Raw genomic sequence first — 72,089 nt, 5'->3', positions numbered from 1 at the left:
CTCCTGTAGCAGCTGTGTACCCCTTACCACTCTCAACATTTGTGCAATAAAAGTCAAACAATGTCAAGGGGTCGGGTGTGTTGGAGTGGCTGGCTGCAGGAGGAAGTGGTGATTCACCAGGTTGTGACAAACATGGAGCTGTGCTGTAGTGTGCCATTGTGTTTCTGTGTTCTGCATGTTGGGTGTGTGAAATGGGGTACGACGTGATAAAGGTGCAAGTTGCATCAGTTGAAACCTGGACTACAATCACATGCATACTCTGTAACAACTTTAGAAAAAAAATGTTTTAACTACTTGATATAAGACAAAAAGAAAACAGACACAAGTGCTTCTTCATCCATGCTGTTCCCCTCATCCTGAATGCCCTGCACAGCCACACCCAGGTTCAACACTGTCAGATCACCATCAGGCCTCATACCACAAGGGACTCTGCACCACTCCCCAGTCACATGGGGAGTGTTCAGCAGTGCTTATTCCAACTCAACACACCTAGGACACTATCAACAAAGGCCCTTACTGACAACAATTACTGCTTCTTTGCAAAGCCAGACAATGCGCATCCTCTGGAACTGAGATCACCACTATGTCCTTCCAATGACAGTCCCCATGAATCTGCTGACACCAAACACCTTAACAGAAGCTCACCATGGAAACAAAGATGAGAAATCAAAACGGAGTTCACCATGACAGCACAGCATGAAAGTCTACAAAAAAATTGGGGTTCTGGGTGGTTGTTTTTTTTTGTTGTTTTTCTTTTTCTATTTTTGTATAAATAAAATGACGCTGCTACAAAATATTTTATTTTAGATTTGGGACTTTATGCTTCCTTTTATGATATATCCCATCAAGGTCGGAGAGAGAAGACACCTTGAGCAACATTCCTAAACACAATCATAAAGTGGATGATGCTCAACATTGAGGTGTGGTCCAGGTCTTCCCATGTGAACCTATAGCTTACTAGAGTCTGGTCAGGAGCCAGCAACTGGCCCCAAAAATCTCACAATAATTGCTTCTGATGGAGCTGAGCTTGTGTCCTCCCTGTCATAGTGCATGACACAAACCCCTTTGTTACAGCAGCTGGTCAATTTTTTGTTGTTTTTTTAAAGAAGGAAATGATTATCAGATCAATTTAATACAACCATAAAGTTTAATATAAAGGTACTATGAAAGACAAAATACAAAAAATAATGATAAAAACAGAAGAAACGGAGAAAACAGCAAGACTAAAATGATAGTGTAAGTGCTGAGAACTGCTGGGAGACATGGATTCCAACTCCATCAGAGGATTACATCACAGGAGTCTGGGGCCCACAACTGCCTCCTCCCCACGGTTCACTGTGCTATGAATTCAAATGGGAAGACTGGAACCAGTCTTGCAGCATCCACATTGTGTATCCTTAGGGGTGTTGCTCCAATTTCCTGACCAACACTGCAGGTGTGTATATCTCACAGGCCTGACAGACACCAAGATATTTTCTTCTGCATTTCCCAGGTCATGCTGTCACATGGTCAATCCGGTCTGCAGCGCGAAGTACACTGTTCTCCGCAGTGCAGCAGGTGGTCCCCAGAGCTTCTCTTGGAGTCCACCACACAGGGCCAGCATCCCTCCTCAGTGCACCATAAGTCGGGCAGAACTGTCGCAAATGCTCTGGTGTCTGGAAAACAGTGCCACATGGGCATTCATCCATAGGGGGCAGTCTCAGTCTGTAGAAGTGGGAAAGGAGCCTACAATGTCCAGTTCTGTTGGAAGAGGACTACTTGCTGTGCTCTGTTTAAATTCCAGACAGCATCCTCCTCCAATCCAGATTGGTGTTTGTTTCTCCACTGCTCTCTGAACTGGCTCTTCAGGATTGCTCGTGCTCTCAATAGGAGACCATCTGATAGACAGTCTGTTCCTTTCTGCTGCCCACCTTTGAGAGCCTGTCAGCCTCCTCATTTCCACTGACTCCACAGTGCAATGGGGTCCACTGGAGGGTCAGCACTGTCCTCTGGTTCCGTGTTCCCAGTGCCTGCCTGATGTCTTGTAGGATCTGGCTTTCTTCTCCTGCAAGGAGACTTTGCAGCACTGATTTGCTGTCTGTCAGGATGACTGTGTGCGTAGGCAGCTTTTCTCTGGAATTCAAGAGTATGTGCGGTAGGAAGCCGTGCACAGCTTCTGCTCTGTAGTTTGTGGACAACTGACCTGTGTGGATGGACTTTGTGAAATGGCTGCTATCTGGTAATCCAAGGAGAAAGCCACTGCCACCATTTTTTTACAGCATTCTCAGCAGAGCCATCTGTGCAGACATGGGTCCATCTGTCACGTGGATAGTCTCTGTCCAGCAACTCAAGGGACAAGTTCCTCAGTTCTGCATCAATGTGGCAATCCTTCCTGCCTACTCCAGGAACATTTAGGACTATGTTCAGCTCCTCTGACTGCCACTCCTCATAGTCCTGTAGGGATTCCACCTGTTGTTGTGGGGGGAGCAGGACTCTCGTAAAGTGTCACTGGGTCGCCTTTACAAGATGGTTCAGACTTTGTCTCTTTAGTCTGTTTCTTGTTAATTCCTGGAGATTAGCAAGCAATAGATGGGATGGCAGTCTCTTCATCTTTTTTCTGATTGATGCAGGATCTTTTATTTCGCCATTCTTCAAGAGAGGTCCAAGGTCCAAATGCAGGCCGCCAGCTAATCACAGGAGTAATGAAAACAGTGCCCATCTCTGCAATGGAAAAGATAATATGGCTGCACACCAAGGTATGATATTAAAGAAAGCACCGAGTTGTATGATATAAAAGAAAGCACAGAGAACAACCTTGTCACATCATCCCAAACCTTAGTGAGGCTCCTCACAAGCACCAGCAGCATTCTTATTTATCATGGAAAGTAAAAAATACAAAAAAAACATCCCCAATTCTGTAGCCTGTTATGTCTTGCTCTCAAGATGACTTTCCCTCCACTTTCATGCTTGTGGTGAGTTTGGTACTGGCACAGTCAATGGGACTGTCATTAGAGGAATGCAATCTCCACCCCTGGGGGAGGCACTTGTTCACTGTGACTGTGATGGAATGATTTTGTTGTCAGCAGACTAAGTGATGTCCTGGGTGTGTTGAAGCGGAAAAGACACTATTAAAGAGGACCAAAGTGGTTTAGCAGGTGTTGGGTCTCATGGAGAGCTTGTCTCTCCTTGTGGCCTTCAGGCACTGTGGACTGCAGCACACAGGTCTGTGTATGTCTGTGTCTGTGGAGGTAATCCCTCAGAGACATGGCAGACAATGCAGCAACATAAAAAATCATAATGAAAACGTGTTTTTATTTTCAAATAATATGTTTTCATTTACAATTAATAAATATTCAACCACATAACAAACAATATAAACAGCAATATACACACTCATGTAAAAATTTCATTACATGCAAACGTATGTCCACACACGCATGCAAGTGCCACATGTTTGTGCACACAAAATAAGGTACACACTGCTGCACAAATGAAAAGTTCATCCAAAATACATACTACTGATACTAGTACATATACATGGCCTGCTTCAATGATGTCATGAAAAGAGAAGTTTGCAATTTTTTAACAGGAAAATCTGAAATACTTCTCAGTGAAAAAGGATCAATACAAAGAAAAAAGATTTACACTCTTCACCATCACTACTGCTACCTCATAGAAGTTGTTTTTATTTGTTTATGCATCATGTGTGGTAATCTATTGAAAGCATAACAAAATAAACCCACAATAACAGCGCAGATATCGGGAGACTAGTTACTAAAGTTAGTAGCCCAAGAAGTGTAAATGGGGGGCTTTTAACACATACAAGAGTTTGAACAGACAAAGAAGCCAGATTTGTACAGACAAGTAATAACAAAATGAGTAAAGATGACAAATAAATTCCATGAAAGAATGTTCCAGAAATTGGGGATACTGTTTTGAAATGAGACACTTCCATTATTCTGACGGAAAGGAATTTGAAAAACACAAAATTAAAAGAGTAGCTGTTTGCAGACAATCAACTGAAAAGCAAAATCCCTACTGAGTGTAAGTAATATCAGTTAATGTGAACACTATACACAAACCATTCAAGCATTTCTTATGCTGATTTTATACCTTCACCCCCCCCCCCCCCCACACACACACACACACACACCCTCAAACAAGACAAAGAAAACAAAAGCCACTGAATTCAAAGATCCCATTCACAAAAATATGTATACGATGACACTGGTTCTGTTTTTCTTTCAAATAGTGGACATCTCCCAAACTGTGCTCTCTATAAAATGCTTAAAGTTCCAGGAACAGCTTTCTCACAAACACTCACACAACGGAAGAACATCTCAAATAAACATGTAATATTCATCCAATCGCAAATGAGACAAGTCTGTAATTCAACTATGTCCTTCACACGTATATGTACAGCAGAGTGATCCAACTTGCACTCCCAAACAAAAAACATCTCATACCAAATGACAGTTTCTGATGTCACATCAAACAGGAATGCAGATTAGAAAATAATGTTTAACTTAGATGTACGTCAAGGGAATTGCTGCTGATATGTTATTTCAGATAGACTGAACATTTTGGTTTCTCACATGTACTGAGCCAACAGTAAAATGGAAGCTCAAAATAGAGCAAAGAAAGGAGAACATGTGAAACCAATGATTGACAGGAAAACATGAGCCCTGTCAGCTGACTTGTATACCACTGCCCAATTAAATTTTTTTTTTTTTTTTAAACATAGAGAATTTAATAATGGACAGGTTCTTACAGCAAATACCTTAAGTCTGTATGGAAACCATCCACAGGGAGCAAGACGGGCGTGATTGGGTGAAACAGTCAAGCACAGTGACTCCACAATGTATGAGGTAAGACCCATGAACATGCTAGCTGGACCACAAAGTCTGGCTTTATCCAAACACTGAACATGTGGAAACAGAGATACTCTCAGTGCTCTGTACACATGGCTTCAGCACAACCCTTTGCTCCACACAAGGGTTGCAGTGTGAGCAAGAAAAACCAAGCCACTTGTGATTCCAGAAAAAGACACCTCCCAATATGTTTCACATCCAAATATTACAATGTTGCTTACAGTCTAACTGACCACAGGGATTCATCAGGACTGAACAGCTGATTCTACATGACAATGACAAACAGTGCCCATACAAGACTATGGCTTCAATAAAGAGTCATTTAGAATATAGAGGGCATTGCTGCAACAGTGTTTTATTCACTCTCAAAGCTGTTGACTCCACCTTAGATTCTTCTCAGCTCAAAGAAAGAAGTGAATGTAAAACGCTCTAGTGAAAATAACACGTCCTATAAAATCTGTTTCTTACCATGCTTTTCTGACACCTGTCAAAAGAAAGAAAAATATGTAAATGTGTGAAAATAAGCTTCCTTTTGTTGCAGTTCATTTTCAAATACCATCCTTGGTTTGAGCTGGCTCCAGTTTGTACAGTGTAAATTTTGAATATTTCTGTGCTGGAGGGAACTCCAGGACTTAGTAAGCAGCCATAAAAAATAACCACAACAGACCATGCAGGATTTTTTTTTCTCTTGTATTTGGCAGAGACAGGAAACACTTTCCTCATTCTGAATTCAGTGGAGAACTGGGGAATATCCTTTTTAATACAGAATGCAGAAGGCAATGGGTCTAAACTTTTCCCCCCATTTCTTCATCATGTTCTGCTTCTTGTTCCTTATCCAGCCGACCACACAGGGCCATATCACGACTGTCAAACCATACAAATGCTCAACCGCATCAACACAAAACTGTCATATTTAGAAAAAAAACATTTAGACAAACCCACAAAACACAGTTCATGACAGTATCCCAACCATTCAGCTCCTAATGGCATATAAAACTAGGCCATGCTGAGGATGTCAGCCATTCCGCTTAATTTATCATCCCCAGATTACATAAAATCGTAAAAAAGGATAAAACAATACTTCAAAGCCAAACAAAAAAATACATAAAAAGGCCATATAGGCAAATAACACTGCAGAATAGACAGGAAGTGCCCATCCCACTGTTTACATCTCACTACCTAATTGCCAGTGCAAAACAGCACAGACAGTACATTATAGACTGCATAAAAGAGAAAAAAATGTCAAGGCTTGCTTGAAAAAAGAAAGGGGAATGGACTGGGAAGGCAGCAAAAGGAGACAACAGTGAGGAAAGAAAAAAGGCAGAAACAAAGAGAGTGATAGAAAAGAGGAAATTTCCAGCACATAATTTCCAGAAGGCAGGGATGCTATCTTTCCTGAAAAACCCCCATCATCCCCACCGGAAGTATTTCTCCATCAATCTACTTATCAGAATTATTTGCTCAGGCAGAAGAAAGGTATCACCAGTGGATAAAAGGTGGGGTTTTTTCTTATGTAAAAATTCCCCCCCCCAAATCTGATGTCTCTTTAAATCTGGTAAGACTGGTACCCTGAAAATGAGCCACACACTAATATTTACATCAGGACAGGCAACAGTCCACATCAGAAACCAGAAACTGAATAACACTGGGACACACACACACACACACACACACACACACACACACACACACACACAGGAAAAATCAGTTTTATCACGATATTCAGCATCTCTCAACTGTATCTAAAAACAAGACAATAAACAGTACTGTAAATTCCAGCCAACAGTGCATAAGGTGAAGGTGACAACATTTCTTTTAATAAATTCTTTTCTAACATGTAAAAGTTGTGCATGTCTATGACAGATCAGAACACAGTCTGCTAGCTCTGCACACCCATCTGCCATCTTGTTTTGCATGTTCAAAAGAATTTCTGGTTTTTCTTGCATTCTTCTGATATCTCTGCTTCTCCATGATATGATTTATACCCAACTCAGATGCTGCTCGTTTTTCCTTGCCCTAAGGGCAAATTCAATCGTTTCATATGCCATTTAGTTTTAATTTGGTACAATGGTAGTAATCGACATTGTCAAATCAAACAGTGGAGTGAAGAATGTATATGTTGCTATTCAGCGTGATCATGTACGTTTATTATAATCTAGCATTTTGTCAAATATGAGTTCATTTGAGAGGTGGCACATAATCAACTGCGGTCAGAATTTAGTTTTCTGATGCAGACACAGCCAATAAGACACTGGGGTCAGATTTGATTAAAATATGTTGCGCCTTATAGGATGGAAATTACAGAATTAAACTTATCACACAAAAAGTCAGTCACATAATTGTACATAACAATAATTACCAAATGATCCTCTACAAGAGATATTCAATCAGTGACCTAACTGTATACAATAACAATTACCAAAAGATTCTCTATTAGAGATCAATTCAGTCAGTGACAAAACTGTACAAAAATTACCAAATGATCCTCTGTAAGAGATCAATCCCAACATATATCACAACTAAATGTACAGCTGGATACTTCTAAAGAAAATCATTAGAAATGCATACATATGAATCAGTACTTTGAATTAATTCTTTAAAAGTTAATTCCTCTCCTTTTTATGTTCCATTCATAGTACAATCAAAATAGTGCTATTTTCTGTGCTGTAATCAATCTGTACTTTCTGTGCAGGTATCTGTCTGCAAAATCATGGCTTTGATTTCTTTCTTTTTTTTAAATATATCATTTTTATTATATTATTTATCTCATACACTCAAAGTCAAATGGAGAACAATTCAAAACAGATATACTTATAATCACACCTCAAAATATCAACGGCGCTTTTCTTCAACAAACTGTAGAAATTATCACATTCTAAAATCAAGAATACCGACACATGCTATCCATTCATTCGGGCACTGCTGCTTAAGTAATGCAATAAATCAGTCTTGCAATTACTTTATGCATCTACCCCTATTCCCCACTTTCCTGGGTCAGTACTGTTCATCATCATGAAAGTAAGAACCTTTCATCATTATCATATACCTGTCTATAGTCAGAACTGTTCGTCATCATCATATACCTGTCTATAGTCAGAACTGTTCGTCATCATCATATACCTGTCTATAGTCAGAACTGTTCGTCATCATATACCTGTCTATAGTCAGAACTGTTCGTCACCATCATATAACTGTCTATAGTCAGTTATGTTTGTCGTCATAATCTACCTGTCTATAGTCAGAAATGTTCGTCACCATCATATACCTGTCTATAGTCAGAACTGTTCATCACCATCATATACCTGTCTACAGTCAGTTATGTTTGTCGTCATAATATACCTGTCTATAGTCAGATCTGTTCGTCATCATATACCTGTCTATAGTCAGAACTGTTCATCACCATCATATACCTGTCTACAGTCAGTTATGTTTGTCGTCATAATATACCTGTCTATAGTCAGATCTGTTCGTCATCATATACCTGTCTATAGTCAGAACTGTTCATCACCATCATATACCTGTCTACAGTCAGTTATGTTTGTCGTCATAATATACCTGTCTATAGTCAGATCTGTTCGTCATCATATACCTGTCTATAGTCAGAACTGTTCATCACCATCATATACCTGTCTACAGTCAGTTATGTTTGTCGTCATAATATACCTGTCTATAGTCAGATCTGTTCGTCATCATATACCTGTCTATAGTCAGAACTGTTCATCACCATCATATACCTGTCTACAGTCAGTTATGTTTGTCGTCATAATATACCTGTCTATAGTCAGATCTGTTCGTCATCATATACCTGTCTATAGTCAGAACTGTTCATCACCATCATATACCTGTCTACAGTCAGTAAGGTTTGTCGTCATAATATACCTGTCTATAGTCAGAACTGTTCATCACCATCATATACCTGTCTATAGTCAGTAAGGTTTGTCGTCATAATATACCTGTCTATAGTCAGAACTGTTCGTCATCATCATATACCTGTCTATAGTCAGAACTGTTCATCACCATCATATACCTGTCTATAGTCAGAACTGTTTGTCGTCATCATATACCTGTCTATAGTCAGAACTGTTCATCACCATCATATACCTGTCTATAGTCAGTAAGGTTTGTCGTCATAATATACCTGTCTATAGTCAGAACTGTTCATCACCATCATATACCTGTCTATAGTCAGTAAGGTTTGTCGTCATAATATACCTGTCTATAGTCAGAACTGTTCATCACCATCATATACCTGTCTATAGTCAGAACTGTTTGTCGTCATCATGTATTTGTCTATAGTCAGTAATGTTTGTCGTCATAATATACCTGTCTATAATGTCTATCAGGGCTTCAGCAGTCAGTCAGTTTTATCACTGGTCCATTTCGCTCCTTGTTGGCCCTCACAACTTCCAGAATCCTCATGAGATGATACACACGACAGTGAAGATCACAGACCAAAGGCGGCATCAGTGTCGGGTCAGTGCTGCTTGTCACCAGACTTGGGGCGTTTGTAGCCCAGCAGGCGAATGAGGGAAGCAAAGCCAAAGATGAAGGTCATGAAGGACCACTTGGCCGTAGCTGCTGGGGAGAGACGCTTGTCCCTGAAAAGATTTCAGCCGTTTGCCTCTTAGACACGGTGAACAGAAAATGGCTGTTTCCATTTCTGTGTGGATAAAGCTCACACACACACACAAACACATGCACACATATTTGCGAGCACAGAAGCACACAGACACATTATTCTGTGTCTAAGTGAGTTTCAATAAAAACAGCTTATGCTGGGAAGAAAGACGCCAAGGACTGGGAGAGATGAAATGCACACACATAAGATATGTAGACACGGATACTTGGATAGGGGGCAGTCGTCACTTCCACCAACTGCCACTTCAACCCCCAACAGAAGTATCTAAACAGAACAAAACTCCTTGCATTTTTTTTCTTTTCTTTTTCATACTACAATTCCCAATTTTCATTTCAAATCATCCACTTGCTGTTATAAATGAGGACAGCTGCACATGCACAGCCATGGACATTATATATAACAACATACATGTACACTCACCAACATTCTCACACACACACACACACACACACACACACACACACATGCATGCACACACAATCCTCTTGTGCAAGTATTTCCCTGTTTCAGTTACTGTTAATGTTTCATGAGCTTATATAAACCAGTGCAATAATAACGTTTTTCTTACAAGCCAGTATGTTAGTTATCAGTATGCTGGTGCATGTGGGTGTGGAGTCTCCAGTTTTTTGCCTTAAGGATCTCTGTTGGATCTGCAGGCAGAGAGAGGGGGGGGGGGAGAGAAAGAGAGAGAGTGAGAGAGAGAGAGAGCAGACTTGTGTGCCTGCCTAAATTTGAGTGTACACTTCAAATGTTGAAAAATGTGAGAACCCCAGATGCAGTGACTTACTGGCAAACCTTCCCTGTATAAGCAGCCTCCAAACAGTGGACCATCACAGCAAACAAGCACCTGCCACACAAACATCTGTAGTTATCATTGTTGTTTTTTCATTCTTAATCAATCCAGATATCATAATATCTATCATTATAATTATCATCATCATCAATACACAACAATAAGTATCGTTACTGGGTATTATTTATCATCATTGGGTACCCATTTTATTAATACTGTTATTTTTTGTATTATACTATTGTTTTTTTGAAGATTGTTATTCTTCTTCTTGACCACAGAAATTATTTGTCCTATCAGTTCTGGCAGCAAAACTATCAACCTGATGATTCAGCTTGCTCTACATCAGAAGAAAGAGAAGTAAATACACATACCAATACTCTTCTTCAAGCAACTTAAAATGCTGCTACATATGGGCACTGTGTTTTTCGTGGGTTTCCCTGTTTGACATGCTCAATACAATTATGAGCTATGCTTCAACACCATGGAGTATAAATAATGTCAAAGTGTCTTTCTGTCCACATTTTTTATGTTTTTTCAGTTGGGAGGGGGGTGGATGTGGGTGTGCATTTGTAGGGGTGAGTGTGCAGATGTGGGTGCACTGGCATACTTGTGTGTGTGTGTACATGTCTATCGGTGTGTACAGGTTTACTGAGCATGACTTGTTTTTACTCTTATTTGTTTTCATTATTTGCCTTATGTGTATCCTTCATTTTTATAATACAGTTGTCTCTGTTTAAGCCAACGTCACGTAATCTGTATATAAGCCATGCATTGTACCCACAGCGGCACACACACTAAGTTGACTAACCCAAACAGGATGATCACACAGACACATTCGTGACATCCACTGGCCAATAATGACTACAAAACATGATTACTATTAGCACATCATTCATTTCAGTATCCACAAACAGTTCCATTTGATCAAAATTCACTCACGTAGAGATGCAGAATGTCTGGTGTCTACGCCCCATGTAGTGTATGAAGTCACTCAGAGGCCAGGGAAGATAGTGCAGAGCGCTGTCCGGACTGAATGTTGCTATCTGAAACACATTTCATTGCTGGTGTCATTTTCACATGTGTCCTTCTGACACAAATCAGAGTCAAATTATGTCGTAAGTAAATAGCCATGCGCGTTGATATGGATAAAGTGCATAGAAAAATATGTTGATTTTTTTTAATTTATTTGTTTACTGTTGTTTTTTTATGATGATGAGGAGGAGGAGGTGGAGGAGGAGGATGCTATGAATGTACATTTTACTAGGTCTGGGACTACATGACAAGGCTGCACTCTACGCTTCCACAGCTCTGCTGCCCCAGACTGAATGTTACTATCAAAAACACATTTCAATACTGGTGTCTTTTTCACATGTGTCATTCTAACATAAATAGAGTCAAATTAAACCACAACTAAATAGCTATGTGATGTCAATAAGGATGAGAGTTCATAGAAGAAAATGCAATGTGTAGGTGGCACTAATGTTAAAAAGATTTTTTAATCAACCTTGTTCTGGTTTTATTGATCTCTATGAATCACAGACTTCTCTGATCTTAATTTTCCTGTTATAATAAAATGCTTCTGATTCTGAAACTAGTGAAAGGGAAATGTACAGGTAGGAACTTAAAAAAGGGTGTAGAGGTAGGGACTGTTGACTGACTAAAAAAAATCCATCAATCCCAATATAGATACAGATATAGATAGATAGAAAGATAGACAGATAGATAGACATATATGTATAAAACATGGTCATCATCTTGCCTATATTGCCATGGTGATAACTGTTAAAAAATAGTCATATTTGTTTTGCATGATTTCTATTCCTGAATTAACAAGAGAGGCAGCACACAGTTGTCCAACCTGTCTCTGGAATCAAGTCTTCAGTTTAATTCATTTGTTCATTCATGTTTAGCATTTTTACCCAATCACATGGGCAGCCATTTTTCTTTCTGAAGGGTGTGTATGCTAGACATGTATATATATATATATATATATATATATATATATATATATATATATATATTTAGAGAGACAGAGAGACAGAGAGAGAGAGACAGAGAGAAATATATATATATATGTGTGTGTGTGTGTGTGTGTGTGTGTTTCTTTAGTTTGACGTCTTTTCACTTTCATGAGATATTTGATGGGGGAAAATGTAATATGTGTATGCATGCACGTTGGGGTTGGGGGGGGATAAAAAAAAAGGTGGTGGAATGACTGAGACAGGGGAGGAGACATAAAAACTAAAAAAGCATCAGAGGTTAAAAGAGAGCTCTGCAAAAGATTGGGCTGACTGAGTGTTAAGTATAACTATCTCAAACATTCCTGTAACAGGATAAAGCATGCTTATCATAACAAACATAATCAATCAAAGGTAGATGCCAACTATACTTTGATTCAAACATTCAGAAAACTGTCAGATTAATACATAATTATTCAAAAAATCTTCTAAGGACAAATACATGTTCTGTGGAAACCGGTCAGTGAGCTTTTTAAAGACAACTTGGCTTGTTTTTGGACACTTGACAAGAATGTGATAGACATTTACTTCTTTTCCACATAAATACTGTATGCTATGGCAATATTTTATATGTAGGGCATTTAAAAGAAACTGATAAATTAAACTTATAATCGAAACTGATAAATTAAACTTATAATCAGTCTTGACTGGGAGACAGATAGATTATTCAAGAAAGCCCTGGGGTTGCTCGCTGTAACTGCTTTTATACAGCGATGGTAATATTGGCAGTCTGAATCTTTAAGCCCATCAAGGGAAACTTTCTCAATACATCTTTAACATTCTTGTAGATCTAATGGTATACTGAGAAGGATTGAGCCTTCACAACTGCGCACTGCCTTTCTAGTGGCTTGATCTGCCCACTAATTTGAAGAAATCCTGCAGTGTGAAGGCAGCCAAATGAAAGTTACAAAATTGCCTTTGATCAACAAAAGATGTATAATGTGTTCTATTTCAATTGTTATCTCAAGAGGCATTTTGTGTGTGTGTGTGTGTGTGTGTGTGTGTGTGTGTATGTGTGTGTGTCTGTGTGTGTGTGTGTGCATGTTTCAATAACTGAATGTTCAAACACTCACATGGGTTATGGTATCTTTCCATCTACATTTGGTCTTTTGTGTGTGCATACACACAAGGTGGATGAAGGCAACAGCAGGGCTGTACATAAAAATAATATGCTGATCTGGGAGATTGGAAAAATTACCACCCTTAATTCACTGGGTGACAATACTGGAATTGAACCATGGACCATCAGTCAGTATATATCCATTCACCTATTTCACCTGTCTCTTTAGTTTGATATTTTAAAAGATACTAATACAGAGTTCTAAGCACTGGATAAGACAGTAGCTGACTAAGGCTACCAAGCATGTAAACAATGAAAATAACCATCATTCTACTTACTATTATTAGAATGATGCCTTTACAGAATTTCAGACAGCAGCATGCCAGCACTGTTAACATGCAGCTTGTAATGGTGTGTGCCTCTGTTTATATGCAGGCAAACACTTTTTTTTTTAGGGACAAGGGACATGTCATATATACATGTGTGTCCTGTGGCAAATAGCTGAGCATTTTTGTGGCGTATTTAACATGTCACAGGGCACGAAAGAGTTTATTAAACATAACTGCATGCGTACAAGAATATTCTTACCAATCAACACAGACTGGCAATATATGTGGAGGGATTTTGTGAGAGGAGACCCAAATAGACTGTGTGGGGTGTCATGGTCACGTTGGTGGCAGCAAGACTGGCAATACAAATACTTTTTTTTTCTTTTTCTTTTTTTTTAGCGCTGACTGGTAGGCCCCACTTTCATAACAGCGACATAAGAATCAGAGGGTTGATTGTGGTCGCTCAACGGAAGAAGAAGAGAAGAAGACTGCACCATACACTGGGCACACGTCATGGACACTGCAGGAAGTAATTTTTAAGCAAATCAATGAATAAAAGAATACAAACATCACTTCGGCAGCATGAAATAATGATGGGGATATCGAGTGAGATCATTACAGTTTACAATTTTGTAAACTTGTGTTTTTAAAAAAATGCAATGTACTGCGCTGTATGTGTTCTCTGAGCGTTCTGTAGTGCAAACGGCCTCTTAATTACCAAACTGTTTCTTATAACTTTCGGTGGGGTTGGTGTCTAAGTGCAAGATTTAAGTAAAGTTTTCATTGAACTTCGTGAAGGCGTTACTGTGAACTACCCCCACGCCCTCTTCCTACAACCTACAACCTTCAGTCCAGAGTTCATCTTGAGAGTGCTCGACCGATGTCTCCGTCGAGACCGATGTCTCGCAGATCATGACTGGTTTACTCACAAAGAGCATACAAAATCCGAAAGGAATCGTGACCATCCAAAAGGGGTGCGGGAAGACAAAGTAATTGTCTGCGAAGGATGCAAGGGGCATTGCTGGCTTGCCACCCTGTCGTCTGCGACCCCCGCCGGCCATGTCTCCAGACACATCTGACATCTTCTTAACATGCACTTGGAGTTGCTTCCCTTGGACATGCATCCGGGGGCGGGAGGGGGGTGTATTTAAAACAAAGCGGCAAGGTCACTACTGTCCACAGTTGCAGAAAATACTAAACCATTTTACGCCCACCAATGGCCGAAGGAAAAAGAGAGAGTCCACAGATCAGTCACTAAGTCGCTTTTTACGTGATTTTAAAACTTTTTAGATTCATGCAGTTTTTGCTATGAGCACAAATAAATCAAGCATTATTTTGTCAATAATCTGCTAGGCTTTTTAACCGAAGACCCTGTACATGATGACAGCTATTAAAACAAACACCTTTCTGTAGGCCAGCGATGTGTAAGAAAATCAGGCAAGAAAAATTGGTGGGTAAAGGGCGGAGATTCAGTTTTCTGATCTCCCAGGTCCACATAATAAAAAAAATTATGTGCAGACCTGGCTAGTGCCTGAAACCCCTTCGCACGCAGAAATGAGATCAACTGAATACTGACGGACATTAAAGATCCTGTAATTCTAGTGTCAGCGTTCGGTGGGTTATGGAAACAAGAACAGCTCCCAGCATGCACACCCCCGGAAACGGAGAATGGCTGCCTAAATGGCGGAGTAAATAAACAAAAACGGTCACACACGTAAAATGTTACATGTCTGTACTAGTAGTAGTCTTCAGTTTAACGTCTTCCACTTCAGTTAAGTGATATTAGACGGAAAAGAAAGAAAGAAAAAAAGGGGGTGTGGAGGGGAAGGGGGGGGGGCGTGGTGGTGCCAGTGGGAACACAATTGGGCAGAGGGTGAAGAATGGTGTGTGTGTGTGTATGTGATTGATTTATAGATTCCGGTTGTTGAATATTATTTATACTTTTATTTAAAACTTTGCCATTTTCTGGTATACTTCCCTGACTTTGCTCCACGATGCTTTTTTCTAGTAAGCGGTAGCCCTCTTGTACAGACAAAGGCACATAACGTTCTGCGGTTCCCTGTACTTGGTGTTTTGCACGTTACATGTCTGTCTCTGTGTGTATGTGTGTCAGCGTGTGCCTGAAATCTGATTGAATGACACCTGCAGAAAACGAATGATGAGCGCCCAATGGCAGCCGTCAATCGGCTCTACCCAGGTAGGCAGTCTGTTCACGTTGTGCAAATGACCCAATGTTTGTAAAGCGCTTAAAGCTTGCGTGGTCTCCGACCGAGGATAGGTGCTATATAAGTATCCATATCAATCAATAAATGGCTTGAAGGATGTGACGTGGGAATGCTTACTGTCTGAACTTCCTTTTTTTTTCTTCTTCTTCTTCTTCTTCTTTTCTTCTACTTCTCCCTTTAATGTTGTTATATGATTCAAACCAGTCCTTCCTCAGTTAACACCTCCGAAGAGTCTTGTCCACTGCAAGATTCAGCTGTTCAGATACAACCTCATCTCCAAAAAACACATTTGACTGATGGAAGCCGGCCAGAACACCGGATGGAGAAAAGAATATAAACCAGCTGTGATGATCGTGGCGGTGAACTGTCACTGAGAGAGAAACCTTGATATACGACCTCGTTGACGCCACACAAGCAGACATCATTACTGGAACCGAATCATGAATGAAACCTGACATAAGTTCAAACGAAGTATTTCCAGAGGGCAACTCTGCTTAAAGAAAAGACGGGGCTAGTGACCGAGGAGGTGTCTTCAAGTTCATGCTGGTATCATCCAAGTACGATAGTTGTGAGCCCGAGGAGCTGCAGCCTAACGTCTCATGTAAACTCCTTTGAGCCAAGGTCAGAATTAAGGGACAAAACGTGACGATCTTTATATTGGTTCCCTTTAACTCAGACTATTCATCCAAGTTACTTCGACTGCCTACAGAATCAGTGAAGAATCTACTAGACAATGCCCACATTTGGTTGGGTGGAGACATCAACCTGTCTGATGTATACTAGACAACCGAGACACTAGAGCCATCCCAACCCGGTATGCTGCACTGAGTAAAGAGATTCCTTCCATCGTAGTTGATGCTCACTTTGAACTAGTCGTTGCTAAACCCGCGAGGATAACAGAGGATACCATTAACATGACATGTTGAACTGTTCTTTAAAAAAAAAAAAAAAAAAAAAAAAACGACGTTGATAAACAGCACCAACATGATTCCTGGCATTGGGAACTACGAGATTCTCTTGATGAACAGAATCTACGAGCCCCCCATCCCCCACCCGCCCCAAACACCACCTTTACACACACACACACACACACACACACACACACACACACACACACACAGAGAGAGAGAGAGGACAACAGAGTCAATGAGAGTTCTTCAATATGATTATGAAAGCTTACTTTGAAACCACATCACTCTTGTTGTTTGAATGGTATATGTGAAGTATGTATGTATGTAACGTTTCAATGCCCCCAGGGGGCACAAGAAATTAAGTTTTTGTCTTTGCCTTTGCCTGACCTCAAACAACGAGATTAACGGAATTAGTGACAGTCAACGAGGCATGGGAGAGCTTTAAGAACCTTTTTACTAGTCTTATCAAAGACTACATACCAGCAAGAGTTTCGCAGTGGGCAGAACATCAAGCAATGGATTATATCTAAGATACTCAATCTCCAGAAAAAAAACAACACAGGAGATGTACAAGAAACCCAAACAAACAACAACAAAAGTCAGCATGGGGATAATTCACCAAAGCAAGAGCGACAGTGCAGAAGATCCAGCAGCAGGCGTGCAGGAATTATTTCAACCAAATTATAGACCCACAAGCTGATGGAGATACTCCACCTTCATGCATTTATCAGAAATGATTCTGCAATTATACCAGAACCTTGAGAAAAGATGTTACTGAAGCATCCCCCTCGAAATACCAGGGCAAACTTTATTCATTGGCCAAGGACAAGGCCAACATCTTGAATGCCCAGAACAAATCAGTCTTCATGGAAGAAGATACTACAAGCATCCCCTTACCACGTGGCGAACCTTACCCGCAAATGGACGATATCACTGTCAGCGAAGAAGGAGTTTGCAATCTTCTTGGAAACATCAACTGTCAAAAAGCCTCGATCGGGTCTAGATGGGCTATTGGCCAAAGTCCTAAAGAAGTGCGCTCAAGATCAAACACCCTTCTTGACTCACTTATTCAACAAAGCATTAAGTGATGAGAACTGGAAGAATGCCATTGTGACAGCTGTGTTCAAGGAAGGAAGCAGAAATGTAGCTGGAAACTATCGTCCAGTCTGCCTGACCAGCTTATGCTACAAGCTTCAAGAACACATGCTGACCAGCAACATCGTGCGCCACCTCAACACGCACAGCATTTTGACTGAGGTTCAACGTGGCTTTAGAGCAAAAAGAAGCTGCAAGACTCAACTTCTGTCACACACACATGTACTAGCCAGCAGTCTAGATAAGGGAAAACAGACTGATCTAGTAATCTTAGATTTCCCCAAGGCCTTCGATCGTGTACCACATAAACACACTGGATGTTTTCCTTTGTCAGACAGCGGTTGATGTGTTTTTTAATGCATGTTTATAGTCTACTGGATGATGTAAGGCGCTTTGAGCAGCATTGGTGCTGGATATCGCGCCATAGAAAAACTATGTATTATTATTATTATCATTATTATTATAAACGCCTTATCCAGAAACCGGATCATTACGGCATCCGTGGAAATGCGTTCAGGTGGATCGTAGCATTCTTGACTGGCAGAACACAAGTATCCCTGGAGGGAGAATCATCGGACCAGATATCTGTGTGAGTCGTTCCACAAGGGATAGTCCTGGGACTACCTCTGTTCCTTTTTCATAAAAAATCTCACAGATAGTCTCCACTTCAAAGTACGACTGTTTGCTTATGATGGATGAATGTGTTGGATGCCAAGCCATCTGCAACATGTAGACAATGACGGGTGAGACAAGCTTTCTTTATATCGCCATCTCAAGACCCTTTCCTCGTGGAGAAAAGCAAAGCTGTCCCTGAAGAGAGTGCTCTGTCACCAAGGATGCTGTCACACAAAATCTGGTCTTGCCTTGGTGGGTAGAGAGCGAACTGAATAGCCTGAGTACAAGTTGTGAATATGGACACCCTACGCTGCTCCAACTCTAAGCCTTGTCAGCATGGTCCAGTGACACAGAATGTTAAAACTTTGCACCAGTGGGGCTGCATCAAAGTTCACACAGTTGGTCGGCAAATTGTCTTTCGGGGTGCCACTCTAAATTTTCTGTTGGGAATCACTTCCACAGCCTTTACCATTTTCCCAGGCTCTTTCAAGTTGCATTGGGGAAAAGGGGGTATTTAATAGCTTGGGGTCCAGTGTACGCACGACTCACCTCCTCGAACAATGCAACTTTCATCGAACCAGGCACAAGCCATGAGCTTACCCGGAAGCTCTACGGCTGTGGAGGACCTGCAGTGTACAGCTGCCTTCATCGCGAAGACTGGGGAGTCCATCTGACGAACGAGAAGGGTTCTTTGCTGACATCGTTCATCGCTGGAAATGGACTGATGGTGTAAGTGCTAAGATGATGGACTTTTTGCTAATAGGTCGTTAAACTCTACGTCCGATTCATGGGCACTGGGCTATACCCTCACACTGGCCGGCCTGATCAGCACACTTGGTTTATACGAAAATTAGGTATCTGATCCTTCCTTCCTCTTCAAAAGCAGATGTAGTGTAGCATATATGGATCAGTCCACACGCTTTGACACCTTGAAACTGAACTGCTAATGTATGCCACATGTCTATGGGGTTGGCTCACAACATCCTCAACATTCCTGCAGTCATGTATGTGTATGGGAAGTTACCTCATCATAGATACAGAAAACTAAGATTGTCTTCTTGTTTGTCTCCCATGAACTCTGGGTTTGTTGCTGTCCCTGTTGCTTACCTGTATGTAAATTGATGGAAACTGCTAAGCATAACTGGCTTTAGGTTGTGTGTCGTCTCATTAACAGAACACTGTCAATAGTCATTTAAACAGAAGCAAGCTTTAAGGAGGAAGGTTGTCAGAGGCTCATCTGTCAATACAGAGTCTGAGGGTCTGGGTTCAAATCCCGCTTGCCCTTTCTTGCAAGTTTGACTGGAAAATCGATGGGCGCAATAGCCGAGTGGTGAAAACATTGGACGTTCAATCTGAGGGTCCTGGGTTCCAATCTCGGTGATGGCGCCTGGTGGGTAAAGGGTGGAGATTTTTCTTTTTCTTTTCTTTTTTTTTTTGCTGCCCCATCATCTACACTGTTTCAGTGGTATTACTCTCATGCCGCTCATTTAGATTCCTCCATGCACGGCCACACCCGGGTTCGTCCGTCACAGTTCCAGCATCGGCAGTCCGCAGGGAGGCCACACACCAGATGAGACCCTGCACTGCTGATGAGTCACTTCGGTGGTGTTCAGTGGTGCCTGTTCTGATTTAACGTACTTAGGACACCACCTACTAAGCCCCCTACTAACGACAATAATGGCTTCGTCGCGGAGCCAGACCGAGTGAGCGTCCCTCCCAGTGTGGAGACCGCGGGTGGAGATTTTCTGATCTCCCTGGTAAACATGTGTGCAAACCTGCTTGTGCCTGAACCACACACAAGCGAAGATCATATACGCACATTAAAGATCCTGTAATCCATGTTAGTGTTCAGTGTGTTATGGAAACAAGAACATACCCAGCATGCACACCCCTTAAAACAAAGTATGGCTGCCTACATGGCAGGGTATGAACGGTTAAACACATAAATGCCCACTCGTGAACATAATATGAGTGAACGTGGGAGTTGCTGCCCATGAACGAAGAAGACTGGAAAATCTAACTGAGCATCTAGTCGTGAGGGTGAGACTACAAACTGAGGTCCCCTGTACTGCATGCACTTGGCAGACTGAAAAATAACCCATGGCAATGAGAGTGTTGTCCTCTGGCAAAATTCTGTAGAAGAAACCCACTCGGATTGGTACAAAAATATATGTGCATGCACTCAAGGCCTGACTTAGTGCGTTGGGTAATACTGCTGGTCAGGCATCTGCCTGACAGATGTGGTGTAGCGTGTATGGATTTGTCTGGACACAGTAACGCCTCTTTGAGAAACTGAAACTGTCATTTAACTTTCCCTACTGTGTACATGACACATGTAACTATCAGCGTGATGTCCAAAAGCACACCCATACACACATTCACACATAAAAACACAAACTAGTGTAACGAAACTTACACTTTATTGCATTTTAATGAAGACATAAAGAAGATAAACATTTTTTGTTTATTCATACAGCTATATACATTCACCTAGTAACAAAATCAGCGCAACATAAACAATAGACAGACAACCCACCACATTGGAAAGAAAGATATAGAGGGAGGGAAGGAGAGAGAGACGAGTGAGGGAGAGAGGGAAAAGTGGTAGTGATGATGATGTAAGGATTATAGGATTACATCTAAGAACATATAAACCACATCTTTATATAATTTTGAGAGAAGGAAACGGGGGTAGGCAAAACCAGCAAGTTCATAATTTGTACACATATTCATTTATTTCCCTTTTTTTTTTTTCAAAGGCAGAGTGAGAGGCAAATGAGTTCTGTGGTATTGAAGGCTGCAGCAAAAACTTCACATACACCAACTTTAAGCTACCACAAACTCTGCAGAAATAAAAACAAGAACATAACTACATTACTTTTATCCTCTTCACCAGCTGACCACTAAGAAACACAAAAGAATGGACAAACTGTTTACATTATGTATTCTCTGTTAACAATGGGATTTTTGTTCTTTTCTTTTCTTTTTTCCGGGGGAGGGGGGGGGATTGCTAGTGAAATAAACAACATTTTGAGGACCCAACTTTCCTTTTAAAACAAAGAAGTATTACTTATTATCATTATCAACAAAACCACAGTCACACTAACAGCAGCAGTAGTAATAATAGTACCAACATTAACAATAAAATGATGCATTTTGAACAGATTCTAAGATCTACAACTATGTGTTATTTTAATCAAACACAAAACAACTGTAAAAATTAACACCAAATGTTCTGATGAAGGCAACTAAAAAAAGACCAGAAAAAAACAAGTCCCTCTTGGCACAATAATTTAAATTAAAAAAAATAATAATAAAATAAAATAATTTTTAAAAAAAGAAAAAGAAAAGAAGAAAAGGAAAAAAAATTACATTGAACATACCCTGCCCGTTCCAAATTCCAATGCAGGCAAATCACTTACTGTCAGCAAAATCTCCCAGTCAGTGTGTGTGTGTGTGTGTGTGTGTGTGTGTGTGTGTGCATGTTTTGCTGCCTTGTTCTAGCATTGTGTCATCATAGCAGCCAGCAACAACAACAACAAAAAAGCAACAACAAACAAACAAACAAAAAACAACCACGTCTGCAAAAGGCCATTGTTTTAAGGCATAAATGATACTAAAAATGTCATCTTTTTTTTTCTTTTTTTTTTTAAGCAACAAGATATAGGTAAATGATAAGTGCATAGTTATATCCACACACAAAAAAAGTACCCCCCCCAAAAAAAACAAAACAACAACAACAAACAAAAAAAACAAAAAAACAAAAACACCAAGATACCAGTGCTGTGAATTTTATGATCAAAAGAAATGTGTTTTGTGAGTCATTTTTCGGTACATTTTCCCCTACATTGTATGCCAATTATTTGTTCCAAATGTATTTTCTATTTTAATCAGACCTCTTTAACAATTCAAAAAATAAATATGATGACCCAATAAGAAAAAACAACAACTTGTACTGTCAACATACGGCATGCTTGTCCCTTTTGGTGTCATAACAAAATAGACCTCTTTAATCAACAATGTTAAAAATTATTGATAGTGGCTGTTTTTGTTCACATGACAGCTTTATCCTAAACATGAGTACTCTTTCCTCAATTCCTGTAAAGTACTGGACTATAAGTGTAAGGACACCCAAGCTTTCAACAACAAAAAATGTATGCATAAATCACACACATATCACAACACTCTCAAATTTTGACAGCTCAGCAACAGAAAGCATGCACTTTAGTCCTGACAAACTGGAAGCCGGGGATAATGGGGTAGCAAAAGTGTAGAATGCTAGGACGGTGTCGACAGGTGACAGGGGAAAATGCCGTGGCAAGAATGGACTGAGAAATGCTGCATTGCAAGGCCTTTGTCGTGATGATGCACATTCTAATCTGAACAATCAGATGATAAAAAATAAAATAATAAACAAAATAAAAGAAAAAAGAAAAGATAACTAACCCTCCCATGGAGACCATCAGCCCAGTCACATAACCATCAGCCTAGTCATGTAACCATCAGCCTACAGCCAGTCAAGCAATCTCCTCCTGTCATATTCAGATGACAGAGTAGGGTCAAAGGTCAAAGGTACCCCAGCCTACACACTTCAATATACCCCCAGCTCTCCACCCACTGTGCCTGCAACTTGCACAAACCTCTCCAAACTTTTAAGAAGGGTGGGCAAGGTAGAGTGAGGTAGGTGGAACCCTTTTTTGGGGGGGTGTTGGGGGGTTGGGGGCGGGGGGGGGGGGGGGGGGGGGGGTCATCTGTGATAGAATGGATTAATAGATATGCTCAGCATCTTGTTATATAGCTCAACCGAACTGATTTATATACAATGAACTTGCACAAAAAACTGCCCCTAGAAATTTTTAAGTGAGAAAGGAAAGATAGGATATATCCATACATAATAAGCACAAAATACTGTTGAATCTAAGTATGTTCATGTACTTCAAATGGATCATGCTTAATCAAATGAAATGCAATTAATCAATGACAATTTGTTTTCAATTTTGGTGAAAAGAATCAGGTTTTTGTCTGGTCTCACAGACAGCATATCATAACCACAACACTGACAAAATAAAAACTAAGAGACTTCCTTCAGTAGGTTAAAACATTCCATCTGCTGTTCACATATTTCATTTATCAAACTATGAGCATCATTTACATAAATGCTTCAGTTCAATCATCCCTTGTTCATCCACTTTATCTGAATGTGTGTTTATTCTAAATCATTTATACAGGATGGGATCAAAGTCTTAGCCCTCTCTTCAGAGACATATGGGGAAACTAGCATTAAATATACACTTCCAATAGATAGATGACAATAAAATGCGGTCATGAAAAGGATGGAGAACAGAAATACGGGTATATAGAAAGGACACATATACTGATTTTTTTTAATAACCTTTCCCACCACAAGTTGTTTTTTTTAAGAAGGGTAAAAGACATTGAGGACAAACACACAGTAAACACAACCAAGTGAGAAATCCAAAGGAGGAAACAACAGACAGATAAGGCAGAGAACAGAAACTGTATCAAATAGAAAACAATTAGAAAACAAACAAACAAACAAAAAAACCAACAAAAAAAACAACAATAAAAGCCAACCAACCAACAAACAAAATCCCATGACAACATGAAGAATAAAATCAATTAAAATGGCAAAACAACAACAACAAAAAGCACCCCCACCCCCTCAATAAACAACAAAAAACAAACAAATAAACAAACTGAACAAAAATGGTTATTAATATAGTTCATGTTACTTTTCACCTGTTCTCAATGACACAACTCTAAAAATAGAGTGCCTTCTCATGAAAAGACCAGATAAACATGAAACAAGGGGGGTGGGGAGGAAAGAAAAACGATGTGGACAAGGAAAGGGTGGGAAGTGAGTGGGGAGGGAGAGAGAGAGAAAAAAATCTACACATTATATGTACAAAAATTCTTGGATCACATCTTTACAATATAGCTGATGTACACATAAAAACAGGAAAACACACAAACCCATGTGAATCATAAGTACATCGTCCCTGATTATTCAATGATATTCACACATAAAACTAACATGAGCCATACCAACAACAATAATCATTTCAACTAGTTATAATGCCACAAATATAATGCTAACATTAACATGAGGCAATGCACGCAGACTGTATTCTTAAAGGTACAATTGTTTTATATGAAGAAGAAAAAAAACTATTAAAAATGAATTTTAGAATTAAAATTAATAAAACCCTCAAATGAAAAAAACTCAATAACTGACTTTCAATGTACTCTAAAAGACTTCACAGCAGACTCTAGCTCTATCAATTTGGTCTTACAGGTCTTTGTTCTGAAAGAGAAAGTCACAACAAGATACAGAAGCTGTAACAATAGGACAAAAGTAATGAACCACTAATGCAACATGACAAGCAATTCAGCATGGCGCTTTCATTTGCAATTACACATGTAGTCTACCCAAACATCCAAACATGAAGCAAGTTATTTCTGGATAAGTCAACCCTGTCAAGACAAAAAAAAAAGGAAAAAAAAGAAAAAAAAAGAAAAAAAGAAAAAGAAAAAAGGTCAACGTGTCCATGGAATAGCCAAGTCAGTCTTTTCTGGCACAAATTTGACACACAAGGTACGGAAAGTTAACTTTTTTTTTTTTTTTTAAACAGTAAGACCTACAACTAATACTTTTTTGTTTTTAAATCAGGATGTACTTGGTAAAATACCTGGTAGTGTTATTTTCCAAGGCAGGAAACATTCCTGTCTTCAGATAGAAATAAATCCCCAAGTGAAAACACCAGCGAAAACACTTTCACCAGCTGAAAAACATTAGAACTGTGACATGAGCATTGGGCATGTGGGGTAAATGTGGAGAGATGTTGTTTGTGTGGAGTCTTACAGCCAACTGAATATATCAATATATACCTTTTAATAAGTTATTTGGTGCTTTGTTTGATTTTAGTTTCATAAATGAACGTACTGTTCCCTTTGCTGAACAGCTGTTTAATCAGCAAATATGATGTTAAATATGCACAACTCTTGTTGTTTCTTTTACATTCTGCTTACAACTGCATGCATGTTTAATGTTGTTTACAGATTATTTCAGAGAGGATAAAAAACACCCAACAGCTGCACATGTGCATGCATGCATGAATGTGTGTGTTTGTGTATGTATACTGGTAAAGACTGGTGCTTGGAATGGCAAAATTTGTCAGTTTCATGCACTGCAGTTCAAAAACAAAGTAACAAGTTGTATTTTTTTTTTCTCGAACCGCAGGACTGACACAGCAATTTTTCATAACATTTGCAGTTTCAGCCCAAGGCATGATGTTATTATCAACTGATCAGGGCAAAACTTTACAGGGCCACAAAAATTTGGCCAATGTATGCAAGTAGACCACTTGCACAAGGTCTAGTGAAGCAAGTAAAATTTATTGAGGAAAAGAAAGCTGCAGGCTGAAGCCCAATATACCCAATGAAACAACTTAAACAATGTTGATTTTCATGTTGACAACTATACATAAACATTCTCTGACAAAAGTGTGTGTGTGTGAGTGTGAACGCGTATCTGAGTGACTGAGCATGTTCAGTTCATACAAGTACAAACATTCTTAGTCTCTGCAAAAAAAAAAAAAAAAAAAAAAAAAAAAAAAAGAGAGAGAGAGAGAAAATTATCATGTCTATGGAAGTGTTTCTTGCAATTTGCAGAACTAAAGAATCAAGTGCAACCAAAACAGTCATAAGTGCAACCAAAACAGTTCCTATAAACTGCATTATCTAGAAATCAAATGCACAATATCAATTTATTCTGTGTGCCTGTATCATAGTGTATGTGTGCATACACATGCATTCATGATGCACTGTGTGTGCATACATTGGACATTTGTGTATAAACATTTGCGTTTGTTTTCCATTCTTTCATCTATCTGTTTTGATTTTTTAAACATAATCAGTCTGTTATTCAGCCAAGCTTACAGCATAATCTTGTTTGCAAATTGTTGAACAATGATTAAAAACTCTTGTTCAAGCATTCTAGACCGCAGATTGCCAGATGATAGTAGTCACATTTCTTTGACAAGCTTAATGTGAGCAATTTCCTTCTCTGTCAGAAGTCTGAATCCAAACAAACCAACACACAAATCAAGTCATGGATTAAAAAAGACTTTTTGCCACATACCACATTCCTGCCTCCACCAACCACCATGTGAAAAGAAATCCCCATTACTTGAGTATACAAAATAACCCTATCAAACTAGAAATCTGAAATGTTCATTCTATCAACTGGCTATTTAGCAAAGTACTGGCAGACTGGAATACGAACAAATAGCAAGTAAGATTGTACAGATTTACCTTTTCAGTACAAACATGCACCCAAAGACAAGACACAAAACCATATGGGATAGATTGTACCACTTCAAGCATTCATATATATAAAAAAAAAAAAAATTAAAAAAAGAGAGAGAGAGAAAAAAAAGATTTTGATTCAGATTAGACTAGAGAGAGACAGAGAGGTAAAGATCAGGAAATGTCATAAAAAGGTTATGTCTGGCCAGTAATGTTATGCATGGAATGGCATATATATTTTTTTCTAGAACATTAAAATTTTTGATTTGACTGATTGCTTATAATTTTTTGGGTATTTATCAGTAAATGAGAAGAAACCCACTATTTCATTAATGCCACCTCAATGGTCTTCTTTCACATTTAAACCTTTTAAACTGGTAGGATAAAACTGTGTGTGTGTGTGTGTGTGTGTGTGTGTGTGTGTGTGCATGTGTGTGAGTGTGTAAAGAAAGGTATTTGCAAAACAGCTTACGACAGCTTTTGATTACATATACACATATATCATATTCAAATTCACTACAATTTTCTATGAACCTAACACAGTTACCACATTCATCCTGCATATGCAGAAGTTACAAGAACTATGAAAAGTCAGCTTCTTCACTCCCTTTTCCAATTACCTCCCTTCCCCCACACAAAAGCGACATTCCGCTAACTCCTCATCAAGGCAACATTTTTACAACACAGAAGCGGCACAACAGCTGAAATCACAAGTAAGTTGAACAGATCCATACAGACCAACCACAAAAAAAGGAACCATACACAATTACTACCAGACTCATCCAACAACAACAACAGTCGTGTTTTGTTCACTCGGGACATCAGACCAGCAAATCTGGGAGTCACCGATCAGAGCTTCTGCACACGTATTCTTCTGGCAGGTGTGGCCATGGTACAGTGAAAGACACCAGCCACGTGCTGGTCACAATACAATCCAGCATAAGCACCAAGGTCCAGGGTGAACCAGGTACTTATTGCAGGGACAGGGGGGTAGGAGGGTGGGGGGGGGGGGGTGAGAGGACAGGGGATGGAGAGGACTGGGGGTGGGGGTGGGGGACAACGTGGTGGGGGCTGAGGGGGCATGGGGCAAGAGGATGCGTACATCTGCAAGCAAAAATCTTGAAAGCTTCTTTGTGCTGGATGGAGGGTTGATATTTTAAAAATTTGTGTAGGATTCTGAAAGTGAATAAACATTATTCAATATTTCAAAAGGTTGAGTTCAACTAATGATTATATCACACACACAAACACACACACATACTCAAATACAAATGAAACCAGAACTTCTTTTTTTTTTTTAAATGCAGTGAGACATATGATTTGCCCTTTCATGTGGTATATATATATCTAAATAAAATAAAAATTTAAAAAGGTCAAGAAAATGGATACTGACCTATTAAAAAAAAAAAAAAAAAAAAAAAAAAGACAGACAAAACAACAACAACAACAAAGACCCACCAACCAACATCCCTGTACATAGTAACCAGAGCCAGATATTGCTCACTGGCACACAACACGTAAACGTTTGCATGTAAACTGGTACAGAAAGAAAGTTCTGCAATACAACCAAAGGCAACACAGATCATAGTAAAGCAGCAATGTTAGACTCACAGTGCCTGCTTCCACAGGGTTCAACCCAAAACATCACAACCACCACAGCTGGGTGTAGGACCTCTCACAACCACAGGCAGTTCTGTGTGACTGAAAGATCTGCAATGATTGTGGGCGTGTCTTAATGCCGATGGGTGTGTCTAAGTAACAGCAGTCATGTCTAAATGATGGTGGGTATGTCTAAATGATAGAGTGCATGTCAAAATGATGGTGGGCGTGTCTAAATGATACAGTGCATGTCCAAATGGTGGGCATGTCTGGGTATGACTAAATGATAGAGTGCATGTCTGAATGATGGTGGGCGTGTCTGGGCGTGTCTAAATGACAGAGTGCACATCTAAATGATGGCGGGTGTGTCTGGGTATGACTAAATGATAGAGTGCATGTCTGAATGATGGTGGGCGTGTCTGGGCGTGTCTAAATGACAGAGTGCACATCTAAATGATGGCGGGTGTGTCTGGGTATGACTAAATGGTAGAGTGCATGTCTGAATGATGGTGGGCATGTCTGGGCGTGTCTAAATGAGAGTGCACATCTGGGTATGACTAAATGATAGAGTGGATGTCTAAACGATGGTGGGCGTGTCTGGGTGTGACTAAATGATAGAGTGGATGTCTAAACGATGGTGGGCATGTCTGGGCATGTCTAAATCATGACAGGGATGTCTGAACAATTGTGGGTGTGTTTAAATAATGGTGGACAGGTGTATCTAAACGATGGTGGGTGTGTCTGAATGGTGACAGTGAACCTTCAATCCGACAGTTCCCAGTCCCCCCCTGCCCACCTCTCCACCCCCCAAAACTCCCCTCACAACCATCACATTCAGCTATTTATTTATCGCTAATACCACTTTACTTTGGGGCAGAATGGCTGGCAGGGTGGTCAAGTTCAGTCGGCAGGGATTGATGATGGGTGGGGAGGGGGTGGGAGGGGGGAGAATCGTTTGGCAGGAAGGTCAGAAAGTGTCGGGTAGGGGGTTGGGTGGGGAACAGTCTCACTTTCACCTTACCATTGGCTTTTTTTTTTTTTTTTTCTTTTTTCTTAAAGAGTCTGGAGAAATCATGGGGTGGTTGAGGGAAGTCAGCAACAACTGCAATTTTCTTTTTACATTAAATAAAATGATGATTTTTTAAGGGGCTGATGTATGTGACAACACCACTGACCTAGATCTGAAACCATTCTGTCATGGTTCCAGAATCATTTCTTCCAGAAGCAAAGATCAATGAGAAACAGGCTCACAGTTCGAACAAAGCACAGAAAGACAGTGACGTAAGGACCACATCCGGGGAGGGGAGGGAGGAGTGAACAATAATATGATAAAACAACCCTTCTTTTTTTTTTCTTCTTTTTTAAAAATTTATTCAAAGTAGCTATTTCATGTCAGTTGCAGAAGAAACTTGAGATTGGAGTGAAGTGGAGAGATAGACCCTGAACATTTAACCAACCAATTATACATAGCATGTTCACTGGCCTTTTTGTCTGATACAATGTCATGAAACAAAAAATTATATATATATATATATATATATATATATATATATATATATATATATATGTATGTATGTATATATATATATATATATGTGTGATTTTTTTTCATGAAGTCTTTTTTCCATATAAAGCAGAAAAACAGAATTTTAGTTTTTTGTAATGTGCAATATAACAATAAACAATAAAAAGTATATTTGATATATATATACATATGTATATATATATATATATGGTCAATCATCCCATAACATCACACTACTCTTGTAAATGCTGGATTAGAACTCAGAGCTGTAAGAGGAAACACACACACACACACACACACACACACACACACACACACACACACACCACACACACACACACAGGTGTGTGTAAGCGAGACAAGAGTGCAGCTGAAGCGAAAAGATACAAAAGCACACAAAGGGAAATGTAACCAATGAACGTAACAACTTAAACTGTTGAGGAATATAACACACTGCTGGATACTGTATACACACACACACACACTGGAAAAAACATACACTTACACACTTACTCCAGCTTTACAACATACACATGACGTGAAGTCAGTGGTGTGAGATGGGGCACAATCATTCTATGCTTCAATGCCATCGAAATCACATGCCAACTGACAAATTGTGAACTATAACATACCCAAAAATTTGTCATAGAGTCAACCCGAACAAATTTCCTGTGCCAAAGTTTGGAATAGCCTGTTCAAGAAATTCAGTGACTGGAAAGACATGTTAGCATGGGAAATAAAATGTTCCAGAAGCTAATGGAATCACCAAAGGTTTGCTGCCCCCCAGAATTCAACAACTTTTTTTTTCAAACTCGCTTGTCAACTGTCATATTTCCTCCTCAACTTTAATTTATTCATTCATTCAGCTTAGCTATTTCATTTTGTTTTATGTTAAAGTCTATCAAAAACCTAAGGTCAGTTCAGTTCTATGTTAAAGTCTAACAAAAACCAAAGGTCAGTTCAGTTCTCAAGATATGACCAGTGCGTTGGGTTTACGCAAAGGTAGGCGTCTACTCCGACCTTTTTCTTCATCACAAAGCCAATAAGGTGCAGCATTTATGGATCATTCCACCACTCTGGCTCCTCCTTGAAACTGAAAAGCTGTTCAACAACCTGACCTAGCAGTAAACGTTTTTTGTTTTTGTTTTCTGAACTCCACAAGTACTGTAGAACTGCAGCAGCAACGTCCATTATGTGTGCTGTGAACTGCAGCAGCAACGACCATTATGTGTGCTGTGAACTGCAGCAGCAACGTCCATTATGTGTGCTGTGAACTGCAGCAGCAACGTCCATTATGTGTGCTGTGAACTGCAGCAGCAACGACCATTATGTGTGCTGTGAACTGCAGCAGCAACGACCATTATGTGTGCTGTGAACTGCAGCAGCAACGACCATTATGTGTGCTGTGAACTGCAGCAGCAACGTCCATTATGTGTGCTGTGAACTGCAGCAGCAACGACCATTATGTGTGCTGTGAACTGCAGCAGCAACGACCATTATGTGTGCTGTGAACTGCAGCAGCAACGTCCATTATGTGTGCTGTGCTGTGAACTGCAGCAGCAACGTCCATTATGTGTGCTGTGAACTGCAGCAGCAACGTCCATTATGTGTGCTGTGAACTGCAGCAGCAACGACCATTATGTGTGCTGTGAACTGCAGCAGCAACGACCATTATGTGTGCTGTGAACTGCAGCAGCAACGACCATTATGTGTGCTGTGAACTGGAGCAGCAACGACCAGCAACGTCCATTATGTGTGCTGTGAACTGGAGCTCTTGTAGCTCATCATCCTGAAAGAAACACAACACAATATACCAATATACAGACGTCAAGATGTCAGATACTGGACAGTGCTGAATGGAAACATTTTACATGAAAAAAAAAAGGCATGAAATTTTTTACTTCAAAACTTTCTTTTTTTCTCTTTTCAACTTTCGGTTTGTTTTTTGGGGGTTTTGGTGGTTTTTGTTTTGTTTTGTTTTTGTTTTTTTGATGGTTGTTATGTTTTTGTACTTTTATCAATACATTTTTTTTATTTTGTCTGTTGTTTTTTAAAGCTGAACTCTCAAGATCTGATCACAGCTGACTGAACCTTACAGAATGAACAAGGTGAATCTTGTTGTGGGTGGCTGTGTTTAACTATGGGAAAGATTTACTCAACGTATCAGGGCTTGGGAATAAAAATCCACAGAACAAACTGATTTTCATTACCCAAGCAACTCTTCCTCCAAGCGTTACAACTTGTGCTGATCAAACTGCTCCATTCCCCTTCTGTACACTGCACAGGCACATTTTGCACAACAATTAGTTTGATCTATTTATCTTGTTAAATCTTAAAGGCAGGGGAGGGAATGACAGGAGGTCAACAAGGCTGGCAGTAAGGAAGGGGCAACTTTCAACATGTAAATGGATTTATATATACACACACATACACACACACACACACACACACACACACATAGAATCTCTCTCTCACACACACAGTCTACAACTTCACCCAGCCAATAGCAAGAAACAAATAAATGTAATAATAATAATGATAATACAACAGTGACCAACCATCACTACAATCATGATCATTAACAGAGGCAAAATGAGCGAGATGGAGATACAAGAAGACTGTTAGCAAGGCGACAACTTGTGTAGGTCTCAAAGGGCTGAGAAAGGCAATATCAGCGCATGTGGATGCAGTATGGCAGTGGTACTGTTAAATTGGGTATCACTCAAACAGGTCATCACAAACATCAATCGCTATATACTCAGTCATACTCCAAACTTTTATGAACATGTTGTGTTTATAATATCGGCAACCAACTATCATTATAAAAACCAAAAAAACAAATAAAATAAAAGACAAAATTGAAAGGAAAGCAGACACACAATGTCAAGTAAACCAAAATGAGAAAGAGGTCACAACTACAAAACAAAACCACAGCAAAATATCCTAAATGGAGAAAGACATTCAAGTGACAGATAGCTGCACAACCAAACCACGCAGCTCACATTACAAAAAAAAATATACACTATAATAATAAAAAATAAAAAATCTTTTTTCTGTGTTAACCCGATGAAAACAACAACAACAACCCCCCCCCCCCCCCCCCAAGACCCTGTGACCTTAACACATTAAAAGGTGTGTCAGCATTCTGTCCACACATTAATATTTCCACCACTCTGAGGGTGTACCCAGAAACAACGCTATCAGCTTAATTACATGAAAAATCAATGCAGTCTGAGTGAACAAAGAAAATCTTGGACAGAAATTTTACTTTCAGGTATACAGGCTTTCAAGCACACAAAACGTTTCAGATAATAGACACTGAGATTTTTTGTCACTGATGCACCAATTGCTGCACATTTCACATTTGTTCTTAAACTTAAGTTCAACTGGGAAGTTAAAAGAGAAAAAAGGAACACATTATATTTATCTATATATATATTTATAACTATCATTGGGAAAAGGAACATGTGATGTTTATATATATATATATATATATATATATATATATATACACACACACACATATATATATATATATATATATATATATATATATATATATATATATATATATATATACATACATATATTCATAATCATCGTATATGAAAAAACAAGAACAAAAAAACAAAATGTCCTTAGTTACAGGATCATGAACATAACACAGCAATGCATTTCGACCTGAGGGCCATCAAGTTAAACAAGTAGGAAAAACAAAAACAAGCAAACCAGCTTGCATAGTTTGTTCGCTTTTGTTGCACATTTGTCCAACGTGATGAAGGCTGTACTGTTGAAACACATCACCATGTTCATTTGTATTTTGACATTTGTCTTCTGTACTTTTTTTTGGGGGGCGGGTGGGGTGGGGGTGTGGGGGGGCGGGAGCACTGCACTACATTTCCTTTTTTTGTTCATGTTTTTTTAATCATCTTCATTTCACTACAGTCAATGCTTTCTATTATTCGTGAATGAAAGAATAATAGGGAAAAAAAATTTGAAGGTAAAAATAAAAATGTCTTAACACTTAACATAACCCCCACCCCCCCAACCCAAAATAAAACCTCTCTCACTCATCACCAGCAAGTTATAAAGCTCAACAAATCATAACAATATATAAAACACTCTGGATGTAAATTTACCAAGACTGATCAAAAAAAAGGAAAACATCAACAGTAGATTTTTGTTTCACAACAATCTATCGGTCCTATTTACAAATTCAGCAACAGCAATCTGATTGTACAAAAACCATACAAAGTACAAGAACAATACATCCATTCAATGATACAAGAACAATGCCTTCACAAAGACTAAGACTACAGAGCTACTACCAGAACACTAACAGTAACACATGTACAGCTAACACTTCTGAGACAGGGCTGAAAATACATTAATCAATCAATCATTACAATCAATATCACTTAAAGAAACTAATGTCTAAAAATACCCATGACAAAAAAGGCAATTAATCAATTACCAGATGTTCATTCATCACACTGCTTTCTTTTTGACTCTGCCTCAAAAACGCAAGTCCATGTAGCTTTAAAATGCTGTGACGTGTAATGTGTAGAATGCATAATTACTGAAAAGTGTACTGCATTTCTTACATATTCATTAATTTCACATCTTAAAATCAGTTGATCCATGAGTCCAAAGTCCTTCCTGAAAATTTGTCATATTTTCCCCCACAACCTCTATGCTTTTGTCTGTTATTTTACCAGTTTACACACCATATACTTGAACCATGCAATTCAAGGTTGACGGGCCCTACAATTTCTGGTTCACTGCTCAAAACCCTTGGATTATTATTTTTTTTTTTTTTAATAATGAAGGAACTGTCCTGATGTCCGCTGTCCTGTGATCATCATCCCAAATTAACCCCCCATCTTTCTCTGGCCAACCCTTCTTAATCACCTGCATCTAGCCCCTCCCCCCCTTAAAAAATCCTCCCCTCCCCAACCTCTCAAAATACACTGGATACATGGAAACAGCATACACACTGCAAGTAACGAGCTAACTTGCACACAGTAAATATGCACATATTCTTAACTTTATATTATTCGTGCTGTGCTAGCACTCTTTTCAATATCAGAGAAAACTTTGCTGTAACGATTCATTAGCAAAACGCCCATTTAGCTATCTCCGTCACAAAGACACATGACAATCTCTTATCTCCAAAATATTATAGAAACAGCAACTGGCGAAATGAATGAAGGTCATATCAAGGACTGACAGCACTCCGTCACAGCTTTGATCACGAGCTGACTGACTGTGATGGCCACTCCAGCATCACCATCACTAACAAAACTCCTTTAAAAATCACACTTGGGCAGGGGAAGAAGTTGTTCTGCTTCATAAATTTCAAGTTGTCCTCTTTCCTTTTGCAGTACAGCAGTATTTAAAACAATTGAATCATTCTGAAATTGCACACACAAATATTAATATGCACGCAAAGACCGTACACATGCTTTCCCAAGGAAAGAAATAGGAAAGAAAAGAAAATAGAGAACTGCACAATGGAATTCATAGAGCTCTATCCCACACTGCTCTACCATGATTGCACCTCCATTCTATTGTTTCTTCTTCATTATTGTGGCTGGAAATGCAGCTACACACTGCACAACTCTGGACAATGAAAAATATTGTATCTCCAAAACCACTAACACAACCCAACATATACATCTAAACAGCTATAAACATGAAAATATGAACCACAAATGCTTGATTTAAAACAATGTACAACAGTTTAAAATTTACACAAATGTTAAATTGTTTCCTTTTTTCATGTGATACAAAGTCAAATTCTTTTTTATCACTTAAAAGAACCAGTCATGTCAAAATTCTGTTTTCATGTTTTTGAAATTGAAAATGATCTGTACGCAACTCACAAACACATCTCACCCAAACTGATTTCACAATCAGACTATCAGTTTCTCACCAAAGTTAATTCTGTGAATGAAATCTACCTGGACATTTTTTCCTTCCTCACTTGCATGTCAATGTCTGGGGGGGAAAATGTATTCAGTACAGACCTTCTATCAGGAAAGTAAAACAGAACAAACATAAAATTATGTGGTTATTTCTAGCAAAGTCTCCATTAATAATGTCACCATTACCATTCAAAACTGCAGACGCTGTTTGTTGAAAAAAAAAAAAAAAAAAACCACAACAAGAGTATTCTTAGGGAAGAGTATGGCAAGATTACCCAAACTACCCGACACACTCGCACACAGCGATGTCAAATACAGTCTTTTTCTGATAGGCTCAAGTGGACATAAATCTTCCATTTCAGCCAATCAGACGTGATTGCATCTGTGACACAGCTACTGTATTGTCGGGTTGTGCTACCAAAGATAGAACATTAAATTGCAGTTTTCTTCCAAGGTTCTAAAACAAACAAAAAACCAAAAAATTCTGACTCTCAGTGTCAACAAATTCAGACTTGTTTCCATGTGAAATCTTTAAAATTCAACAGCATGGCTGCCCTTCTGTGAAGCCTGCTCCAACAGCTCAGAGATTCCAAGTACCTACACGTGCACCCCATGTGTGCATCAGATTTACTCTTAACTTAACACACATCTATGCACAAGAATAGTGTATCAGTCAATTGTTAAGTTTTGTGCGTGTGTGTGTGTGTGTGTGTGTGTGTATGTGTATGTATGTGTGTGTGTGTGTGTGTGTAACTTGATATATGTATGCAAATGTACTGCTGCTCTGTGTGTGTGTGTGTGTGTGTGTGTGTTTCCTTTGTCAGCACACATTCATGTCCTAACTTTAAGATGCAATATTTTGTGCTGATATGACAAAGCTGGCCCATCCTTCATGTGCATCGGAGCATCAGTCGCCTAGGAATTTTCAAGCTGTAATTTTCAATTTCTACCTTACCGTAATACAGACCTTTCAGCTTCCACTAAAATGCTGCCAACTCTCACACCTCAAGTTACCCATTCACTTCACAACTTCACTGACCATGCCACTGTGCTACACATGATGTTCTGCTTGACCATACTCTTCTCTAAAGACTCCACACAAACGTTAAGGCAAGGCAAGCAGTCAGGAAGAAACCTTGTCAGATCCGTTCTCCAGGCTTAAAAGTCTTTTAACACAGAATGTATGCTTGGGTTTTCCACTGCAAAAGAAGGCATCACTGCTTCTCTCCCCAAGGTTGGAACCAGCCGTCCTTAGATCTCAACTTCTGGTGTCGCTGTTGTTGACACATCTCCTGTGTTTGTCTGCTGTTCTGCCATGCACCTGACAGTGGCCATGACCTTCTCCAGCAACCACGGTGTGTTTCAGGCATGCTTCACTGCAGGCAGTTCAAACATTGTTGTCCTGCTTTCTTCAGGTCACCCTGTTGGAAATCAAAGAGTCTCAACAAGAACCGATTCTCTGTACACTGCGCAGTTGCTTGTCAGTTCCCTGCATCTGCACTGCTCCCCTAAGCCACACCCTGAACGAATGCTGTTTCTCTGCAGGGAAAGTTGGACTCACCATATCGTAATGAAACTCACAACAACAACACCCAAGAGTGGTTTTCATATTTCACAGAGTCTTCTCCAGTATATCCACTCTGCATGCTTTGTCACCAACTGCACTGTACACGTGACGCCAGAGTGTGGACTGAATAACATCCTTTGTGGTCACAGTGCGAGATGAACACAAGTGCTTCTGTACTGTTGGGCTTCAGAGGTCCCAGGTTATAGACTTATAAATACAGAACAGTCTCTCAGAGGTGCCAACCTCAACACGATGCTGTTACTGTTTGTTGGTGTTCCAGAAGTGTGTGCATGGGGGGGAGGCTCGAGTGTTTGCAACTTCTTTTTGTGTCATTATTTTATACAATAACAACAAGAAAGTCAAACCACACAACAAGCTTTCTTCGCATACCTTTCTTCGGGGGTGAGATTTTCAAAGTAATTGAGTTCACTGTGAAGAAAATCCTGTTCAAACTATACTGGCCTTGCTTTCTTCTTTGGTCCCATACAAACAGCACTGAACTGATAAACAGATCTTGCATCGTTTTGCTCATGGACTTCCTTTCCTCATTTTGTTATTATTTTTAGTTCTGTTTTTACATGTTTCATTTTGTTTCAAACTTCTGCTTTGTCAAAGAGCAGAGAATGGCCGGTCGGCTTACCAGCTATCTTCACATCATGTACAAATTTTTTTAACCCAGATATGATCAGCTTTTCATCTGGTTGTTCTCACTCTAGATAGAACTACGGCGAGAAGAGGTCCTGTCACAATCACCTGTAACATTTTTCCTTTACCTCTAACCCTTCCTTATATTTTTCTCCCCTCAACAGATGTCCATGTGCGCTAGAAAAGCAGGGATGGAATGAAATCCGGAGGAGACAAAACGATTGGCACCTCTGCCTGGTGGTGTTGGCCCATGAAGTTCCAAGCTGTCCACAAGCTTCACACAAAAGTCTCTTGCTCAGCCGACCGGCCCACTAGTCAGGTCTCATAGTCGTTCAAGAATGTGTTGAGAAAGTCAAAGGAGGGTCTGGAGTGGCAGTTGGTCTGCCAGCAGCTGAGGATCACGTCGTACACCTCCGGGGGACAGGCGTCCGGCCGGGGCATGCGGTACCCACGCTGAACGCTCTCAAAGGCCTCCTTGCTGGGCATCCCTGCAACACGCGTCATGCACACTCTTGGAGTTGTCTTTTACTAACGGTGCCCATTCTGGTATTTATCGTCTTCCTTCTGTTGCCCTTCCCTGTATCTAACTTTTTCCTATTCATACCCTTCCCCTATTTATATTTTTCCTATTCATACCCTTCCCCATATTTATGTTTTTCTTATTCATACCCTTTCAAGTATCTATCTTTTTCCTACTGTTGCCCCTTCACCCTAACTTTTTCCTGTTCATACCCTTCCCAATATATATCTTTTTCCTATTCATACCCTTCCCCTTATATATATATCTTTTTCCTATTCATACCCTTCCCCTTATATATCTTTTTCCTATTCATACCCTTCCCTGTATCTATCTTTTTCCTATTCATACCCTTCCCTGTATCTATCTTTTTCCTAGTCATACCCTTCCCTGTATCTATCTTTTTCCTAGTCATACCCTTCCCTGTATCTATCTTTTTCCTAGTCATACCCTTCCCTGTATCTATCTTTTTCCTATTCATACCCTTCCCTGTATCTATCTTTTTCCTAGTCATACCCTTCCCTGTATCTATCTTTTTCCTAGTCATACCCTTCCCTGTATCTATCTTTTTCCTAGTCATACCCTTCCCCATATCTTTTTCCTACTGTTGCCCCTTCCCTGTATTTATCCTTTTCTTAGTGTTGCTCTTCCCTGTATTCATTTTTTCCCGGATCTATGCCCCTTTCCTGCGTTTATCTTTTCCCTATTTATGCCCCTTTCCTGCGTTTATCTTTTTCCTATTTATGCCCCTTTCCTGCGTTTATCTTTTTCCTATTTATACCCCTTTCCTGCGTTTATCTTTTTCCTATTTATGCCCCTTCCCTGCGTTTATCTTTTTCCTGTTTATGCCCCTTGCCTGTATTCATCTCTTTCCTGTTTATTCGCCTTTCCTGCATTTATCTTTTTCCTGTTCATGCCCCTTTCCTGTATTTATCTTTTTCCTATTTATGCCCCTTCCCTGTATTTATCTTTTTCCTATTTATGCCCCTTTCCTGTATTTATCTTTTTCCTATGTATTTATCTTTTTCCTATTTATGCCCCTTCCCTGTATTATCTTTTCCCTATTTATGCCCCTTTCCTGTATTTATCTTTTTCCTATGTATTTATCTTTTTCCTATTTATGCCCCTCTCCTGTATTTATCTTTTTCCTATTTATGCCCCTTCCGTGTATTATCTTTTTCCTATTTATGCCTCTTTCCTGTATTTATCTTTTTCCTAATTTTGCCTCTTCCCTGCATTATCTTTTTCCTATTCATGCCCCTCTCCTGCTTTATCCTTGTCTCCCTTAAAAGGGGCGAGACTAAGGAAGCCCATCTAAAATACTGCATTTAAGAGACCCCTCCCCCTGCTCACCTTCGTAGGGTTCCTTGCCGTAGGTGAAGATCTCCATGAGCACAACGCCAAAGGACCAGACGTCGGCCCGTGTGCTGTGTTTGTTGTAGGACAGCACCTCTGGGGCCATCCACTTGATGGCCATCTTCAGACCTGAACACACAACAGGGGGGCAGGTGTCAACACGCATCACGCTTCAGTGCTGACAAACACCTTGTCTGTTTCACAGACAGCTCTGTTCAAACAGCCAGCTGCATGAGGCGAAAAGGTGTGTCTGTTTACATAAAGCTCTGTTCAAACAGCCAGCTGCATGAGGCGAAAAGGTGTGTCTGTTTACATAAAGCTCTGTTCAAACAGCCAGCTGCATGAGGAGAAAAGGTGTGTCTGTTTACATAAAGCTCTGTTCAGCCAGCCAGCTGCATGAGGAGAAAAGGTGTGTCTGTTTACATAAAGCTCTGTTCAGCCAGCCAGCTGCATGAGGAGAAAAGATGTGTCTGTTTACATAAAGCTCTGTTCAGCCAGCCAGCTGCATGAGGAGAAAAGGTGTGTCTGTTTACATAAAGCTCTGTTCAAACAGCCATGTGCAAGAGAGGAAAAAGGTGTGTCTGTTTACAGAGAACTCTGTTCAGTCAGGTGCAAGAGGGAATGAGGTGAGAGGAGGGGTGTGATAGCAGGGGGGGCTGAAGAAAGCACACACACACACAAGCCAGATTTTAATGCCATTCATGTCCTTTTTTTTCTTTCCTCATTTTGAGAACAGTAGGAGGAGTTTGTATTATACTCCATGTTTGGTGTTACATATACTTACCATATCAAACTGATGCAAACTAGGCCTATTGGTTTGCTCTGCTTGGCCAAATTTCGCGCGGCTAACAGTGAAAAGACGGGCCCGCCCGCTCTCAGCCAATCAAACGTCTCTAAAATCTATAAGCGCTGAATCATTCCGTGGCCATGAACAAAAATGCCCCATGAGAACCACGGCGGAGACGCGGGGACGGACGGGCGGGCATTCGAGTTTGACATGGTAAGTATATGTAACACCAAACATGGAGTATAATACAAACTCCTCCTTTTGGTGTCATATACTGTACCATGTCAAACTGATGCAGAATTTAAAGCAAATGGAGGAGGGCAACGCCTACTGGTTCGTATGGGGAGCCCTTGTAACTGAGACGGCAGTGTTAGCCGCGACAAAGGAAATCCCCTTGGAACCATCAGCCCTGGTCATACGGAAATTCCTGAGGTAGAAGTTGATGAAGGGATTCTCAGACCGCCAGAAGGCTGCCTCCAAGACATGCTGCGTTGGCACTGAGTGCTGGAAAGCAGCCGAAGTAGCTATGGCCCGCATTTCGTGTGCTCTGGGATGAAGACAGCTGATATCCCTGTGTGCATGAGAGTAGGCTCTACGAATGACTTGGGAAACCCGGCGGGAAATGGTGCCTGCAGCGATGTCTTTCTTGTAATTCTCATTGAGGGAGATGAGAAGACGCCTCTGAGAAGAACGCCTATGGCGAGACCTATCCCAATAGTATTTGAGACACCGAACAGGGCAGAGATGCCTATCCTCATCATCTTGGGCAAGAATATCAGACAAAGGTCTGACCCTCAGAGAGGGGGAAGGAACCTCAGGGTCTTGGTTCTTAGCCAGAAACTCTGGAAGGAACGAATAGTGATGGAACCATCTCTGTGGAAGGCCAGATCTTGTGGCACTCCACTAAGACCATGCAGCGCACTTCTACGACTGCCTGTGGCCAGCCACAGAAGGAAAGTGGTCTTGAGGGTGAGGATGTCAAAAGGAATAGTCCCCAATGGTTGGAAGGGCTGTTTTCGAATGAAATCCAGCACCAGGAACAAGTCCCAGAGGGGCACTCTTCTGGGGTTTCTAGCTTCCTTCAGAGGGGCACCCCTAGCCACCTCTCTGAGCAGGAAATCCGCTTCAAAGGCAGGACCAACTAGCTGTTTGCATTGTGGTACAGATGGCAGACCTGTACCCTTGCACAGAACTAGCAGACAGGATGAGAACCGAGGAGCAGAGAGCCAGAAAGTTGGCCAGCTGCATGCTCGTAGGGTTCGTAGGGGTAATGCCCTGAGCTGTACACCACCGCAACCATTTCTTCCAGCGAAAGTCATACAAAGTCTCCGTTCCCTGCCTCCTTGCTCTGGTGACTATGGAGAGGAGGTCAGAGGAGGCACACCCCTGGGTCAGCGCAGCCGACACAGAGGCCGACCGAGGGGTCGAGGACTTCAATGGTGATGCTGACAGTTCCGACCGCACAGCAGCCATGCGTGCTGGTGGAGCAGTTGAGGATTGGAATGAGGAGAGCCCGAGCGAGGCTGCCTCAGCAGATGAGATTTGATTTCAAGTTCCAGGGGTGGAAACATGTGTCAGGGACTGAAGGTCCGGAAACCAGGTCTGGGCTGGCCATTTCGGCGCAATGAGGATCAGCTGCAGGTGTTCCAATCTGTCTTTCCGTATCACCTTGGACAGATTTGGAAAGGGAGGAAACGCGGAGGCAATCAGACTGCTCCAGTCTAGAGAGAGAGCATCCACTGCCCACGCTTCTGGGTTGGCAACCGAAGAGACGGAAGTGGGAAGTCTCTTGTTGAACAAGGTCCACCATCGGCCGAAACCACTGTTCCCACACCCACTGAAGGCTGTCCTTGTCCAGGGTGCACTCTGTGCGTATGACACTCTTGGACCTGCTGAGAGCATCTGCCAAGATGTTGGTTTTTCCTGCTAAGTGTCTCGCTGAAAGTGCAATGCCCTTGCTGTGGCACCAACGGAGGAGAGCCTCAGTCCGCATGGAGAGGTCTGCCGAGTGCGCTCCCCCCCATTTGTTCACCTAACATGCGACCGTCGTCTTGTCCATGAACAAGCGGATGGTCTTGCCAGTGGCCTCCCCCATGAAGTGCAGGAGAGCCCTGCGAACTGCCTCCAGTTCCAGAACATTGATGTGGCATAGGCGCTCCTCCGGGGACCAAGTCCCTGCTGCATGGAGTGAGTCCATGTGGGCTCCCCAGCCCAGGGAGGAGGCGTCTGTGAAGAGTGCCACCTGAAGAGTAGGTGGGGCTACGGGCACCCCCTGTGTCCGAAGGGGGGTGATTAACCACTCTGATGTCACCTCAAGGAACCACTCGCCTGTATAACTTGTTAAGTGATTCTGTTTTTTTCTATGTATACATGTGTGCCCACAAACAAATAAATGAGCCTACAATCATATGTACATACCACACTCTTACATATTCATATGTAAGTAGATTTTTTTTTCAATGAAAGAACACACACACACACACACACACACTGCTGTTCTCACCTTTGCGGAGGTTGAAGTCGGGGTCGTCCTTTGTCCTGGTCATGCCAAAGCCAGCCACCTTGATCCGGTTCTGCTGACCCACCAGGATGTTGCGAGCTCCCAGGTTACGGTGGATGAAGTTCTCCTTCTCCATGTAAGCCATTGCGTCCGCTATCTGCAATCAGAGTCGACCGACACTCTTTAGTTTCATTCCTGGAAAGTCTTTCTGCAAATGACTTTTTTGACATTTATGTGGTGTAGAAAAAATGGATTATCATACCCACTTTCACACCTCCCAGAAAGTGAAACTGCCCTCAATTAAATTCCTGGAAAGTCTGTCCACAAATAGAGTGTAACTGACAGTTATGTGGTGTAGCATGTATGGATCACTACACACACTCTGACACCTCCAAGAAACAAACTTTACTGGCTACAGTCTTTCTACTTTCTATAGAGAATAAGCTGCATTCACCCTTTTCCTTTTCTTTTAAATTCATATACAGTTTCTGTTATATTTCTAAACATCTTTATTCTTGAACCGTTTTAATGATTACCAACTGTGGAGAGATGATCTGCCAATACTTTCACTGTTGTGAAATCCTTATTGTTGTTGAGTTTCAATGATACTGTCATCACTTTTATTCATATAAACTTATTTATTATAAAGAACTCTGGTACAGACGCATGCTTTGACACTGTTTTCCTTGCTATGATTCGTAACTCTGTGACCCTCTGCAAGCACTTTTTGCCTGTTCCTCTTCAAGGCTGACTGACTTTCAAAAGGTCCTCCCTAACTTCCGCCATCACATTCATTCCCATAAAGTTTTCACAGTTATCATGCAATGACAGACACTCTGCCATCACCCTCGGTCCCATACACTCTTCATCAGTTCATGGTTCTAGAGTATGACACACACTGCGCTTACATCCACTTAAATGCTGAATATTACTATAACAAAAAAAGAAAAAGAAAAGAAAAAAAAGAAAAGAAAAACCAGAAATAAAAGAATAAACAATAAACCAAGAAAAGGAAAACTTTTTTCTTTAAAATAACATACAGTCTAACATACTTATCATGACCCACTGATGCTGACTACAGCAGGGGTCATATTCCTGTCCTGTGCAAAATACTATTCTACTCAGAGTAAACAAAGTAGTTGTGGATATTGACCTTCCTTAGTATATCACCTCCCCTTCTGTGTGCCAATGCAGCACTCTTTTTGAATGCAGCCATCTTCCATTCCTGCAACCTGTGCAACTACGTAGCTGGTTTTTTTGTTTGTTTTGTTTTGTTTTGTTTTGTTTTTTCTTTTACTTTCTGTTGTTTAATCAGTTCTTCAGTGTTACATGTCGTCATGAAGCATGTTGGGATTATGCAGAGCTCAGGCATCTGCTGACTTTTTTTTTGTTTTTTGTTTTTTTGTTTAATCGATCAGTCCACACCTTCTGACAACTCTGCTGTGTCATTAACCCTCTAGCAGATAAGAAAACATTTAATTGCATAAATCTGATGTCTAATTAATTAGGAATCAAATTAGCACATCTTTTTAATTATCAACATCAATGTAAATGTGACAAACAGGCAAAAAAAACCCCATGAAACTATAAAAAGTTCAGTCCAGAACTTTACCATGAAAGGGGTGGAGTTTAACCTCTTGACTGCGCTGCTGACATATGGTGTACGTCATGAAATGTCACTCATCAATGCTGTATTGACGTGCGCCATACATCATGTTTCATCGTTCTATGTTTCGAGTCCCGCATTACAGAAAATACAGTCTGCTAACCATTAAATTAGCTCCCCTGAGAGCTCTTTACCTCTTGAGTTCCATTAACTAAAATTATTCACTCATTATCAAATCTATGGCGAAAGTTTTGCAAGTCTGTACAAAGCGCAAGTTGTGTTTGCAAAGCCATGACTGAACGCAGACAAACCCCAACATTTGCACTAATACCTAAAGAAATCTTTCGCGATGCAAACAGTACAGATTGTGGACTGAATGAGACAGAACTGTGTGAAGTTGATGTTGAAGACACTATTTTGACATGGAAGGGGGTGGGAGGTGGAGTTGCTTGACAAAACTGAAAACAGACAAGATCAGCTGATTGAAGATGCAGGTGGGTGTTTATGAGGTTTGTCAGTTTATTATTTGCTTTCTGTTTGTTGTAACAATGAATATGACAGCATTGTGTGTGTTTTGAATGTGTTAGCTGTGGTAAGTGGCTTCATCAGTCACTGATCAGTGTGTGTGAGTAAGAGAGAGTAACATGTGTACTGTGTGTGACCATCACAGCCCAAGTAGGCGTGGCTTACTGGCTGGCTCATTGTTGATGACAGTGTGTGTCGCTCGCCTAGAGCTTTCTGTGTATTCGTTCCTGAGTGTGTATTGGTCTGTTGTTACTGTAGTTGTTGTTGTGTGTGTGTGTGTGTGTGTGAGAGAGAGAGAGAGAGAGTGGAGGGGGGGGGGAGGAGATGTTTATAAAACTGAAATCAGAGTATGATATACAGAATTGTATGCCAAAATTACTTTGTAAATGCAACACTTGTAGCAGTGTGTGTGTGTGTGTGTGTGTGTGTGTGTGTGTGTGTGTGTGTGTGTGTGTGTTGTCATTTTGTTTTGTATGAGAAAGAGAGAATGAAGGGGGTGTGGCATACCATGAACTAGTTTCAGCGTGTGTGTGAGTGTTGGGGGTTTGGGGTGGGGGGCGTGGGGTAGGTGTGTGTGTGTTTGTATTTCAGCTTCTGAAAACAATTAGAAATAAAATGGTACCATTTCATAACCTTTTTATATGTAAAAAACAAAAAACAAAAAAAGAACAACACAAAACCCAAAAAAACCTCCCAAAACCCAACAAACTTCGTCTTTTATGCAATGTGTTTCAGGTATGCAGCATGGTGATGATCATGATGTTCATCCTGGATCATCTGGAGTTGACAACTTGCCACAAACCTACAGCTGAAGACCAGCAGCAGCAAGACCAAAGGGCAGTAAACAAGCCTCCAGCAATTCTAGATTACAACAAAAACATGGGTGCCATGGACCATCATGACCAACAGCTGCAGCCCTATGATGCCACAAGGAAAACCCTGAAGTGGTACAAATAGCTGTGTGTGCATTTTCTACAAATTGCCATGCTGAATGCATACATACTCTACAAAAAAGCAGGCAACAGCAGTACATTCCTGGACTTCCAGGATGTAATTAGTGCCATGGTTTTTGGTGACCAAGACCCAGACACTGCTTAAGATGACCACACTGTTCATCTGTGTGGACAACACTTCACTGATGTCATCCCACATACCCCACAGAAGGCCCGGCTACAAAGGAGGTGCAGAGTCTGCTGGAAGAAAGGGCAAAGAAAGTATGTGAGGTTCTACTGCCCAGACTGCCCCAGCAAACCAGCACTGTGTCTTGAAGACTGTTTCTGCAAGTACCACACACAGTGTTTTTACTGGCGATAGATCCTGGGTGAGTACACCCTTTTCATTCTTTGTGTGGACTGTGTTGGAGTCTTATGCACCTGGACACTGTTGCTCAGCCTTGACAGTGTGTGTGGTTGATCACAACAGTCACAAGAAAGACTGGTTGATAACCTGGTTGATGTTGCAGCACATACATAATGGAATGACAGTCCCATTTTTTAAAAATTGCATTTTATGGAATTTTTGTGTCAGTTTGACTCATTATTTGAACATGTGAGATTTGAAAACAAAACCTTGGTTCATTTTACTTTCATTTGATATATACTTTTATGCATCTATCTTCAGTACTTTTTTAAATATGAGCAAATTAAAATCATTGGTGTGTTTTTCTTGTTTTTCTGAATTTTTTCTCAGCATAGGCAATAGCAAAACGTACTAGCATGGAAGAGGTTAAAGACCTACTGACTGACACCAAAACGTTCAGGGCTGAGGGATTGGGCTTTGCGACAAATTAACAGGCCCCACACCATCAGATTTCATGCTGTAGTGGGGATCACTTCTTGTTTCGGTTCACATGATGCACTTTCCTTCCTGGCTTATGACACTAAACGACAAAATGCACCTCCTCCGTCTTCTTCTGCTTTGTTCGTGGGCTGCTGCAACTCCTATGTTCACTTGTATACTTGAGTCGGCTTTTACGTGTGTGACTGTTATTACCCCCTCCATGTAGGCAGTTATACTTTTTTGGGGTGGTGCATGCTGAGTAGGTTTTTGTTTCCATGGAAACCCACCAAACGCTGATATAGATTACGGGATCTTTTAACGTGCGTATTTGATATTCTGCATGCGTATACACATGTAGGGGGTTCAGGCACTTGCAGGTCTGCACATCCATTGACCAGGAGATTGAAAAAAACAAACTCCACCCTTTACCCACAAAGCACCGTGACCGGGATTTGAACCCAGGACCCTCAGATGGAAAACCAAACGCTTCAATCACTCAGCTCTTGTGCCCGTCAACACATCTCCTTGGAACTGACAATTCTTCTTTTTCTTCTTCGTTTGTGGGCTGCAATTCCCACATTCACTTATGTGTACACGAATAGGGTTTTACGTGTGTGACAGTTTTTACCCCGCCATGTAGGAAGCCATACTCCGTTTTTGGGGGTGGAACTGAGAATTAAACTGGGCAGGGTGGAGTGGGATTGGGGGGAGTTCCTCGCTCACCTGCGCCCCAATGTAGATGAGCTGTGACACGGCCAGGTCCTTGCCAGGCCCTTCCCGCAGGTAGAGGGAGAGGCGGCCGTTGGCCATGTACTCCATCAGCAGGTAGACAGGCTCGTTGTGGCAGCACACACCCACCAGGCCCACGATGTTGGGGTGCTGCAGCGTCTTCAGGATCTGCGCCTCGTCCAGGAAGGCCTCCGTGCTCACACAGTCCATCTTCTGCATCTTCACGGCCACCTCCTTCGACTGGTTCCACTTGGCTGGGGAACGGCAACAACAACACGTTCAGGTCGGCGTGTCCTTGTTATCCTTTTTTGGAACCTATGTGTTGTGCTGTGTTGTGTTGTGTGAGTGTGTGTGTGTGTGCAGGGGTGTGGGGGTGGATGGATGGATGGATGGTTGTATGTGTGTGTGTGTGTGTGTGTGTGTGTGTGTCTGTGTGTGTGTGTGTGTGTGTGTGTGTGTGTGCATGAGTGTATGTATACATGCGTATGTATGTATGTATGTATGTATGCATGCACAGATGGATGTACATGTGTGTGTGTATATATATAAGTGTGTGTATGTACGTATGTATACACATGTATGTGTGTATGTGTGTACATATGACAGTTCCATGAAAGGATGACAGTTCAGAGAGCAGACGAAATGCTAAGTGGTTTAATCCTTTTCTATTGGGCTTAGTGCCCATATGACTACACAAAGTCATGTCACTGTCAAGGCTGATCAGGTCATAAAACCAACCACCAAAAATATGTCTGTAACAACAAAAACTGTGATATCTGAAGAAAAATAGAAATGGAAACAAAAAACAAACATTCCAGGGAAACTGAGGCAGAATTGCAGCTAGCTGCATCACAGCAAATACATCCAGAATATACCTCTGTCATTCTGTCTTTTTTCTCACCAAATGGTAAAAAAATATTAAGAGAAATACATAAAACAAAAATTTATCACAAACATGCACACACACATGAAAAGATTCATAAAATTACATACACAAATACAATACTAAAAAAATACATCAAAATTCTCCCATAAAAATAAAAAAACACAAAAAACCTCACCAAACAATGACCAGCTGAGGTCACACACACACACACAAACAAAATATATCCTCACCATGAAAGTACCCAAATACAACATCCAAAAACACCACAAAAAAGAAGAAAAAAAACAACAACCAGAAGTTGCAACAAAGTCCCCCGCCTCACCCAGCCAGACTTCAGCAAACTGGCCGCTGCCCAGACGGCGGATGAGGTGGAGGGTGTCCTTGGTGGTGGAGTATTCATCCTGCTTCCCTCGCTCCATCGCCCATAGCAACGACCGGGGCTTGGCGCACGTCTGCGTCAGCTTGCAGCACAGTCCATCCACGGAGTCTGAGGTGAACAGAGAAAACATCCAGGCTCAAGACAAAGGCTGGTTCACTGTTGACGCACAGGTATGAAAAATGGTTATTTCATCATGCACAGTTCAGTTCAGTTCAGTCACTCAAGGAGGCCTCACTGCTTTTGGACAAATCCATATAGACTACATGTCATCTGCTAAGCAGAGCCTGACCAGCAGCATAACCCAACACGCTTAGTCAGGCCTCGAGGGGGGTGGGGGGGGGGGGGAAGCATAAACAAATAAATGGATATATCATGAAATCAATGAATAAATATCATGCACAAAAAGTACAACACAGTTAACAACTACAATACCCTATCAAACACTGGATAGTGTTGTTATGGACAACAAGCAACAAGGTTTGACAAGAACTAAAGAAAGGAAAGGGGCAACAACAACAACAAAGAAACAAATTGGGAAGGAAGGAACAAAAGGGCAAAGAGGAAAACGAGAAAAGAAGAAAGATTTTCAAAAAAACTTGTTTTCATGTCATCATTACCTCTTTCGCATCTCCACATCTCAATCATAACAACCACCACCCTCACCTGTCCACTGGTTTATTGTTTACTCAGCAATGATGATCCAAACCCAACAACACCCTCCCCCACCCCTCAATCTCTTCCCTCTCCCCTCCTTCCATTTCTGCAGCAAAATAATCCATGTGTTCATTGTGACTGCCCATAGAAAACGCTCTGCTTTTATCAGACTGACATAAACTTGCAGTTGGACTAATAACATTACAGCTGTATGATCAATGGTTTCTCCACTGCAATGGGAATTCATTTACAGCTTAGTCTTCTGTGAAGGACTATTGACTCTCAAACTAGGATGCAAGATTGCACTGGCTCTTTGTTCTGCAGCCTCAGGGGCTAGCTGGTCTTTGGGGACCATCCAAACGCTGACTGTCCTAAAAACTCTCTTAGTCAAGAGAGTGGAATTAACTTGGCAAAACACTCTCCACTCTCATCAGATTCCAGCCCAGCGAGTCAGGACAAAAGATGCCTCCTCTGCTGTTCTGATGCTCAAAGTCAGACATGACTATCATATATACATATGATACAGCAAAGATGATTAAGACCTGTCCTCACCTTGATAGTGCTTGACCAGATCGGCCAGGGAGGAAAAGGTTCTGGACTTGGTAATGTAGTACAGCTCACAGGAGTGGTCAGGAGGTCGCCGCGTCACAATCTTGTAGTGCTTGGCTAGGTAGCCTCGCAGGTCGTCGTAGTCCCTCACTGACAGTGTGTACGTGCCTGAAAAGGGAAAAAAAATCCAACACTGTTTCCTGACAATATCATTCAAAATATATATATGCATGTGTGTGTGAGTGTGTGCGTGCGTGTTATTTTTTTGTCGCTGTTATTGTTTTTTAATTAAAGAAATCAACACTGTTCCTAACTAATGCCATTCATATATCTTTATTTTTCAGATAAAAAAAATGAGAAGAAAAGACATCAATACTGTTCCCTGACTGCGCATATTCAAATATCAAACAAATAAAACAAATCGAAAGGAACCAACACTGTACTCTGATTATGCTAACTACATCAAATAATTTTTTTTTTTTTTTAAAGACAGAAAGATTTAAGAAACAACACATACTCTGATTATGCTAGCCATATCAAATCTTTAAAAACAGAAAGAAACACTGTACTCTTGATTATGCTAGCCACATCTAATCAAAAAAGACAAGAGAGGCAAGGCCTTCAAGACTCACTTGTGATAAATTAAGTCCCCTAGCATTAATTACAGAGTAATTTCCCTTTTTTACTATCTGCACCAAAACATCTGCAAAATAAATAAAAATTCCATGCTTAGCAAAAGAAGTTCCTGTTTGAACAAAAAATTATAATAATGACTCCTCTTGTTGTTGTGTCAGAATAAGAGGTCAAAGTGCCAAGTTTAGAGAATACAAAAAATATAACAGTAAATGCAGTTTGCATATAATTAGGCTTCTTTTATTATTTTTTTGTGCCCATCCCAGAGGTGCAATATTGTTTTAAACAAGATGACTGGAAAGAACTGAATTTTTCCTATTTTTATGCCAAATTTGGTGTCAACTGACAAAGTATTTGCAGAGAAAACGTCAATGTTAAAGTTTACCACGGACACACAGACACACGGACACACACACACACAGACAACCGAACACCGGGTTAAAACATAGACTCACTTTGTTTACACAAGTGAGTCAAAAAAGGAAATCAACACTGTAAGGGGAGTGTACCCTGATTACAAGTGGCCTATTACAAGTATGACCGTTATTACCCTGCCATGTAGGGAGCCGTCATCCGTTTTTGGGCCTACAAGCCAGCAACTCACCTGGAGAGGCTTCGCCCTGCCGCACAAGGAAGGTTCCACGAGGGTACCCTGGAGCCAGCAGCCAGTCCTCTGAGGCATCGCGACTCACCTTGCCAAAGTACCACCTGTCCCGTCACACACATATGCACGCATATGTTACATAGTGCAAACAGACAATTGAAGAAGAAAAAAATCATGCACTATTCCTCTCCTTGTTTCATATTTCTTATTATCGCATGCTGATAGGAAAAAGAAGTAGCCGGTCAGTGTCACTGATCCATTACAGCACAAGCAAAACATAACTGATGAACAATATAATGAACCGAATAAGACGTATGCCCAAAAGCTACACAGCATTTCTCATTAAATCTTTGAGAGAAATCTTTATTTAATTTCTGACAATGGAAACCCATGTCACACAAATGAAACAGTATACATGCATTTATTATAATAAAAGTGAACACACACATATCAAAACATAAGGAAGAAAAGCAAACAGCAGAAAGGCATCACAACACATGAACCAGTGTGTTTCACTGTTTGCCCACATTCACCAAGTCATATGGCCAAAGTTTTTTTTGTATTTTTTTTAATTAAAAAAAACAAACAACAACAAAAAAACGAACAAAAAACCAAGCCCAAAGCTATAATATATTTTTTAAGGTAACAGAAGAAATATAGCAGATAAATGACCAATACTTATTACATTTGAGTGTGCTGCTTTGGTTATAAAACTCACTGAAAGTCAAACTTTGCTAATGGAAGAATTATAGCATCAGCAAACGCCTCACCAACAATACATGTGCTGTCTGCAAAGGTGTTGCTTTGGCTTATAAACTCACTGTAAGTCATACTTTGCCAGTGGAAGAAATATAGCAGATGTTGACGAATGATGTTTGTGTGTGTATTGCTTTGGTTACGAAACTAACTGAAAGCCACACTTTGCCAACAGAAGAAATATAGCAGATGCCTGACAAATAATTCATACTAACATAGTGTATGTGAGCGTTGTTTACCAAACTCACTGAAAGCCACACCTTGAAAACACACAACTATTTACTCATAGTCCCTATGCTTTACTTACAGAGCTCACTGAAAGCCGCACCTTAATAACACACAACCACTTACAGTCCCAATGTTCTGGTTACGAAACTCACTGAAAGCCACATCTTGGTAACAATAATGACACACAAGTCATAGTTCCTATGCTGTGATTACAATGAAAGCCACACCTTGGTAACACACAACCACTTACTCATACTGTCACAGTCCCTATGCTTTGGTTAAGACACTCAGTGAAAGCCACACCTTGGTAAAACACAACCACTTACTCATACTGTCACAGTCCCTATGCTTTGGTTAAGACACTCAGTGAAAGCCACACCTTGGTAACACACAACCACTTACTCATATTGTCTCAGTACCTATGCTTTGGTTAAGACACTCAGTGAAAGCCACACCTTGGTAACACACAACCACTTACTCATATTGTCTCAGTACCTATGCTTTGGTTAAGACACTCAGTGAAAACCACACCTTGGTAACATGCAACCACTCACTCATAGTCCCTCTGTTTTTGTAAAGACACTGACTCAATGAAAGTCACACACTGGTAACACACAACCACTCACTCATAGTCCCTATGTCGAAGCTCCCGAGGCGAAGGAGGATACAGGTGCCGCGGCGGAGATGATGGCCCCTGTATGGACATGAGGGACGACGATGACGACACTCCAGAGCTGCTGCTGGACGTGTCCAGGAAGCTCCATCGGTCCTCCTCATCCTCCAGCAGAGTGTCTGACAAGCTCAGCAAGAGGAAATTGTCCGGGAAGCCCTCCACCCCAGTGTGCGGGATGTGGGTGTCCTTGCGGCACATGGGGCAGGGGAAGTAGCCCGGCTTTCCCCCGGGGTGGCGGCGCACATAGTCCTTGAGGCAGGACTCACAGAAGGAGTGGAGGCAGGGCAGGGCTTTGGGGCGCCGCAATGACTCCAGGCAAATCTTGCAAGATAAAAATTCCTCCTGCAGCTTCTCTTTGAGGGTACCCGAGTGCCTTTGCAGTCCGGCCATGACTAGCCATTCTGAAACTGAGCAAGACAAAAAAACTGTTATGTCCGCCCAAGACTAACCATTCTAAAATGGAGCAGCAAAAAAAACAAAAAACAAAAAAAAAACCCCACCAAACACTACTAAGCAATGCTTTGTAACGAAAGTTTTACAGGTTACAGCCTCTCTCTAGCAGTTCACAATCAAAACAATCTCAAACAAGTCAAAGTGTATACAACTTTTCTCAATGTTATCTTTTCTCAATGTTATCATCTTCAACCTGATTTCTTTTGCATTATCATAAATTGGTAATCATATTTGCTTCCTACACAAACACTACCAACAACTGTTAGTAAACAAAAATGTTCAGTTGCATATAAACAATAATAATAATAATAATAACAATAATAACAATAACAATAATCATAAGACAGAGTGAGAGGAAACTGTCACAATTTCACCTTCATGAATCATATTATAGTTAACTCACTCAGCAACTGCACCTTCACTCCTACTTTTCACCACAGCCATAAGGATTAGAAAAACAATAACAACATTAAATCATCCAAAAAGTTAGTCCTAGTTAAGTGAAAGATTTAGCAAAAACTGGATAGCAACACATTACTTTAGCTGGTTGATAAAGTATGAAGATTCTCAATTTTTATGCTTTCTGATTGCAAAACTGTGCTTGTGTAAGATGCCGTCTTTGACACAACTCAGGCCAAAAACTGACTTATCACTCACACAGAAAGGAATAATTTGACTGACTAACTTTCTAGAGTGTAGAGGTCATTTATGCTACTATCAGCTAAAATTAAGTTTTAACATCATTACAGCGCGTTATTATCAATTCTAAATTTTCCAAGTCCCAATCTGGAATTACAAAAAAAATTATACATTCATGCAAAACTATTATTCATAGAATCTGGTACATTCAGACAAAGAGAATACCAAACTAACACTTTCCCATAAAAGCATAAAACTATGTACAGGTCTACACAACAAGGGCTGTCTCATACAAGAGAACAGGGCTTACAGAAGTATGGGCACCTGAAAGGATAAGATTTCTGTGACTATTTGGCCAGATGTTTCAATCCTCTTCAAGTTTGGTTTGTTTATCAAAGGAAATATATCTTCAATATTATAGTGAGTACTGCTTTCTGAGTTTACCAGCTGACTGCAAAGCTGTATCAGGACCTTAAGTACTGCATACTTGTAAAGCATACTCTGCAAAATGGTTGGTCTCTGATAATAATAGGAACTGAATTGCATAAAATGCATACTGCCACGCATCAAGCATGCATATGTTCTTTTCACAGATTCTTGGCCTCTTCTTTTTTTTTAAAAAAAAAAAGAAAAAGAAAAAGAAAAAAGAAAAAAAAAGAAGATTTGTAATGACTTGCCAGTAGTTATATTGCATACTACTGTCGGCCATGAAAAAATGTAGAAGGCTTCTTTTTTTTTATATACAGATTCCTAACCTCTCTTTGTTTTACACATAAAATGTTTCCTCTCTTTACAGGACCTTCAGCAGGGGAGAGAACAGACACTCAATGCACCTGAATAAGGCATCTAGTGATAGAATACACACTCAACACATCTGAAAAGATAGGACTGGGCCATCAGTTCTGAGGAACAGATTCTTTTTCCTTCTAAATAATGTCATGCCACAAAAATAACTACACCTCTGCTTACACTCACACCTATTAATCTGAACTGAACTCGATAGAGTAGTATGATTTTATAAAAAGTTTTCTTGCATTTTCAGATTTTGATGGCCATTATATCTCCCTGCTTGATACAATTTAGCTTTTAGCTTTCAATATGAATTTATCCTTCTGTGGAAGGCATATCTTCTTTAAAAAAATGATAATAACTGTGAAAATGTTACTTCTAGTTCAATAGTTCTAAAAGAATGATTTTCTCCAAAGGACCTTTTTAGAAGACACAAGCACAAGCCCATGTGTATACACACTCATTTCCTTTTTGCCATCCTTCTCTCTCTGTTTGAAGCACGAAGGGAGAGACAGGTGAAGACAGAATGCAGATGACTAGGAAGAAAAAATAAAGAAAAAAAGTTATAATTTTATGCACAGTGTTAGCTGAACTGGGGACCTTTCTTACAAGTCAACACAGACGCAGATAAACACACGCTTGACAATTGACATCCCCTGCCCCCATACACACACCCATACACTCCCTCCCCCATCTCACCACATCACCACCACTACCACCTCAATCAAAGCAAGCCTCTTAAAATTACACACCCCACAGTGAAGGGAGACAAAATATCAGTTAACTTCTACCCCCACAAGCAGAACTAAGCCCAAACAGTTTTGACAGAACCCGATAACCCAGGTCACTGAAGAAGACCGTTTATCCACTCGGGCTATCAAGTAACCAGTCGATTGGCCCCAGAGCTTTACACTCACTGTGGAGGGAGGGTTGTGGTGGGGGGGCGGGTGTGTGTGTGTGTGGGGTGTGTGTGTGTGGGGGGGGGGTACATAGGGGTGTGGGGTGTGGGGGGGGGGTGCCGATCCTGTGGGATTCAATGCACTTGCTTCAACTGTCAACTGAATGACTGTCTTCTCCGGTGAACAGTCACGGTCCAGTGAAGCAGCACAAGGCAGAGGAATTTGGTTCTGCCTTCCTCCAGATGACAGGGGCCCTAACCTTCCCGGCCACTCTGTCTACACCTCTTAAAACGTAACGGTCACAGTCCAACAAGCCAGCACCTTGATAAGCATTTCTCTGACTTCTGAGTAACGACAGAGCACAGAGCGAATCCCAGTCCTTCATTTCATAACTTGGATTTTATTACACATGGGTGTGCAGACAATGCAAAACTTATCATTTAAGAATAAAGAAATCAACAACAATTTAAAATTGTTTAAAAAAGCTTTTTTTCTTCCAAAAAAATGGTCACTAAACATCACTAACAAACACAGAGATCATACCAACTCACAAAAACACAACACACTCACATACACTGATACAGAGAGAGGGAGACTAGAGTGAGAAAGAGTGAAACAGAGATAAGTGTAATTTTAAGAACAGGCAGGCAAAGAAACTGGCAGGTAATCAATCAGTTCTTTGAAACAAACTCTATCAGTTTATGTCAATAAATCTCAGTAAAAGAACCATCTGCTCACTGAAACACACACACACACACACACACACACAGAGAGAGAGAGAGAGAGAGAGAAAGCCAGGCATACATATGTGTGCAACATAGCTTTCATGCGTGCGCGCGCACACACAATGTACACACACACACACACACACTCACACAATGTATACACACACATACACACATGTATACACACACACACACACACACACATGTATACACACCCACACACACAAGCACACATGCAGACACATAAACACAAACAGTTGCCTCAGAAAACTGGGAGCTTTTTTTCCTAAATGGATGGATCACATCACATATGCACACAGAAACACAAAGGTACATGTATATGTAGGCAGTTTACAGTACACAAGTAACCAGTTATCATTGAAACAGACACTTAAGAGTGACCAGATGGTATTAGAAGAACTGCAGAAGCATGAGAGTTAAGATGTGCAATCAAAAACAACAAGTTACTTAGTATAACAAGGAATACAAACAGAAAGAAAAAACTGAACAGTGTGCTTTGATTTTCCACGTTAATGCAAAATCATTTAATAATTGTAATAATAGCAGCACTGTTCCATCACAGAGAGGCTTACGGCGCTTCACAAATTAGATATAGTATAACAAGAACAAAACAACAATAATTAAGGAAATTCAAATAACAACCAATCACTTATGGTACTCCACAAATTCCATGTTACAAAAGAGAAAGCAACAATCATCAAGAAAAAGAATCAACCACAAACTGACAAAGAAATAATTCATCATCCTTGCTTCATGAACAGCACACACACACACACACACACACACACACACACACACAAGCACACAGAGCAGCTCCCACCAACACTGGAAAAAAAAGTAGAACATCCATCATTAATAGCAAATTTTATCTTGGATATAAATTCTAGTTCAGTGCCTTTGCCAAACAATCGGTCTCCTGGTTGAAACTGAAAGAGAAAGTGAAAAAAAAAACCACACCAAAAAACCAACAACAGAGACACACACAGTAGCATCACTGAATGCATGCTCCTACTGTTTGTTGCTCGTTTGTCCCTTGTGTCTTAAGTGCAACCCATGTTCCTTATTGTGAGAGAACTTGCAGTCAATGGATATTCAGTGTCAAATCATAATAATGATACTACCATGAAGGATGGTGAAGAGAAATTGCATTGTGAGGAGGCTGGGGGTATGGGTGACTAAAGTACTGTAATTTTATGTAAACAACATAGAACTAAACTTGCCAAAAACCAGACAAATGGTAATCAAGTATCAACACAGCTAGCTTTCCACAATCAAAAACAAAACACTACCCTTGTCACAGTATGTCAAAGGTTAATCTGTTCACCAGAGTGAACAATATTTAATACCATAGTGATAAGTATTTAGACTATGACACATTTCTAACAAGTTCAGTTGCAATGTCAAAGTAAATGAATGAATGATCAGTTTGGAATAGCAGAGACTATACTTCCTGAATCAACAGAAAAAGTCTGGAAAAGGGAAACAACTAATCACTCCTCTAGTACAGTCTAGTGACCCAGTAGTGTGGTCCGCTCGTTTCTCACTGTCAGTCTGGTCTGGTATTGGAGAACTTTCAGTGACCAGATATATATATACTTGATAGAATGATGAACTTCATGAAGATCACATCACATTTTCAAAAACTACATTTTTTATCTTCGAAGTAACAAATTATAGGCTTTGGCAGTAAGTCTCCATCTTTAGAGAGTATTTTCAACCATGCTTGTACTGATAAAACTAAAGGCACACAGCATGAACCCTCTCCTTTCAGTAATACAAATTACAATACTTAGAAAAAGTTGGGTTCACCAAAGTGAGGTGAAGGAATTCTACTTCTTCCCAACATTTTGTTGTTGTTGTTATTGTTTTTGTTTTTTGCTATGGTGAGCAAAAGTTAGAATCTGTTTTTTAGTTATCTCCTTTTTCCATAATGAAACCCCATCCATGTGTTTCTTGACTCGTGTACATGTTCAAGAAAAGAAAAAGCTGTAATCAGAGTTTCCTGTCTGACCTACGTTATTTCTTTCCATCATTTCTGCTAAATGTAGCTTTTTTCCTATCAGTTTGATCCCATAAAAAGTAGTTTGTTTTTCTTTCTTGCAATTGCCATCTCTCTCTCTCTCTCTCTCTCCCCCTCCCTCTCTTCACATACACACACCTTTCTTTCTTTTTTTCATACTATTTCATGAATTCCTATTGGGAGAATTCAATAACGTTTTTTAAAATTCACAAACCATTACCTGAATCATTTGCTCCACATATGCAAGCCCTCTTTTTTTCTTTTTTTTCTTCTTCTTTTTATTTAATTTTTTTTTTTTTTTTTAGGTTGTGTTGTCTTCTAAAAACAACCCAACACAGTGACTCTGGTTGTTCTTTAGGCAAACTGCATACATGCTTTAGCACAAACACAACATATAATTTTTGAAAAATCTTCTAGCCTCAGTACCTGCTCTTTTAGCAAATAACAAAACTTGGAAACAAAAATAACAAAATTACTTTATACTTTTTGCAGCATCCATCTTTCGATCAGCATTTCCAGGACAGGAAAACTGAAATGTGACTTTCACACCCATGTGACAAACTTCTGAGAGCTCAATATCATCTCAGTAATGTGAAGCTGTTTCTTCAAACTAGAAAGTTTCTCCAGTCCACAATATTTGAGTATTTCTGCTGGTGCAAGGACTGAGGAACTGACATCAAGAGACCAAACAGGCAAACAGGTGGTGATAACGAGGGATGTGACTGGAAAATAATTCACATTTTACACAAAAGACTTTAAAAAAATTCCACATGTATTCAAAGGGCATTCAACTGCAACAATGTGATTTCAAGCAGTGGCATGATGCATGTGTGTGCTTAAAATGTGTTTACTTTTCAATTAAATCTGTAGGGATCTCTCCTAAACAACAATCAAAATGGGTCAACTGATCCAAAGATCTGTCCAAATTTGTATCCATGGGTCAATTCTACATTTTACACTAATTACAGGTCCCTTTTACTTTTTAGTTTTACATCAGACCAAACAAGTGTCAAACAGGTGGTGAGCTCCACAATGTCCAGATATTTCATCAAGCATGAACATGTAAGTTTTATCTGACTTCAAACTGCTGACACACAAGTGTGCACATTTCATTGCACATGTGTGTGTACATGTGACGCATAAAAAGTTTTGAAGTGGGGGCAGGGAGATCAGTTGGCTTTGGTGCAAAAAGGGGTAAGAGGGGTTAGCCAAGACTTTATAAACCAATTTCAATACCACTGATGATTGGTGGTTCAAGTTTTCCTTGTATGTATACACTTACCACACATGCACACATCCACATCACACACAGGGTTAACCATGCTGTGCCATTTAAGCGGATCTCATTTTCGTCCAGAATCGCTCTTTCAAATCCTTGTCCTGCTAGTTTCTAAAAGTAGGCCTGCCAAATGTCATAAGTTCATTAGGACAGTTACTATCATTTTAGTATCCAACCATGCTGCTTGCTGCTGAAAGTCATAATTTTGACTTTTGAGTGCTGAGTACTGGGATTCTGATAAATAAAAAATCATGGGGGTCCCAGGGACTCTTTTAGTTTTACCATAACTCGAGCCCTAGGTGGTCCCAGACTATCTCCTCAGGATCACTCTATTGCTGCACATTCTGATCAAATCTCCACTGGTACACACAAACAAGGGCAGGCATACCATCTAGACAAGATTTTTGGGCCAAAAAGTGGTGAAACCGAAAGAAACAAATCATCGTAGTAGACACTTCTAGTATCAGTCTGAAGCTCCCACACACAATTTTCACACTTCTTAGTTCTTATCTATCTATTCTAGACATTTTACAACTTCTCAGCGACCATGCTGTGTGTCCTTTTCATAATTTATAAAGCATCAGAGATGCATACATATAAATCTAAGTGTTATTACTAATTGGACTGCCTGGAGAATAGAGAGATCAGGGTTTTTGTGTGTGTTTTTTTGTTTTGGTTTGGTTTGATTTTTTATACTTTTTTTTGTTTTGTTTTCTTTTTGTTTTTTTACTTTAAGTTTAACCATTGTTTTCATTTTGTACACAAATGTTCTCAATGAACTTATGTTGAAAACAAACTTCATTCATGAGTATCAATTGGTGAATTCATTTACTGATGACTGAGGTTGTTGGGTTTTTTTTTAATTATGAAAAGGAAAGAAAAAAACTTTCACTGGCTGTGAAAATAATACCAAGAAATGCATCACTAGGGATAAGTCAGTTTGCCTGTGCTGTAAATTACAGAATCAGTAAAGCTATTTCCTTTCACAATGAAGGAGATGACAGAGTAATTTTCAATGATTTGATTCAAAACGTAAGCTGACTGACCCACAGAAAATACGAAGTACCAGATGACCCACATACTCCTGTCAATTTTATAGGTCATTTTCACAAATACTGTGCCACTGGCCAGTGTCTTCCTTCATTTCTGGCGCAGAAATATACAAAATTATTTGATCAGAATATATAATTAAACCACCTGCCATGACCAATCCTTTTTTTCTGATGCAATCCAATTCAAAAACTCCTCCCACCCCATCTGTTTCCACCAAAGCATAACACTTTAAAACAACATATTTCATATCCATCAGCTGTCACTTAATCTTTATTCCTGCCATATAATCCTGACAAAAATGATTTGCAGTGCTTTTACGGAGCATGCACATGTGCACACAAACATACACACACTTACTTTTATTCATTTACAAACACACTTCGTTAATTATTTGTAGTTTGTTAATTATTTGTAACTTAACTAAATATCACTACCTGCATATTCACACACAATATTTCCTTCATCTTTGTGACTAAAAAAAAAAAATAAAAAAAAAAAACTCCATCAAAGTGACAACTAATTGGATAAAGAACAAAGTGCAAAGCAGCAGCAACCACCTCCATTTAATGCCTCAACCCTCTTCCATTTCACAAATGTGATAATCAGAATCAGTGAATAAGTAAATAAATAATATATATATTATAAGAACTAAAAAGATAACTATCATCTTGAAATACTGTATCAATTTTACATTTGAGTAAGAACATACAAATCTGAATCAATTCATTTCACATTCACTGGAATATTTATTCCTTTCCTACAATTCCAGTATTAGTTATTACTTTTGACAGCATGCTGTTAATTCATGAAACAGAAGACATGAAACCAACAAGAATGCTTAAGAAGCCCAGAATGTTAAAAAAACAAACAAACAAAAAAACACCAGCTAACAACAGTAATACCAACAATAAACACTGTTTCAAAATGATTTAATTTAAACTTGGTATTTACCCTATTATCACATAAATAAATTACCCTTTTTTTTGCAAATTAAACTTTAAAATAAAACAAACAAAAAAATCAATCAAAATCTTATTTTCACCTGTCTCTGCTTTTCCCATCTTTGTCAAAACTGGCAGATAAGCATACTAGAATTTTCCAAGATTCCAAATCTCTTTTCTCATATACTGTCTACAGAATACATCTGCTTGAAAGCAGGCTTGCCAGGCAGTGTGGGATGGGGGCGATGGGAGGGGAGGAAGTACTTCAGACAGCGCTAAATGAGTAGGCGGCTGATGGGCCACCATGGGATACTATCACTAACAGCTGAAGAGGAGTGACAGGAGAATAGGGGGAAGGTGTGGGGATGCTGGAAAAGGTGTGCACAGGTAAATTTTGACAAAACAATTCCTCTGCCAGGAACAGCAACACTGATAAGGGTCCAGCAGATCCAGTGGACATCAAGTCTAGAGGTCTCAATGAAACCCACCGTTAAAACAACTGCTTCTGGTTCCCTCCTCCCTGACCCCGATTCCCCTCTCTGGGCTGTGTCATTGATCACATACCTCAGCTGCCCCACCTCCTGCCAGCTGTCTGATCCAGGACTAAAGACCGCAGCACTACTCCTTGCATTCCTCACAAGACTCAAGACATCGGCAGACCAGTTTAAATCACGTAATAGCCGCCAGCGGGGCTATCTGAGAAGCGGAGACACCCATCCCCTTTTTACGCGCTACCATTTTTTTTCTCAACTCCCCCGACACACCTTCCTGCACTTCTCTTCGTTACCACGTGGCCATTTCTGTGGCAACAGAAGCCCAAACAAACCCCGTTACATGTAAAACGGACCGTCATCCACTGCGCTGTCAATCAATTATTCAACCGGTAACAATTCTACCGGTGGCTTGCAATGCCTGAGAGAGAAAATGTCCGTGGAAGCTATCCTGTAATCAATAGCCTTCGATAACTCACCCAGGTCAGGTCAGTCCTGCGACCCAATGGCGCCCATCAAAGGAACTACCGACTAAAACCAATATAAACGTGCAATTGTACGTAGGTGAACAGTTGCATAAGCTTGCAAAACACACAATTAACATCAAATACTTGGTGCAGAAGCGCATAAAACAGTTTCAATCGTTCCTGTTTATGTTTTTGGCAAGTGCCCGACTTCGACAGGAAGTGAAGGCCGCCATGTTGCTATTTGACATATTTCAGAACCAACTCATGAATGGAACGCTGCGCCATTTTGTACAGTGCACTCTGTTGCCTCTCACTGCATCTCATTCACACACACACAAAAGGACGGAAAGGAAGAGCCTACTTACCGATATATGAATCATAATCACACTCAATAAAGCCATCCCCTTGACAACACTAAACTTCCACTGGTCTCTTCATGTTGATCGCGATGGAACTGCGAGGGTCAAGGCTGTTGGGGGAAAAAGGGTTTCCCTCTGACGTCATTCAAAAAATCCATTCCCGCGAAAACCATGCATGCATCGGAATCCCCGTGAACTCTGCTCATGATGTCAACTATTTTTAAGATCCGTGTGCATGCTCATACGCGTCGGGTGATGCAATCAAAATCGATCGAAACAACGCCCACCTCCGCTTCCTTCACCACATCAAACAACAACAACAACAACAACAACAACAACACACACACACACACACACACACACACACACACACACACACACACACACACACAGAGTTTTATAATGATAAAGCAGTTGAGGAGGTTCAAGCCTGCATTATTCATCAGTCCGGAGCGATCGGCAAAATGAAATCCCGTTACTGTCACGGAATCGATCGGTAGGCCACTGATTATCTATCAGTATTTCAGCATGACACGGTGTATCGTGTTGAACATTTATCATGTCACATTATTATCGTATTATACTAGTGACACTGAGGACAGTTTACATGATTTAATTCTAGCCTTTTGCCAGAAAGCCTCGCCGGCCGGAATCGAAATCATGACTGTCAGTGAGCTGGCGTCAGCTTCCAATAACTAAACAAATTCAAAAGCAGTGATCGGCTGTGATGATGACTGAAAAGGAGGTGGACTCATGAGGAACTGAGACTGAGGGGGATGATCAGTGATGATGATGAGGAGGAGGAGGAGGAGGATATGTGATCAGTGGCACTTCAAGTTCTCCGCATACGACGAAGCTCACCGCGGCTGAATGGGTGAGATGCTGTCAGTCGTCCATCAGTGGCGGCATAAACTATCCATGGGTCTGCCACAAGGGTCTCCGCTTTCTCCTGTCCTCTACAATGTCTACACGAAGGGCCTTGCAGACTTAAACAACAATGGAATAGCTCGGGTGCTTACTCTTGCGGATGATGGCCTGGTCTTCAAAACTTCGAAAGATGCTCAGGAAAGAACAAAAGCCGTCCAGAAACAACTAAACAATATTGCTCAATGGTGCAAAGACACAGGATCTTCCATCAATCCAGCGAAAGCCCAAACGTTGCTGTGCACCCTGAACAACAGAACCGCGAGCAAATCATCACCTTCTGTGTCATTCGATGGGATTCAGATCGAGAAAACTGAATGCCTACGCTACCTAGGAATACACTTCGACAGGATGCTGACCTTCAGAAAACATACGGAAAATACTGTTCTCAAATGCAAAAAAGGCCTTTCAGTCTTAAAGGCAATGGCAACCAAAGGTATTGAACAACGCCACCTCTTCCTGCTATACCAATCACTCGTCCTCAGTGTGATCGACTACGGACTTGGGCTAACAACACCGTCTCAAAGCAACCTCTTAAAATTAGAAAGAGTTCAAAATGAAGCTATGAGGCTGATCCTTGGAACAACAAAAGACACGCCCACAGAAACCATGCGATACCTGCTTGACCTTCCTTCAGTGCAGGCCAGAAACAAGTTAGAACAGGTCAAGACCTACTTCAAAGCATTAGAAAACCCTCAAAACCCACTGCATGACGCAATCAAACAACCAAAAGGCAGCCGTCTAGGACGAGGAAGATCATGGATGGGGCAAGCAGAAGACACAATCCAGCTAGTATGCCGACTACAAGACCTGAAAGAAACAAAAGAATGGGAGAAAAACCCCGAAAACCTCAACCATCTTTTCAACACAGCCATTTCACCCACTCTAGGAAGACATTGTCAGGAATGGCCAGAGGGCAAAACTGATGCGGAAGTGAAGCTACTCATAGAAGAAAACAGTAAAGAAGAGGACATCATCATATACACAGATGGCTCAGTCACCAAAGACCAATCCGGTTGGGGATTCACTGCGAAACAAAATGGAAAAACAGTTAGGGAAGAGAATGCTGCCTACAAAGTCACAACCTCCAGCCTAAGATGGAAGTTGAAGCTGTGACACATGCCCTTCAGTGGCTATCGTCCATCCATACGCCCGGAAACCAACATGCCATGATTCTAACAGACTCAATGAACCTCATACAGAAAATTGAAAACGGAATGGGAAGCCCAGAGTGGCATAAAGCAATGCGCAACTTTCAGATAAAAAAACCTCACATGGTCATACTGCCCGGGACATGCAGGAGTTAAGGGAAATGAGCGAGCTGACAGACTTGCTGGTAACGCAACACCAACGAGCGGCCTACATCTAGGAAAATCGGAAATCCTCAGAAAAGTCAAAGAATATCAAAAAGAACAGGTACAAGGCCATCACACCATCGATCGCCTCAAAGAAATAAAAGCAGAGAGAGGGAGCGGCCGTAAAGGTAGAGCACGATGCTTTGCAAATCAAACAAATATCGGCATCATTTCCAAACCAACATTGCGCAAATTTCTTCAAAATGGAACAGAGTCTCTGTGGGCTTTTCCAAATAGAATAGACTGAGCAACACACTAGACGCCACGTTCTTGGCATCAGAGATCTTTTCCCATCCCTCTTGCGGCCAATCAGTGGCAGCCTCTGTGCGTGTGTGTGTTTGTGTGTATGTGTGGGTCTGTGTTTTTGAATGCGTTTGTGCATGCGTGAAAGTGTAAGTGTACACAAGTGTCAGGAGAGTTCTGTGCATGTATGTGTGTGTGTGTGTGTGTGTGTGTGTGTGTGTGTGTGTGTGTGTGTGTGTGTGTGTGAGGGGGATGTGGGGGTGCAGGGAGGAGGTGAGGTAGAGGATGAGGTATGTGAGTGTATGCATGCCTACACTGTGGGAGCAACAGGATATTGGAACGTATATAATAATTATATATATATCTTTGTATATATGTGTGCGGGGTTGGGGGTGGGAGATATGGGCGTGTGTGTGTGTGCTTGTACAAGTAAGCGTTCATCTGTGTGTGAGTGTGTGTGTGTGTGTGTGTGTGTGTGTGTGTGTGTGTGTGTGTGTGTGTGTGTGTGTGTGTGTGTGTGTGTGTGTGTGTGTGTGTGTGTGTGTGTGTGTGTGTGTGTGTGTGTGCCGTGGAAGCTGCGATACATAGACTAGAAATGAGTGTGTGGAGGAGGGGGCAGAGGAGGTGCAGGGAAATTTGTGGTGTGCGTGCGTGTGTGTGTGTGTGTGTGTGTGTGTGTGTGTGTGTGTGTGTGTGTGTGTGTGTGTGTGTGTGTGAGCTCATGTACGTTTATATGTATTTGACTGTGCTTTCATATCTGTGAAACTGCGTTTTGGGGGCATATCTGTTATGCATGTGTGGGTGTATGTGTGAATGTGTGTCTTCATGTTTTATATTTATTTGCTTATTTATTATCATTGTTGTCTTATTTATTTAATTATTTATTTATTATTATTATTATTTTATCATTATTTTCATTACTACTATCTTTTTTATATCATAATTATTATTTATTTATTTATGTATGTACGCTTATCTATCTATCTATCTATCTATATATATATTTTTTTTTTTCTCAAGGCCTGACTAAGCGCGTTGGGTTACGCTGCTGGTCAGGCATCTGCTTGGCAGATGTGGTGTAGCGTATATGGATTTGTCCGAACGCAGTGACGCCTCCTTGAGCTACTGAAACTGAAACTGGCGGCATATGATTTTTAAACTGAGTGGTGACAGCGGTCGAGATCTATCTTAGGTCTCAGTGCAGGCTTTCGGAGCAGGGCATCAGTGGCAGGTAGCCCCCCTCCCCCCCCTCCTACACACACACACACACACACACACACACACACACACACACATTCACACACACACACACACACACACACACACACACACACACACACTGGGTGTCTGGGTGTCATTATTGATAAAGATCTGTCTCGAAGTACTTAAGTAAACGTCTCTCAAATAGAATACTTCAACTAGCAAAAAATCAAAAAGATCCTTAATGTCCATTCACGAAAGCTCTTCTTCTGTGCACATATTCTGCCAGTAATCGATTATGCGTCAACTTTATGCTGTAGCCTCTCAAACTTGAAGATTATTCACCGTATGTATAAAAGAGCACTGAAAATGATATTGTTAAAACCGAACTCCCTGACCCCAATGGACTATAAACAACATAATATATTATCTTTTCACAACAGGCTGTACTTCAACAAAGCTGTTTGCATGCATTATGTTATGTCTGGAAATGTTCCAAAAAAGATTGCAGACACTTTTAAAACTAATGAACACAGACACAACCACATGCTCTGCATACCCAGACCAAGAAACAACCTTTACAAATCCAGCTTTCTGTATTCTGGTGGAAATTTATGGAATAATCTCCCACTCACTCTAAAGAGTATCGTAAATAAAAACGTGTTTAAGAAAAATCTGAAGAATCACCTCATTGAAAATAATTAAAGTAATACAAATTTTGATCTGTTTGTCTAATATTTCTATTATTTGTGAAATGTTTTGTATATGCTTGCGTTGGCAAGGATTTTGTACTATATGGGGGAACATGTGCATGTGGGTGGGATGGGCATGGTGTAATTGTGTCCGAGAATTTGTGTTCAGTGGTGTGTGTGTGTGTGTGTGTGTGTGTGTGTGTGTGTGTGTGAAATGGAAATGCAATTGTGTATTTCTTTATCACAATATTCTTGTATATATATATATATATATATATATATATATATATATATATATATATATATATATGCATTTTATTGTTATTGTTGCTCTTCATCTGCATGTTTCTTCCGTCTCTCTCTCTCTCCTATTTATTTCTTTTTTTTCCTTCTTTTTAATTCTTATTTATTTATTTTTATCATTATTATTATTATTTTCATTGATGGCTTGATGTAAAAAAGCAATTGTTGCTTATTCGATTTACCATCATGAAATAAAATCTTGACTTGACTTGACACACCGAGTCTTCTACAGACATAATAAACAGATGAATACAGGAACGGTAAATAAATAAATAGATTAAAAAAATTTTTTTTAATCAAATGTGGCGGAAAAAAGCCCATTTGAGCAAACACGCAAATACATATAGGGCCTAAACAAGTGTTCAGTTTTTCCTTGGCAATGGAGTGAAAAAATATAATTTCCCGCCAAATCAACTGACAGACAGAAACTGAACTGAATTCACTGACCGGGGGGAAAAAACCGGCAAAAAACAAAAACAAAACACCTGACGACGGTATGCTTAGAAGGAAATGATGAAGGACTGATTTAAATTTCAACAACAATCCGCACGACTGGTGTGTGGAACATGATACATATTATGGCTTCAGTTCACGAAACTGACAACTTCAGATGGTCAAAGCCATAGCCAGAATTACTTTTCCAAGTTACGTTTTAAGCCCAAAAGCCTCGAAATGGAACTTATTCAGTGACCTTGACATTCATTAAAGATTACTTGGCAATCATGATGAATATCACGAGAGACTAGACGTCACATTTTCCCTCTTATTTGAAGAATGACAGTCATTATCGTCAAGTTTAAGTAGTAATAATCGCTATCAGAAGAATTATGTCAGCGCAGAGAAACAATTGTAAAACGGTGCAGATTTTGAGATGGACATTGAATGTATGATTCTACTCCACTTTCAACAGCCCGCACCCCCCTCCCCCCGCCCCCGCCCCACCCAAACCACCTTCACCCTCGACTTTAGAGTCACGACTGCCCTCCATCCATATTCTTATGTATCTGGGTTTTTTTTTGTTTTGTTGTTTGTTGTTGTTGCTTTTTTTCTTTCTTTAAAAAAAAAAAAAATCTATGTCCTACACACTGCCTCCGACCTGGCCCAATATATCACTTAAAATTCAGACAGTTGTGGAGGCCCCATTCTGTTTGTCCATCTTATCCGCCTTGACTGAACTTATGCGCGACAGTCAAGGTTATCATTTTGAAAGTCGGCATGAATGTCTGGTTGCTGTTGTTGTTGTTGTGGTGGTGGTCAGTGGTGGTGGTGGTGGTCACGGTCGTAGTCACTGGTGGTGGTGGTGGTGGTGGTGGTGGTGGTGTGTGTGTGTGTGTGTGTGTGTGTGTGTGTGTGTGTTGCCGCTTTTTTTTTTTATATGTTTGCTGGTAGGTTTTTGTGTAATACACTGTAACATATTTTTCTCCTTTGTTATTACGTTTTTGCAATCATTGTATGTAAAGCTCTTTGAATGTTAGGGAACGCTATATAAAGTTCCATTGTTATCATCATTACTATATGTATTGATAAAAATGTGATACAGACTGGATGGGTCAGCGAAATATACATAGGGGGTAGCCTATATTCTGGAGGGGAATGGCATGGCCCAGGCTGGTTTAACCCTGGGGGTTAAAGTATCCCCATAAAGAATCATCAGGATGACCAAGACCAACCTGAATATATGGACAGGCCTTTCAAACTGAAGGAGTTTAAAGAAGCCGTAAAGTCTTTGCAGGACAAACAATCTCCAGGTCCTGACAAAGTCACGAACGAAGTGCTAAAACACCTTGGCACCAAAGCAAAGACCAAACTCCTTGCTCTCTTCAACAACAGTTGGAAGTCGGGGCATATTCCACAGAGCTGGCGAGAAGCTGACATGGTGCCCATCCAAAAGAAGGGCAAAGACAGAGCCAGGGCTGATAGTTATCGCCCCATCAGCCTCACTAGCTGCGTGGGCAAGCTCCTAGAGCGTATGATCAACTCGCGCCTAGTTTGGCACCTGGAGAAGAACAACATCATCACTCCAGAGCAGGCAGGCTTCCGCCAACATCATTCCACTGAGGACCAAGTGACCTACATAGCCCAGAAGATCGAGGATGGCTTCCAGGACAAACAGCATACACTGACGGTGTGGATAGACTTGGAAAAGGCATACGACAAAGTCTGGAAGGATGGCTCCGGAGGAAGCTCCAGAAGAGTGGTGTGACTGGCTGTATGTACCAGTGGATCTCGCAGTACCTGAACAATAGGAAGGCCCGAGTCCATGTCAATGGAGCATACAGTCGGAAGAAGACACTGAGAGAAGGAGTTCCTCAAGGAGGTGTCCTCAGCCCTACACTATTCCTCGTCTTTATCAACGACATCATCAAAGATATGCCACGCAAAGTCCAGGGAGTCATCTGTGCAGACGTCTTGTCCTATGGTGCTCGGAAGAACACCCCACAACTGCCAACTACAGACTACAGCAGGTGCCGAATGTTCTCCAAAGCTGGACAAAACAGTGGATGGTGACAAATAATGCCAAAAAACTCCACTTACACAGTTTTCAGCCTCTCACCCAAAAGAACAGAAGGCCAACGTGCGCATCAGTGGACAAAGTCTGCTTGCTGAGAACAACCCCACGTACCTGAGAGTCACTTTTGACAAACGCCTGACGTGGAAGAAGCAAGCAGAGAAAGCAGAATCAACTGAGAGCAAAAGTACGACTTGCCCTCATGAAGAAGCTGGCAGGAACAACGTGGAGCGCAGACAACACGACCCTCAGGAGGCTGTACACTGGTAGAGTCAGGCCAGTGCTGGAGTATGGCATGACTGCACGGGGCACTACGGCCAAGTCCACTTTGAACGGATCAGCAAGGTTCAGAATCAAGCTACGGTCCGTATCATCACAGGGGCCATGAAGTCTACGCCATTTCAGGAGCTTGAAGCCATCACAGAGCTCCAGCCCCTTGAGGACGGCAGAGACGCCAAACTCCTGACCCAGGCTGCCAAGTTCAAGAGGTTGCAAGTCCATCCCATGAAGGACAGACTGTCCCAGCCAACAAAAGGACATCTGAAGAGAGGGAGGTTCATACATCAGAGCAGGATCCTAGAACGGCAACATCAGGATATCCTTGACCATGCCCCCAAAGTGATACCCCGGTGTCTTGCCGTCCCTGCCTGGAGCGAAGGAACCCCTCCCCTCAACCAGTCCAGCACCCCTGGTGTTGGCCCCAAAGATTCCCAAAGCAGCCCTGAAAGAAAGTCCCTCACCCTTGAACACCTCCACACCCAGTTCCCCAAAGAGTTCTGGACTCATGTCTACACTGACGGCTCTGCGACAGATGTCATTCGGAACGGAGGGACAGGAGTCTATGTTCAGTATCCAGGAAGCAGAGAAGAAAAGATCTGCTTCGCTACCGGCCTGTACTCCACAAGTTACAGAGCCGAAGCAGAAGCCTTGAAAACAGCAGCAGCCCACAAGTAAGGCACTGCGAAAGAGCAGATGGACAGGTCTACCAGCTACTCTGAATCCAGGACCATCATTAAGGCCAAGCTGCAGAACAAATGGAAGCAGCAGCATCCACGCCACAACATACCCGTACTACCTGCTGACTCGTCGAGAGCAGGTAGCCATTTTCAGGCTCAGGACAGGCCACACCGCCTGAAACACCACCTACACACGAAACTCCGTATCGGTGACACAGAGCAGTGCCCCTGAAGAACAGCCAGACAACAGAACATCTGCTGCATCCTGCCCGCTCCACCAAGCGCTCCGAGAGAAAACCTACCAGCGGCCCGGAAGCTCTACGGAGGACTGGAGGACCTGCGACGTAATGCCGCCTTCGTCGAGGAGACGGGGGAATCCATCTGATAAATGACGAACGAGACAACAACAAAGTGTGTACTCGAGGTATAAACTAGCCAGGGGCAGAGTTCGGCCTGTCACACGGGAATTTCCACTCGCTTTCTC

At 40.8% G+C, this 72,089-nt stretch overlaps 3 protein-coding genes across 15 annotated transcripts in view; 1 reads left to right on the top strand and 2 right to left on the bottom strand.

Annotated features, from left to right (window-relative positions):
• The window catches only part of LOC143289072 (beta-arrestin-1-like), a 170,122-nt gene extending 170,059 nt beyond the window's left edge, over positions 1 to 63 (top strand). For all 7 annotated transcript variants that reach the window (XM_076597898.1, XM_076597904.1, XM_076597903.1 and 4 more), the window contains one exon: positions 1 to 63. This exon is cut by the window's left edge and continues 8,365 nt beyond it. The gene's annotated coding sequence lies outside the window, so the exon portion shown is untranslated.
• Positions 64 to 3,274: 3,211 nt separating this feature from the next.
• LOC143289071 (transmembrane protein 254-like) lies at positions 3,275 to 14,775 on the bottom strand. 5 transcript variants are annotated; one of them, XR_013056182.1, is made up of 5 exons: positions 14,619 to 14,775; positions 11,222 to 11,325; positions 10,277 to 10,336; positions 8,332 to 9,448; positions 3,275 to 8,297 (listed from the first exon to the last, which is right to left on the bottom strand). XR_013056182.1 is itself a non-coding variant. In XM_076597896.1 (4 exons), exons 1-4 carry the CDS (start codon positions 14,769 to 14,771, stop codon positions 9,325 to 9,327), a joined length of 441 nt encoding a protein of 146 aa, XP_076454011.1. In that variant the 5' UTR covers positions 14,772 to 14,775; the 3' UTR covers positions 3,275 to 9,324. The 5 variants fall into 5 exon arrangements, 1 of the variants encoding a protein (XP_076454011.1); XR_013056181.1 differs by having other exon boundaries at positions 3,275 to 8,513; positions 8,548 to 9,448; XR_013056183.1 differs by having other exon boundaries at positions 3,275 to 9,025; positions 9,063 to 9,448.
• Positions 14,776 to 36,608: 21,833 nt separating this feature from the next.
• On the bottom strand, positions 36,609 to 63,513 carry LOC143289069 (tyrosine-protein kinase Lyn-like). 3 transcript variants are annotated; one of them, XM_076597893.1, is made up of 9 exons: positions 63,430 to 63,513; positions 53,241 to 53,694; positions 51,631 to 51,734; positions 50,397 to 50,561; positions 49,134 to 49,298; positions 47,920 to 48,179; positions 43,290 to 43,443; positions 39,997 to 40,128; positions 36,609 to 38,614 (listed from the first exon to the last, which is right to left on the bottom strand). In XM_076597893.1, the coding sequence occupies exons 2-9, from the start codon at positions 53,675 to 53,677 to the stop codon at positions 38,442 to 38,444; spliced, it is 1,590 nt and encodes a 529-aa protein (XP_076454008.1). In that variant the 5' UTR covers positions 53,678 to 53,694; positions 63,430 to 63,513; the 3' UTR covers positions 36,609 to 38,441. The 3 variants fall into 3 exon arrangements, with proteins under 3 accessions (XP_076454008.1, XP_076454009.1, XP_076454010.1); XM_076597894.1 differs by lacking the exon at positions 63,430 to 63,513 and adding an exon at positions 63,077 to 63,211; XM_076597895.1 differs by lacking the exon at positions 63,430 to 63,513 and adding an exon at positions 62,671 to 62,793.
• Between the last annotated feature and the right edge of the window lie 8,576 nt (positions 63,514 to 72,089).

Source organism: Babylonia areolata, chromosome 13 (assembly GCF_041734735.1).
Source record: "Babylonia areolata isolate BAREFJ2019XMU chromosome 13, ASM4173473v1, whole genome shotgun sequence".
Lineage (NCBI taxonomy): Eukaryota > Metazoa > Mollusca > Gastropoda > Neogastropoda > Buccinidae > Babylonia > Babylonia areolata.
Note: the sequence above shows the minus strand (reverse complement) of the source record. Positions and strands in the feature narration are given on the sequence as shown.

Bases quoted from the DNA above. Each gene is read 5' to 3' on its own strand.
- LOC143289071 (XM_076597896.1), bottom strand. From the start codon at position 14,771: ATGTCAGATGTGTCTGGAGACATGGCCGGCGGGGGTCGCAGACGACAG. The intron at 11,326-14,618 runs GTGAGTAAACCA...AATGTGTTTCAG, and splicing joins TCGGATTTTGTATGCTCTTT to ATAGCAACATTCAGTCCGGA. The intron at 10,337-11,221 runs GTGAGTGAATTT...TTTGTGTGGCAG, and splicing joins CAGACATTCTGCATCTCTAC to GTGCTTGTTTGCTGTGATGG.
- LOC143289069 (XM_076597893.1), bottom strand. From the start codon at position 53,677: ATGGCCGGACTGCAAAGGCACTCGGGTACCCTCAAAGAGAAGCTGCAG. The intron at 50,562-51,630 runs GTGAGTTGCTGG...TTCCCTTTTCAG, and splicing joins GCAGGGCGAAGCCTCTCCAG to GCACGTACACACTGTCAGTG. The intron at 40,129-43,289 runs GTGAGAACAGCA...TTGTGTGTTCAG, and splicing joins CGACTTCAACCTCCGCAAAG to GTCTGAAGATGGCCATCAAG.